General features: G+C 40.9%; 2 protein-coding genes and 1 long non-coding RNA gene across 4 annotated transcripts in view; all 3 read right to left on the bottom strand.

Moving 5' to 3' along the window:
- LOC118765648 overlaps positions 1 to 809 on the bottom strand; it is a 12383-nt gene extending 11574 nt beyond the window's left edge. Inside the window, exon 1 of the long non-coding RNA XR_005001512.1 lies at positions 798 to 809. This is a non-coding gene — a long non-coding RNA (uncharacterized LOC118765648). The remainder of the gene's footprint in view (positions 1 to 797) is intronic.
- A 4494-nt stretch (positions 810 to 5303) lies between these two features.
- LOC115217928 (tigger transposable element-derived protein 4-like) lies at positions 5304 to 5831 on the bottom strand. Its single transcript, XM_029787646.1, has one exon. The coding sequence runs from the start codon at positions 5829 to 5831 to the stop codon at positions 5304 to 5306; it is 528 nt and encodes a 175-aa protein (XP_029643506.1).
- A 14196-nt stretch (positions 5832 to 20027) lies between these two features.
- Positions 20028 to 48028, bottom strand: LOC115218074 (tubulin polyglutamylase complex subunit 2-like). Of its 2 annotated transcripts, XM_029787848.2 has the most exons (9): positions 47661 to 48028; positions 46786 to 46865; positions 36758 to 36845; positions 33419 to 33562; positions 31578 to 31679; positions 29349 to 29500; positions 26819 to 26964; positions 23626 to 23685; positions 20028 to 20340 (listed from the first exon to the last, which is right to left on the bottom strand). In XM_029787848.2, the coding sequence occupies exons 1-9, from the start codon at positions 47719 to 47721 to the stop codon at positions 20271 to 20273; spliced, it is 903 nt and encodes a 300-aa protein (XP_029643708.1). In that variant the 5' UTR covers positions 47722 to 48028; the 3' UTR covers positions 20028 to 20270. The 2 variants fall into 2 exon arrangements, with proteins under 2 accessions (XP_029643708.1, XP_036363913.1); XM_036508020.1 differs by lacking the exon at positions 20028 to 20340 and having other exon boundaries at positions 23631 to 23685; positions 26815 to 26964; positions 47661 to 48027.
- Between the last annotated feature and the right edge of the window lie 6932 nt (positions 48029 to 54960).

Consider the following 54960-nt stretch of genomic DNA (forward strand, 5'->3'; position numbering starts at 1 on the left):
AGTTATGGGCCTGTAGTTACTAATATTATCCCCCTTGCTCGGGTCTTTCTGGATTAGCGTTACCACTCCCCGGCTTACAGAACTGGGAATTCTCCCATTCTGTTGCCAGTTCGTGTAGACGCCTGCCAGTATTCCCCCGAACAAGTCCGGCATACTTTGGTAAAACTCGTAGGGCAGACCATCCAACCCCGGCGACTTCTCCCCGGCGCATCCGGCCAGTATCTCCTTTATCTCCGCGGGAGTGATCGCTCCTTCACAGCACTCCACCTCTCGCCCCGCGAGCCGCGGTCCGCCGGCTAGGAAGTCCTTTAAGGCCCTCCCCCGATCCGGCGAACCACCACCCCCGAACACGCGAGCGAAATGCTGGTGAAGAAACTTTTGCATCTCCTCCTGTCCATAGATCTTTTGTCCCTGTTCGTCAGTCAAAGATTTGATTGAGGCTCTGTTGCCTCTCTTACTCTCCACACGACGGGCCCATCCGACCACGTTAATGCCTTCTCGTTTCCCAGCGCGCAGCTTAGCTCTGACTCTGCAACCTTCGTGTTTGGAGTTAAGGTGACGGTACAATACCGTCCTTGCCGCCAACACTCCGGATGCAGAGCCAGCTTCCATTGCCTCGTCTAGATTCTTAACTAAATCGCCCTCTAGACTAGCCCTATCTATCCTTAGCTGATTGCTAAATCTAACGGACTCTAAACGAATGGCTCTTTTGAGGGCGTGCCACCATCTATTGTTAATGATGGTGCCGCACAATGCCCTCTGAACTAACACCTTAATCCGGGTACGGAAGTCTTCACAATTCAAAATAGCCTTGTTCAGCTTCCAGTACCCGGGTCCCTGTCTATGACACTTGTCTAATTGCACCTCACACGTCACAAACTTGTGATCTGAGTAAGGTACAATATGAAATTGTGGACAACTAAACGTATCCTTATCTCTTTTCTTAATAAATATCCTATCTAGATACGATCTGTGTGAGCCGTCGTTGTTACTCCACGTCCACTGTGGAACGCTCGGCTCATCCAGTCGGTAACGGTCCACTAGATCAAAGCTCTCTAGTAGACCCTTGAGGCTAGGGTTCCCCTTCCTATTGGTTGAGCCAACACTGTCGATGTGCGCTTCAAGGACAGTGTTAAAGTCCCCTACTAGGATTACTGTTTTCGACGTCGCTAGAAAGGGCTCCAGGTTCCGAAAAAAACCCGTCTGTCTACCCTCGTTCGGGGCGTAGACAGCTACCAACCTGAAGGACTGTTTACTTGCGTGAGTCACATCCAGGACAACCAGCCTGCCTTCTGGGTCCAGAAAGACAGTACTTACCTGCAAGTCCAAGCTCTTCCTGATGAAGACTGCCACGCCTCTGCCTCTTCCTCGGCTAGGAGAAATAAATTTCTCGAAACCATTTAGAAGAGGCGAGAACGCTTGGGTCTCGCTCATCTTGGACTCGGTTGCAATAGCAATATCTATACCGTGTGTCGTGAGGTCGTTCAGGAAACAAATTTGTTTCCATTTCGACCCCATTCCACGTACGTTTATACAGCCCAGCTTAGCCATTGCGGGCGAGAGAGAAAATTAAATGTACTCACGGTTGCGAAAGGGAGCAAGGCAGTTTAAATTTGCCTGCTTCCCTTTCTTCCGCTACTGCAGGGCCTTTGACCGGCGTTGCCACTGGGCTCTGGGTGGGTGTGGTTGCCGGGGTTATTGTTAGTTTGCCCTCTAATACCTCCTTGGTAACATCTCTTATTAGGCGGTTCCTCAGGTGTTCCTGAAGAACCTCCTCCTTCCATTCGTTCTCCCCTACCTTCGCGAAGCGCGCGATTGCTTTCCCATCTGAGGTTCTGCTGTACAGCATAAATCTCGAGAGTTTGCAGCATTTGTAAACTTTCTCATTTTTCTCATCAAACGCTATTATCTTTTCATTTTTCAGTAAGCATTTTTTAAGGTCTTGTTTTATGGGGAGGGGTTTGGCAAACTGTTTTCCAATGAAAACAGTGCCATGGGGGTAGGGTTGGGGGATTTGCTTGATGTGTGTGTCTGCTGTGTTAGTTGTTTTTTTCCTTGTTTGGGGAGGGGAGTCCTGGGTATTCTCTTTTTTTCTTTTGTGCGTGACTTGAGTGTATTCCATCAGTTCTGTTTGGTCTGTTTTTGCTTCCGTACTTGTCTTGGTCATTTTGTTGTTTTTATTTGTTTCCTCCCCTTCCGCGTTAGGTGCACTTGGAGGAGGCACTTCTTCTGTTCTTTTTTTCCTGGTACAGTTGGATCGGACGTGACCCTTCTCTCCACACTTGAAGCATCTGGGTCTCCGTCCCTCCACCGAAACTCTCATGGACGTACCGTCTTCATTGAAGATTCTGTCAGGCAGGCTCTCCAAGATCTTGTTCTCTGCCTGTACGAGGAGTTCCAGAGTCTGACCCTTCCACCGTACCGCCTCCTTCCTTCTCATTTGCAGTATGGATATTTCGCGTTCCATATTATGCAAGACCGCCGCTGCTACCCACATGATGTCGTACCCTCTGGGTATGTCTTCAACCATTAACTTTGCGGTTCGCTTCCCCATATACGAGGGTAGCAGCATGATGTCGTCGTTTTTAAGGGTCAACGACGACACCTCTTTCGCCACCTCTGCCGTGTCAAAGTGCGCTTCGATCGTGGCACTACGTGCACCTCTCACTATATGGCGAATTTTGTCCCACACCGGGGCCAAGCATTTCTCGACGATTTCATTTTTCATGTCCATAATCTTTTTTTCTTTAAAGCTGTACACTTTATAAATTACAATCCTTTCCTTGATTTCTTGTACTTTCGCTTGCGGCGGTACAAGCCTTATCTCGCCTCCTTCCACTTTTACTAAGTTCCTGTATTCGTACAGCTGTTCGATTTTGAATTCGATCTCCAACATGGCGCCACCCACCGCGGCCGAGAATGACTGTCTGGGTACTTGATTTTCCTCCTTTTCACCTTTTCCCATCACGGGAAAGTCTTCCTTCGACGTCAAGTCGAACTCCATTTCAGGAAATTACCTCTAAGGTAACAAAATATGGTTAATACAAAATTTTCTGCCCCGTAGGGCGAAAATTACCGTTTTACAACGGGCACTGTTCAGTACAGTTAACACAAACAATGATATTACAACTTCGAACTCTCTTAAATGGCAGCGGCAAATTTCTCACAACGCAAACAGCAATAAAGAGAAGGCGATGGATATACATATACACATACCGTTACATTTTCTAGTTACAACTCCCACTACAATAGCCATGCCTTCTATCCGCTGTAATCCCTCTCTTTCGCTCTACATGTTCCCAATGCTTATCTGTCTGTCTTCCTCACCACGCCTGTCATCCTCTCGCCATCGCCACCTTCTTGGCTGCTGTCTTTTGCCAACTGACTGCCTCCTCCAGCCCCTTTGCTGTCTCAGGCAGAACTCCTAAACTGCCCTGTTACCAATTCACTGTCTCCGGCCGAACTGACCCAACAAACCCACAGCTCCCGCATTTTAAAGGGTAGCAGATTTATTTTTTCCTTAAACTTTCCCTGACCGTAGGGGCCAAAATGTCACTTCCTAATACATAAAACTTTCCAGAAACTAACAGAACAAAAGATTTACCCGTCTGCTTGACGCCAACTCACAAAAGTGGGTCATAGCACTCTGTTTCTCAACTGACCCCATATCACTATCAAAAGCCTTTTGGTAGTTGATCCAGGCCATACTGAGGCCTTTCTTCTTTCTGCGGCTGTCTTCAGTTATGGCTTTATTGATCATTATTTGATCTTTACAGCCATATGAGCCCTTGCAGAATCCCTTCTGCTCTTCTGGAAACGGGTTGTTTTATTCCAGATGCTTGCTCAATCTTTGCGATATTATTGCAGTAAAGGCTTTGTACATTGTAGGGAGACAGGTTATAGGTCTGTAGTTTTGTGGTTTTGTCATTTCATTGGATTTGGGAATTAAGATAGTTTTCCCTTTCATGAGCCATTCAGGCATTGTCTCTGGCTCTGCTAGTATGTTGTTAAAGTTTTCAACCAGCTTTTTGTGTATTCCTGTCAGATATTTTAACCAGAAGTTGGAGATCTTGTCGTGCCAAGTTACTTAGTCTTTGCAATGCCTGGGTGACCTCTTCAGTTGTTATAGGGGTCCAGAGTTGCCCAGATGCTAAGTTTGTTATTTTAATACTCCTTTTTTTTGGCTGTTCGTTCGCCGACCATATTTCTCTCCAGAATTCTTCCAATTCTTCTGCCGTTGGTGCTGCAGTGACTTCTATTTTATTTTTGCCCAGTTCTTGGTAGAACTTTTTGGGGTTGGAGTTGAACTTTTTGTTTTGTTCAAAGAAGCATTGGCGTTTCCCGTACCGGCGGATCCTTTGAGCTTTGGCAAGGATATCTTGCTTCAGCTTTTCTTTTATCTCCGGCAAATCTTTTTCTGTGATGTTATATTTGCGGAGTATTTTTGTTGCTCAGTAGCGTTGATTGTTTGCTGATTTCATTAAGAATCGACAGATCTTTTCTCATTTTTTGTATTTTGTTTTGGATGTTATTTATCCACAGGGTTTGTTTGGGTGGTGGTACTCCTGTTTGGATGGGTTTGAGTGAGTATCCAGCTTCTTTTGAGGCTGCAGTGGCTGCTGCGTATATTAAGTCATTTAGCTCAGTGATATCGCTTTTTGTTTCAGTGGCTATTAGTTCCGTGACGGCTAGGTTTATGCTGTTTATAATTGGTGTTGTTGTTTCGTCTATTTTGATTCATTGGTCCATTCTGAGACCTGTGGTTTTCAGTTCTTTAATTATTTTCATTTTTATAGTACAGTCAACTTTCGCTACTATGCCACCCTGCGGGACTGAGCCAAAGTGGCATAGTACCGAGGGTCTGTTATCTAAACACTACATAACCAAAAATTTACTGAACATACGAATAAAAATTCATAGGGTGGGAAGTAAGGCCAATAAGAAGTTCAATGCAATGGTAAAAAGAAGACATCCAAGTTTATTAAGTTCAGATTGCTTTTAGTTAATCCCGAAGCTCTCAAAAATTGTCAGCTGACGCATCTTCTTTCGGCGGATTTCATTCATTTCGTTGTCTAGCCTATCACACGCCTGCATGACGCTGGGTTTTCCGCTGCTCTGCTGCTGCATAAACTTTCGGATAGTGCTCCATGCTCTCTGGGCATCTGCAAACGAAACGTATTCCTCTTCCGCAATTACCTCATTGTCTTCACTTTCCACCGGCTCTTCGTTATGCATTACTTCTTTTGCTATTTCTTCTAGAGTATAGTTGGTATGAGTTATAGATGAGTATACTTGGTATGAGATTATAGATGAGTATCTATTTCTTCTAGAGTGAAAGATCCTCCAGTTACGAGAAAATCAAACAGCTCAATTGTTTCGTTCTCATGTGTCTTTTCCTCGAGAGGTAAAGCTTTCCAGATCTCGAGCAGCTCAGCATCCTCTGGCTCTATTTGTATTTCCTCTTCAATAAACTTGGCTTTCGCGAAGCAGTTCTTAATCGTCAATTCACTGACCTGCTCCCATGCACGCCGAGCAATGTGCAGAGTGTCGAGCAATGTAAATTTAAACTCGTTTCCTTCATCCATGGCTTCGAGACGGTGGGACAGCAAGAGCTTTTTGTAATGGTGCTTAAGATTTTGTATGATTCCTTGATCCATTGGTTGGGAATTTGCTGTTGTGTTGGGCGGAAAGAAGAGCATTTGGATGTTGTCCAAGTGGACGTCAGAAGGGTGACCAGAGAAGTTATCGAGACAGAGCAACACTTTGCGGTTTTGCTGCCCGAGTTGTCCGTCCCACGTTTGTAACATTTCTTCAAAAATTTCTGCTGTCATCCACGCCTTCAAATTAGCCTTGTACTTCACAGGGATCTTTGTTCTTAAACGCACTAGGTTGCTTGGAATTTCCGATCACCAGAAGAGGTAGCTTCTCACTGCCGCTTAAGTTTGCTCTGACCAAAAGAGTGATTCTTTGCTTGCTTTTCTTTCCCCTGTTCTATTTCTGATATTTTTTTTTGCGTTGAGAATATATCTTCGTATGTTAGCTAGTTTATTAGGGTTCATTGCTGTATCCAAGTCTTTATATGTATGTGTTATTGTGTTTTCGTTCTTTGGGTAGAACACTGCTGTAAAGTAAGCATGTAGGATTGAAATATATTCCTCACATGTCCATTTATGCCTTTTTGGTTTTATTTGTGGGACATGAGGAACAACATCTGGGCCTTTATTTTGACGGTCATCATTTTCGTAGGGTACCGGTTTGTTCATTTCTGTTGTTAAATTGTTTTGCACGTGTAGTTTTTCATACTTTTTGCATAACAAGTTTAAAGTACGCACTTCCCAATTGTTATACTTGGGTCGAATAATACCGGTATCATTTCATCATCATCATTGTTCGACCCTGGTCAAGACTATGAAATTTACTATGTTACGCCAGACTTCACGGTCCATCATAACATTACTGAGGTCCTGTTGCTGGATGCCTGTATCCCTGGAGATTACATCAGGGTAGGAGAGTGTGCACCCTCTGGAATCTTGAGCAGATGGCTTCCAGAGGAGAAGTGTAGAAATTGCCTCGTTTTCAGGGTACTAGTAGCGTAGACTGGACCTGGTTTGCGCAGACGCGTGTCCGCGCTAGCCAGACGTAGGTAGTTGATCCTACGAGCCGACTGGCGCATGCGCGATATATACTTGTATCGCACGTGCGCGATACATATTTGTTTGCGGTCAACATAAAATACTATTTTACAGATTAAAATAAATGAATTACTATTTTACAGAATAAAATTAATGAATTAATTATATAAATTAAATAATTCTTGAAAATTAATTAATATTAATATCTTTTGAACAAAGTAAATAATTTTTTAAACTTAAATAATAATTTTTTTTACATAAACGTAACACAAACTTATATAATTTTTACGCGAACGTATATAATTTCTGAAACTTAATTATTTTTTTTTTACAGACATATATAATTTGTTAAACTTAATGAATTAATTTCTTCACACAAATATATAAATAGATTTGAAAACCTTCATTGAAACTTCTGTACTTGCATATTTGCTTGGATCGAATTCCCAGACCATATTCTCAAATTTTTGTTTGAATGGCATTGTTAACGTACGTAGCTTAACACATTCGAGCACTTTCTTCATGATGTTATCATACTGTGCGTGACTTATAGCGCGCATAAAATTCTCGTTGTTAGGCCTATTTAACCAGTAAGATTTCATATCTTGTTCTGATTTAAATGATTTGTTGGTGTAGATATAAGTCAAATAATTAAACAAATAAAGTGTTGTTCCTGACTTAGATTTGAAGCATGGTTCGTCGTTATCAATCTTAGTTTTCTCTTTTTCGCTTTCTTTATGTACGTTTGTTGGTTTAGGTATGTACTCTTTCGTACACCAATGACTGAATTCGCAGTTCAATTCATTCGAACCATGAATCAGTAGTAGTCGTGGTGGTTGACAGAAGTAATTCGCCATTGCACTCGGAAATTTTACATTTTGTGCATCCGGTATATATCTTTTTAAATTCGTTGCCTTCTTGTATAGTATTCTTATATATTTCAAAACTTGGTTTTCTCCTGGTCTTATTTCATCGTTCCATATGATATGGAAATGATTATAAGTATTCCATTCCTTGTTACTGCAACCTGCTGCTTCTGCTTTGTGAAATATTACTGTGGCCTTATGTATCTTAATAAAATTCAATATCTTCTCATTACAATTAGTTTGTACTCCGTTTTTGAATTCTCCTGTTTCTATATTATGGTCGTTAACACATATTTCATCTTGTAGTATTGGTTCGCTATTGTACACCCACGAGAAATCATCTTCATTAATCCATGGGAATATTAGCATATACATCTTCCTTCCTCTCATCTGTAATGACAAAATTCGTATAGTAATTATTCATTAACGGTGAGCCACTTATCCTGACCCGACTGTCGTTGTAGTATAATTATGAATACCCATCGGCCATTTACATAGATGTGTCTTAGAAGAATTTTGTATGACGCCAGCAGTACTATTCCATACTTGGAATCCTGCAGTCTGTGGACTACCAGATATATATTCGAAGTCTATCTCTGAATTATATGTTATCGTTACCATGAAACTTATTTTCGATGGGTTATCCCCAGAATCTAGTATCGGTATCGAATCTAATGTTGCTATTGGTGGAGGATTAGATGGGTTAATAGGCATTTGCGTTAAATGTGTTCTACCTATATTCTCTTTGTCTGCCACTTTGTTAACTCCTAACATTTTACTCCATTTCCCATTTTTTGTTGGCGCCCATAAATCATAACTACCATACGTATATGTATTAACGTCTGCTGGTAGCCCATCTTTTGATTTAATTGTAGGTGGTTCGTATGTAGTATCATATGCATAATAATTCATACCATTGAACCAACTAGGAGTTCTATTAATCCATTGATATCCAGCTGTCTCACCACTATATAAGAATTGTAAATCGCCCGTATTCAAAACACATAACAATTGTTGTGCATTCATTGTCTGTGATGTAGTTGTAGGTTTAGTGAATCCATTATATTCCCACCAATCCTTTCTGCACTTTCTTGTTGTCTCTACATGACTTAATAATCCCTCTGTTCTTGTAATAGGACAATTATGTTCAAAATTGTTATTAACATTCCTAGTAGTATATGTTGCTGTTGGAAACAAAGCATACTTATTATCGACGTAATGTATCATATATGGTCTTGTATTAAATGTTGTACTTGTTGTTGTTGTTCCTTGTACTGTACCTAATTCATCTGATAACGGTACTATGTTAGATATCTTATAACCACATGATTTCACTCTGAAGTTATTACATGGTGACATATATGTTTCTAACTCTGCATTTGTCATGCTAGCTTTCAAATTACCATATGGTATATATACACATCTATGTTTTATTGTTAACTTTAGATATGCATCTTCCGCACTAGTAGTAATAAATGTAACTTCGTCTTGTGGTGTATCGAAACAGTTTATATAATGTATAAACGTTCTTGAGAATTTTTTACTTACAATAGGATTTTGATCTCCTATTCCTGGTGGTTGATCACCAGTTGCTAATGCTGCCGAACCTCCTGGAGCAGGTCCTACGTGTGGGTCTCCCATATCTATGTCTTGACTTCCTATCCCACTATCTTGTGTTCCTCCTGCTTCTACTAAATCTTTATCCGATATATACTCCGCTCCCTTTTCAGCTTGATCTTGTTCGGTTTTCCTTTTTTTATTATATGGTGGTATTATCCAGTTCTTAGTTTTTATAATATTACTAACGACATACGATGTCAACCCTCCAACTCTATCAGAACACTCGATTAATTGTTTATCTGCTTCTAGTTTGCTAATTTCATTAGCACCATAAGCTATATCGTGTTCTCTGCAACAATTATCCAAATCATTAACTGGTTCCCTCTCTAGATCTTTAGTATAAGGTCCACAATAATTATAACCAGGTATATGTAAAGGCATGTCTACTCACTTTTAACTTGCTGAGCATATCTGCATCACGTAGCTTCAAATCTTCGTAATTCATCTTTCTTTCTTAGTTGAGGGTTAGACGTCATTCTCTCTGGGCTTCCAGTAAATAATGACAGTTATTTCTGGCGCCCAGGACTATTTATATCTTTCTTTTCCCGCGTATCAGTATCATATTACATCACGTGATCAGCACGTCTGAGCACGTTTTGTTCTAGAATACCACGTCATCAAATATATATCTCTTCTCTGATTGGTCAATATATGTTAGTTCAAATAGTTCAAATATTCAGCTGGGTGTCTGGAACTTCTAGGTTTTATTTCAAAGCCCTTACCAGAAATGGTATCAACTGATATACGTAGCACATAGTCAGCGACAATGATGAAGAGAAACGGGGCGAGTGTGTCTCCCTGCAGTAGTCTGGCTTTGATTGAGAAAGATGATGTTTCTCTATCAGGGTTGAAGACGTATCTGTGTAGAGGACCTTGATAGCAGAGATGATTTTGTCTGGAATCCCATAGAGCTTAAGGATTTCAAACTTCTTGTACCTATCTACAGAGTCGAACGCTTTAGAAAAGTCTACAAACACCATTGCGAGATCGCGATTTTGATTCTTCAATGAGTCTGCGTAGGCATAGTATTTAGCTCAACATTGAGCGCCCATGTCTGAATCCATTTTGGTTCTTTCAGAGCAAAGGTTCAACAAAAGGGACGAGACAGTTTAGAATCAGCTTGTTGTACAATTTTGCAGCAATTGACATTAGAGATATACCCCTGTAGTTGGTGATGAGGGATAAATTGCCTTTTTGGGGTATTGGGATGATTTGAGATTGGTGCCAAATCTTTGGAGCTATAAAAGTGGAAAGTGTGTGATTGCAAAGATTGAGCGAAAGTACGTGAAATCTATCATCCTTCTAAATTATAGCTGGGATGTTGTCAGGACCAAATGCTTTCGAGGCTTTCAGTTGTTTAGTGGCTGCTGTTAGTTCAAATATGGTAAAAGGGGAGGTGTTGATGTCCAGCGTATCTGATATAGGCACACTTGGAAGAGTGGGGTTATCAGGGATTTTGGCATTCTTTCCAAGAAGGTTTTTAAAATGAGTTGACCAATTTTCTAAATGCTTCTTAGCTGATCCCCCTATTGATTCTAATTGATGACCCAGAATATTTGCCTGATAGGTCTTTGATGGATTTCCAGGCAAGATGGTGTTTTTTACTAATATGCTCTTTGGATAGTTTGCTAGTTTTGCCGTTGATAAAGTCAACCTCAGCGTTCAAGTAAGCATCATCAAGATTCTTCTTGGCAGTTATGAGTTGGATCTTCAGTGTCTAGGATGGAGAACGGTGGTAAGCTAGTGATATATACTTTAGATGGTTTCTGGCTTCAATGACATTTGGAGAATTAGGTTTGCTCTGGCCCCTACTCTTCTTTTTGGGAAGAGTAGCCAGTGCAACTTCCTATGTTGATTTGATGAGGCTACTGTAAACTTCTTCAATGTTATCAGCATCTATTTCAGAAGTAGACAAAGATTGAAATTTGTTATAGACCTCAATAGTAAATTGCTTGGACATATCGGGGTTAGACGAGAATTCTTTCCAGTCGATCAGTTTCATCGGATGAGGCTTAACTTTTTTGGATAAGTGAAAACTAAGCTTAACAGTAGCTGATACAATTCTGTGGTCGAAAAATGAGGTAGTCAATTTGTGCCCTGTCACCAGATAGCTACTTGAATGTCCAAAGTTGTCCTTTTGGTTTCATAAAATAATTGTTGGAGGTGTAAAGATTAAATTCCTCTAAAAAGTCTTTGAGCATTTCCCCATTCCAATTAGTTTTAGAGTTGAAAGTAAACTTGGTCTCATCGGGTCCTAGTTTAGCATTCAGATCACCAGCTATAACTAGAAAATTATGGAGAGGTACTTGCTCAATGGTTGAACAAAGAGTTGTATAAAAATCCTCAATCTCATCTGCCACAGACGAATTATGTGGGCTATACATGTATACTAATGTTGTTTTCGGATTTCCATCTATCTCGAGCACCATAATTCTGGGCAAGATTGACTCTATACTCAAGAGAGTATCACTAGCTTTTGATGAAAGTAGAAAGCCGATACCTCCAACTGTTGAATTAACAGTATTCTTTGATGCTGAAGAGGTTACAAATTGATAAGAACCGACTTGATGGTATTTGAGGATGTCGTCAGGGTGGTAGAATCGGTTTTCTTGGACAGCTATTATATCAATGCTGTGTGATTCTGCATTTGCACGAAGTTCTTCTATATTTCATTTAATTTGCCACAAGGGCAGCACACAGAGAGAAGCTTGCGGGCTGGACGCAGACATTAATGGGATGAATGATAATAATGCAAGGATGATAAGGATGGGAGAAGACGAAAAGCACCCGCCGACTTTCACTTCTCTAAAACATTGTTCTTTTTACTTTTTTATAGAAAACACAATGTCGGATACAATAACTTAACTGTTAGCAAAGTGAAATCACATGTTTTAACTAGTGTACCAACGAGATCTGGGTTCAAATTTACATTTAAATAACAATAGCTTCTCTCGGCCGGGTTAGTAACGAAAGGGTTAAAGCTCTCTTCAGCCACAAACATTGTTAGTCCAAAGAATTACATTACAATATAAAAAAATATGAAAAGTACATGTAGTGTGTGCTAGTGTTCCATTCCAGTTTCCTATTCAGGCTACGTTTATCTTCTATTATGTGTGTAGCTTCCGTAATTTGTCTGATTGTTGCGTCTGTTCTACGTGTGGACAAGATTTTTACTTCTATGTTGTTGATTGAACCCCCGTGTTCCTGCTTGGTGTGTTGGAGAGAACTTAAGGAAGGAAAGAGCTCATCGGTTCTGTACCAACGTTCATTTACCCACTCTCCTATACTCCATGCCATTTCTCCTACATATGTCGTTGTCTTGTTACTGCATTGTCCCTCTATACATCTTATACTATAGACTACATTTCTGGCTTAACAGTTTGTGGGCTAAATCTACACACAGTACAGTTCCTATCCGTTCAGGGGGTTCTACCAATTATGGATTTGATAGGGTTGCCTGGCCTTTCTATGACATTAATCCTTAGCTTAAGTTTGTCTAGGGCCCTTCTAAAGCGGTACACCAGTTCACCTCTAGGGGTCGCGTTGACGAACATGACACTCTGGTATTTGTGGCTATCATACCAAGATTTGGCCTTCCCTATTTTCTTCTTTATCCCTTCAATAGTGTTCCATGACTGCTCCTATAGAGTGGGCGTTGAATCCCATTCCTATCATTACATAAGATAGTATCAAATTTCTTCATGGCTCCTTTGTATACTCTGATCCTTTCTTTATGGCTGTAACCTGCATGCGGTGAACGAAATGTTGTATGTGTCACTTTAACTCTGTAGGCTCGCACATGTGGGACACATTTTGCATTATTCTGACGAGGTCTGCCATCAAAATATTGAATTTGGCATTGTCCGTGATGTCTGAGTTCCGGTGAATCAAGTATTTGGAGGCCATAGGTTTGACATAGTATGAATGAAGGATTTGGGTGTTATTATTCTCAGTTTCTAGCCAGAGTTCTGTGTCTAGTACTGGTAGTCTATGGTTAGGGTGTTTAGTAGGGTAGTCTATCGTGATCTTAATACTCTGGTGGATGGAGTTAGCTATTTGCTGAATGCTCTCCATAGTATTAGTTTCTATATCAATATTACTCTCTTGTGGGGGGTGCCTTTACCACTATGTTGATATCATTAACATAGCAAGAGTACATGTTCACGAGTATGGAGTTCTGTGTTAGGCGTTCCTTAAACCTTCTGTCCACCATACTATGAAAAGGTTGACCACGTCACCGGCGATACTAACGTTGATGGCTGTCCCCTCGTCCTGGGCATATATTTTATTGTTAAACTTAAACGTGTGGCCTTTTAGGGTAACTCTTATGCTAGCTCCTAATGCATGTGCGATCATTTTCTTTACCTGATGGACATTTGAGGGGGTCCATCTGCTCCATCTCTCTATATGGGTCTTCCTAGCCATAGAAGTAATTGTGGGTGGTCTACCTCTTAAACGTCTACTGGGGCAGAAACTACTAAGATTATGTTTATCTAAGTATTCATTATTACATGTCAGTCTAAGTAGGAGGCCCAGTTCCTCTGTGTTGACATTGCGGAACTCCACCTCGCTCTTGTTGATCATCTCCACGCACTTCTCCACCGCAAAATCTACGTTGATCGATGGGTATAGGGATACCACATCCATGCTACCCACCATATATCTTGTCAGGTCGCAAGTGTTGTTACAGTCATTGATCCTGCTGAGGAGATCAGGTGACATCCGGATTATAGGGCGTATGATCATTGAGAGGAAGTAGGAGATCCTGTAATTGCTAGCGATATTCGCTCCACAGACTGGTCTTGTTGGTGGTCCTGCTATAGGGTCAGTAATTACTTTATGGTCCTTGCAAAGTCCATACAGTGCCGGGATATCATTGTTCCAGGCTTGGAAATTCTTTGCTGTACGTTTCTGGGGTCCCAGAACAATTGTCCACATCATCATATGGGCGTTGAGGACCTTTTCTCTCTCCTCATGTGCCTGTAAAGTTGTTATTTTTGTATTGGCGATATGAGGTTGCATTGCCTGGATGTAGTTCGGTAAGCTGTCTCTTGACATCCTGCCGGACTTATCCGTGGGAAGGCATACCACCTCTCCGTTCCTCGTGCGCTGAATGAGCTTACGTAGGCCACATGCAGGTTTAATCCCAAGTTGGGCCTCTGTCTCTTAGTGTATAGTTCTAAAATCTAAGTTTGGTCCTAGCTATAGTGAACTGTGCTTCCATATGGTCATTAGTATGGTTTGAGATGCGGAAAACGGACGTTAAATGATGATGAATGATGCAGGTCTGTAAGTGTTATTATTGAAATTCATAAAGTTATTTTGGAGAATAAATTTTAGGCCCTTGATGATGAATTCTCTTTTTATTCTTTCCGGGATCTCATTGGGATATTTATCCAGCCAGAATTTAATGACTTCCAGTCCATATTCATGTGGGATCGTAGTGTAAAGGTTTATTACATCAAAGGAGACGATTAAAGTGTCCTTATCGGAATGTTTGGGGAGATGATTTAATAGGTCCAGGTCATCTCTTACAATACTTGGAATGTGTTTCAGTATTGGTTTCAGGATGATATCGATAAAGTTGCTAAGTCTGTGTGTTTCACAGTTTGGGGCCTGCCACTATTGGTCTCAGTTTGAGATCAGTGGGATGTGGTATAGCGATGCAGGTTGAAGTGGACTTTTTGCAAGCTTCTGTAATAATTTCACCCTTGTGTATTTTTGGAAGCCCATAGAGCGTACTGGTTTTGCAATTAAAGTTTATGTAGTCGCATTCCTTTGCTGTTAAGTCATTCCGGTGTTGGTAAATGACTGCCTTCAATTTGGTCATTGTTTTGGATTGCTGGTAGTCGACTACTCTTTCATAGTATGTGGTATCCTCTAAAAGGTGAGATACAGAGTTTTTATATTGCTCAGTATTCATAATAACGACCGTACTACCCTTATCTGCTTCCTTTATTGTGACGTCATGATTGTCTCGTAGCATATGGGTGATTTTCCCATTCCCTTTTACTGGTGTTGGGTTTAGGTTGTGGAAATTCACTATAAGAGAAGTTTGAGATGTAGTCGCAAAATTTGTCTAAGGTTTTGTTTCTGCCTTTTATGGGATTATAGCTGCTTTTGTTACGAACCTTGATTCGTCGTTATTAGTTTCTTTGTCAAAAAATTCCTCTGTGAGGCGTAATTTCCTGCAAAAGTGTGAGATGTCATCCTGTATTTTTCTCAGGTTAGGGTATTGCGGGGTTGGAGTGAATTTTAGTCCTTTTGAAAGGATTTCAATTTGTTGTGTTGATAGGTTTAGGTTTGAGAGATTCACTATTTTTGGTTTTTCGGGGTTGGTATCTACCATCTAGTGTCATGGAAACTGATGCCCTTGCCTAAAAAATTATTCCTGCGGGTTCTTCTGTCTGCAGTATTTTGGTGTGTGTTGTTCTTTACCCCGTTGATATGTTGTCTGCTAAAGAGGTTTTGGTTGTTCCAGAGTCTGGGTTGTTGGAGTGACTTACTGGAAGAGTTTTGGTTATTCCAGGGTCTGGGTTGTTCGTACTGGGTGTAATGTTGGTTCCTTAGAGTGGGTTGGAAACCACATTCATGGTCTAGAGGTGAATTCTTATATGTTGGGAGGGAACTCCGAGTTTGGAATGGTTTGGGTTGGGATCTACAATCATAGTTCAGAGGTAGATTCCTATGAGGTGGGTAGGATCTCTGATTCTGGAGCAATTCTTGTGTGGGCTGGGGTCTACATTGTCTGGTAAAGTTTTGTCTTGTGTTGGTGGGTGTCTGGGTTCTTTTGATGGGGTTGTAGTCCTGTTATTGTTGCTGTCAAAGTTAGGGGTGGTGTGTGTTTTGTGATTTGTTTTCTTTGCTTTTGGTGAGATATGTGAATTGAAGTTAATTTTTTAAAATATGGGTTGCTTGTACGGTGTTCATTTTTGAACTCTGTTTCATAATTGGCGAACCAGCTGTTTTTTTCTATTCGTTGGAGGGATGTTAGTTCTTCATCCTCGCAGTTTTTTCCCCAGAGTTTGGTGGTTTTATCAAAGAGTGCTCCTTCACAGTGTTTTGAGATTTCAATCTGCATTTCATTGTCAAGGGTCTTGAATTTTTCTTCACTAGCATTGGCTCTGAGCTGCAATAGTTCTATTTCTGTTTTGAATTTTTCGAAAGCTAGTTTCTCCCTGAGTTTTTGTTGATTTTCTGGTTCATTTCGGATGGGCTTTATTTGCAGTTTTTTGGGTAGGATGATTGGGGCGGAGTTGAGCCACTTTTCATAAATGTCTGCTTTGTTATTATTTTTTATGAAGTTCCAGGAAGCAAATTTGCGTGCTTTGAGATTTTTAATCCAGGTGTTTTTAACTGAGTAACAGTCTGTAGTATGTTCCTGCTTTGGAGGTATTGTTGTCTCTATAGATTTGATTAGATTTTGTAATGTAGGGGTGATGTCAGGGGTTTGATTGGCTGCTTTAGCCTCTAGGAGTCCATATATATCAAATAAAATTAAAAACAGAACACAAAGGATATCGCAGTACATGTGTTTCAAGCTTTATGATCAATCCGTTATTACATCAGTGTATTATTGATATAAAAGATGGTTTAAAGCTCTCTTCAGCCACAAACATTGTTAGTCCAAAGAATTACATCACAGAGATGTACTTGCATAGCAAGTGATTTGATCTGAGATCGTGTGCTGAAACGAAAACAATTGCAGCGTGGAAGGTGTTTGTAAGCCAGTTAAGAAACACACAAAAGCCGTTCGATTCACTTCAACATTTAAGTTTAATTGGTCAAAATATTTTCGTCGCTTTAAGACCGTGACCTGTTCACTGACAAAAATCCGTGCTGCATCTGAGAAAGTAACAGTTCGTTATATATATATGTATGTATGTATGTATGTATGCATGTATGTACATACGTGCGCATGTGTGTGTGTGTGTGTATGTGTATATGCACGCACACACACTATAAACTTAACGCTATAAACCTGTAGTGATGGATAGGTGTAGACTGACCACTCATTACATCAAATTTCAAACCCCCCCCAAAAACTAGGAAGTGATTTACGACCCTTACCCCCACAACAAAACTCTAAAACCTATTATCAGCCACTTATCTCTATATCTCAAAACTTTTGTTTTACTTTTACTTTTCTTTTTTTTTCCTTTACATTTAGTTAGTTCAAGTTATATATATCTACGTATGTATGTGTGTATGCACATACGTACGCATGTGCGTATGTATGTGTGTACATGTACGTGAGTATCTAGGAGAATGGGCAGACGTCTGTGTGTGCGTGTACTGGTATGTGTCCGTCCAAGTTGTGTACATGACTGTTACTTTGTTGAAGGTTGTATATATACACACATGTTTATATAGACGCACACACACATATGTGTGTGTGTTTGTCCCTCATCATCATCTAACGGTGAATGGATACAACGTTTAGGTGCAACTGTGCACATATAGCCATATACATATACACAAGTACACACAATCATATAGACACACTCATATATGCTTATTCACTTCTACATACAAAATACGACACAGTATTCAAGGGCAACGGTTAAAAATCGAACATGCATTATATTAACCTATCTGCTCTTTTTTTTATATATGCATAAACGCATACATACATCCATACATACTCATATGTGCATTTTTTTATAGCACCACATACGTACCAAACAACGTACGCTCATACGGTTACATATAACTGCACATAAGTGTTTTAGCACCACGCATTTCAACATGTATGTAAGGATTACATGTAAACGAGAGAGAGGGGTGGTTATAGAATGGTCCTCCTGAATGGGATTTGGATGTCACTCCATTCGGATTTTCGGTTGAGAGTAGGTTTGTATTCTTGTATGCAAACAGCTTCTGTGACCTGTCTCAACATTGCATCGGTGGGATGTGTTGATAGGATGTTTAACTTAAGTTTCCCTAAGGATCCCTTGTGGCAGTCTACAGCATGCTGATAGAAGATAGTTTGGTTTCTTTTCAATGTAGTTGTCCAGATGTTCTTTGAACCTATCATTGATACTCCAAGAAGTCTCACCTATGTATGGCTCTGGGTTAGTCGCGCAAGCTCCTTCTTAGCACTCAATTTGGTATACAGTGCCCTTGGTTTTGCAGTTCACATGTGGGTTCGTCTCACCTATGTATGACTCTGGGTTAGTCGCGCAAGCTCCTTTTTGGCACTCAATTTGGTATACAGTGCCCTTGGTTTTGCAGTTCACATGTGGGTTTGTCTCACCTATGTATGACTCTGGGTTAGTCGCGCAAGCTCCTTCTTGGCACTCAATTTGGTATACAGTGCCCTTGGTTTTGCAGTTCACATGTGGGTTTGTCTCACCTATGTATGACTCTGGCTTAGTTGCGCAAGCTCCTTCTTGGCACTCAATTTGGTATACAGTGCCCTTGGTTTTGCAGTTCACATGTGGGTTTGTCTCACCTATGTATGACTCTGGCTTAGTTGCGCAAGCTCCTTCTTGGCACTCAATTTGGTATACAGTGCCCTTGTTTTGCAGTTCACATGTGGGTTTGTCTCACCTATGTATGACTCTGGCTTAGTCGCGCAAGCTCCTTCTTGGCACTCAATTTGGTATACAGTGCCCTTGGTTTTGCAGTTCACATGTGGGTTTGTCTCACCTATGTATGACTCTGGCTTAGTCGCGCAAGCTCCTTCTTGGCACTCAATTTGGTATACAGTGCCCTTGGTTTTGCAGTTCACATGTGGGTTTGTCTCACCTATGTATGACTCTGGCTTAGTTGCGCAAGCTCCTTCTTGGCACTCAATTTGGTATACAGTGCCCTTGGTTTTGCAGTTCACATGTGGGTTTGTCGAACGTACTGCACAATTACTTTGACACGTGATTCTATCAAATGGATATGATCTGCATAATGCAGATTTGATAGTCCTACCTGTCTTTTCTACAACCTTGATTTTTAAGGCCAGTAATGCGCAGGATTTTCTTGAATGCCTTAGCTCGTTCTTAGGTGTGGCATCAACGAACATTACCCCGTGAAATTTCCTGTTATCATACCAAGTATCGTTTCTCTTCCTTTTGTTGGTGTCTCTCTCTAACCTATTCCAGAACTTGTTGCGGTATAGGGTGGCATATACCATTTTCGTCGTCCCTTAGAATGCGTTCGAATCTTGCTTTCGCTCTTTTGTGCACTCTGACTCTATCGTCTTGTGTGTATCCGGAGCATTGCATTCGGAATATGTAGTGCTGCATGTGTTGTTGTCGTTCTTGTGGTTGGCATAGTGGGTTCATTTCTTTAGATGCTACATTAGACATAAAGGCCTTCACTACCCTTATAGAAAGCCAGAAGAAACCCCAAGTTATATTGGTTAAATTTTTACACCCACAATTAAAGTTAACCACCTCTAACCCCTGCAGCAACACGAAAAGCCACCATTATTCAAACAGTGCAACCTGTCTATCCCATAAAACTCAATTTTTCCCATATTCCTCACCATGGCAACCAAACGGTAGCCCCGAGTGACTTGCAACCCTCCTCACACCATTGCCCACCCCATTTTACTCCCCAGTGTAAATTTTGGCACCAATCCGACCCCATCTACCGCCCCTTCAACCATTCCCAACCCAAAATGAGACAAATAACCAAGAAATCAAAAAACTTTTTCACATTTCAGCTTTAAAAGATATTGATTTATATTCAATGTTGGCTTAAATGTAATTTGTTGAATTTTCACTTTCATTGTTTAAGATCATGCAATTTTATTAAATGAAATTTTATAATTTGCATCAAATTGTTTGAATTGTATTTATATTCTTTTCCCAAATGTGTAAAGACAAAAAAAAAATAAAATAAGGTCTTCTGGAAAATAAAATCATTGTTTCAATTTAATTATTGACTTCTGTTTTTTTTTGTTTTGTTTAACATCGTAGTCTTCCCAGAAGCAAGCAGACAATGGTGTGTTGCTCCTGTCTCTATTTAAGTGTTAAATCTCTTGTCTAATGTAGTACCAATTACATGTCCCTCCATCCACTCAACTAGTTGTGATTTGAGATCTGATCCTCCAACCCATCAGGGAATTCCTAACTTCAAACAGGAATCAGCTCGGACCATGACAACCAGCACCAAAAAAGCAGGTGTCAAATGATTTTTGAAGATCATTCATTTATTTGCTTCCTTTTAAAGTATTATTTTGATTTAAAGGAACAAGTCTTGGGTTGACCAGGCCAGTTTGTCTGTGGGGGAGAAAAAAAAAAGAAATATTAAACTCAAGTTTAAGCAAACTTCATTTTAATTCTTTAATATTCAGATTACTCTGTCAAAGTGAATAAGTATGTGTGGATATACTTTTACTCTTTTACTTGTTTCAGTCATGTGACTGTGGCCATGCTGGAGCACCGCATTTAGTCGACCAAATCGACCCCCAGGACTTATTCTTTGTAAGCCTAGTTACGTATTCTATCGGTCTCTTTTGCCAAACCAGCATCAGTTGTCAAGCGATGTTGGGGGGACAAACATATATACACACATACATATATACAACAGGCTTCTTTCAGTTTCCGTCTACCAAATTCACTCACAAGGCTTTAGTCAGCCCGAGGCTATAGTAGAAGATACTTGCCCAAAGTGCCACGCAGTGGGACTGAACCTGGACCCATGTGGTTCGTAAGCAAGCTACTTACTACACAGCCACTCCTACGCCTATATACTTCATCATCGTTTAACATCTTTGCATGCTGGCAGGGAGACTCCAACTGTCTGTTGTGGCATGATTTCTATGGCTGGATGTTCTTCCTGATGGAAGTGTGCTGGGTGCTTTTAACATATCTTATCAAGTACAGCAAATAGCCACATTTCCTGGTCCCTTCTCATTTCCAGTCATTTGAACAAAATGATGAACTTTCTTGTACTCAATAACGTGGGTTACTTCGTCAATGAAAGAAATGCTTATTTATTCAAATTCTTTTGAAATACTGCAATTGGAGTGTCAGAGACACATGTTAGCCATTCAGAGACATTTTAACACCATATTACAAACAAGTTCTTTTATTCTTTTAATTGTTTCAGTCATTTGACTGCAGCCATGCTGGGGCACCGTCTTTAGTCGAGCAAATTGACCTCAGGACTTATTTCTTTGGTCTCTTTTGTTGAACTACTAAGTTAAAGGGACATAAACACACCAGCACCAGTTGCCAAGTGATGTTGGGGGACAGATACATACATACATACACACACATATATATATAGGGCTTCTTTCAGTTTCTGTCTACCAAATCAACTCACAAGGCTTTGGTCAGCCCAAGGCTATAGTAGAAGACACTTGCCCAAGATGCCACACAGTAGGACTGAACCCGGAACCATGTGGTTGGTAAGCAAGCTAAATGTTTAACCCTTTAGCATTTGACCAGACCTTATTCAGCCCAATTATTCTACCTGCTTTATATTCAAGCTAACCAGATCCATACTCTCACACCTACCCCAGGATGTCATTCTAAAAATAAAGCAATCACATTACTCAAATCGCAAAAAAATAATAATAAATGCACCCTTTTAAAGCCTAGCCAGGCTCATGGGCCCGGTTTCAATGGCGTATGTGTTCCCCAGCTGGATGGGACACCAGTCCATTGCAGCGTTACTCATTTTTGCCAGCTGAGTGGACTGGAGCAACGTGAAACGAAGTGTTTTGCTCAAGAACACAATGCGTTGCCTGGTCCAAGAATCGAAACCACAATCTTACAATCATGGTGCTGACACCCTAACCACTAAGCCACGTGCCTCCACACTGAAATCTCAAAGCTATGAGATAATGCTTGATTAATTCAAAACAATGTAAATAAATAATAAATCTCTGAACGAGGTATAAACAGTAAGTGCATGACAATGTGAGGTATACTTGCCATTTCAGTATGGCTAACCACTAAGGGTGGGTGTTACTGTAGCTTGTAGCCCCAGGAGAACATCGTCTCCAGCTGGCTTTAGGCACATTTTCTGTGCCCTTATGGTATTTGCAAAGGGAGGTCATCCTTCCCTCGTCAACCTAAGTGATACACACGGACTACAGTTTCTGGGTCTTGACCCGTCATCAGGTAAATAAAGAAGCATTAGATTTGACAGAAGTAATCTGAATGCTTAAGTGATTAAGTGAAGACAGCCATTCAGAAATACACAAAGACTTAACACATGTGCCCTTCCTAACGCCAACCACTCCGTGAGTGTAGTGGGTGCTTTTTACGTGCCACCCACCAACACAGCAATCAATTTAGTTTCAACACATGGTCCCTGATGGATCGAAACTCTTGCCTGGGAAGTACACCTCTGTCTTTTGAATTAATCATGTATTATCTTGTAGATTTGAGATTACAATTGTTTATCTTTAGAATTGGTAAGTGTGAGAGGTCAGATTTGGTTGAATATCTGGGCCAGATGCTGCTAGTCTAAGTACTAAAGGGTCAAACAAAATAACTAAGTAATACATGTATTTTGGGTTTCATAACATGGAATGGGGGTGTTGTATGACAAACTCTGTCAGATGTGGGGGAAAAACAAAAAACATGTAGGAATACTGGTGGTGGTGACTGATGCTAAAATATATTTTTTATTGCCCACAAGGGGATTAAGTTGATTACATCGACCCCAGTGCGTAACTGGTACTTTATTTATCGACCCCGAAAGGATGAAAGGCAAAAGTCGACTTCGGTGGAATTTGAACTCAGAACGTAGCGGCAGACGAAATACCTATTTCTTTATTGCCTACAAGGGGCTAAACATAGAGGGGACAAATAAAGACAGACAAAGGGATTAAGTTGATTACATCAACCCCAGTGCGTAACTGGTACTTTATTTATCGACCCCGAAAGGATGAAAGGCAAAAGTCGACTTCGGTGGAATTTGAACTCAGAACGTAGCGGCAGACGAAATACCTATTTCTTTATTGCCTACAAGGGGCTAAACATAGAGGGGACAAATAAAGACAGACAAAGGGGATTAAGTTGATTACATCGACCCCAGTGCGTAACTGGTACTTTATTTATCGACCCCGAAAGGATGAAAGGCAAAAGTCGACTTCGGTGGAATTTGAACTCAGAACGTAGCGGCAGACGAAATACCTATTTATTGCCTACAAGGGGCTAAACATAGAGGGGACAAACAAAGGGATTAGGTCAATTACATTGGTCCCAGTGCGTAACTGGTACTTTATTTATTGACCCCGAAAGGATGAAAGGCAAAGTTGACTTTGGCGGAATTTGAACTCAGAACATAACGGCAGACGAAATACGGCTAAGCATTTCGCCTGGCGTGCTAACGATTCTGCCAGCTCGGATGCTAAAATAGTCAACAGAAAAAGATATTTTAGTGTCAGCTCAGTGGTTCCGAGAGCATGTCTTGGCACAGCTATTTCATAGTCTCAGAGCAGAACAGTGTTCCTTTCTCTGCAGTTTTAAATCTACCTATACATACACATGAACACTCCCTCTCTTTCTCTCTAAAAGTGGAACAAAGCAAAAGGTAACAAAAAATACCTGTTCTGAACTACCCTCTTTTTTACCATTTGATTGATCTGTTGAGCTACAGGCGGTTTTCTGTAAAGAAATGTTTGTTAAATTTTTAATTATTTATTTACATACCTTTATTTCAATAACAGCATATTTTGTAATAGCTTAACACAGAAGCACAAGTTTCCAATAGGAAACAGAAAGACACAAACGCTGGTTGCAGGATATTAACATAATCTTAAATATTGATGGATGTTTTGTATAGGAAAGGCAATAAGATTCTACTAAGTAGATTGTCAGCATTGGATGCAAGCATAGCTGTGTGGTTGAAAAGTTTGCTTCCTGACCACATGGTTTTTGGTTCAGTCCCACTGCATGGCACTTGAGCAATTTGTCATTCTTCACTTATATTTTCAATTAATTGAAATTCAAGGGTTGTCTCCTCTACATTTTTTTTTTGTCCACAATTAGTCATTCCTATAAATCTTTTCAAGAAATATAGGGGATACAACCCTTAAAATATAGCATAGGTAGTCATTAATACCATGCGGTTGGGAAGCTAGCTTCTCATCAAACAGCCATGCCTGCACCTATATATATATATATATATATATATATAAAACATTATATAACGTAATGTTTTAAATATGCCGTAAATGGTATTTTTACATACTGAACACTACTTGGTAAAATTATTAATTAATAATTAATTAATTTTACCCTTTTATTATTGACAATATATATATATTAGAAGGATGACCACTAAGTTGACATCCATTATGCTAGATGTAGACCCCCTATGGTCTGACCACTAAGAAAAGATTGTTCTCAAGAAAATTCAGCAAACACCAGAACAATTATTATTTAAATTTATATGTATATTACTCTTCTACTTGTTTCAGTCATTTGACTGTGGCCATGCTGGAGCACTGCCTTTAGTCGAGCAAATCGACCCCAGGACTTATTCTTTGTAAGCTAAGTTACGGGGATGTAAGCGCGCCAGCATCGGTTGTCAAGCGATATTGGGGGGGACAAACACAGACATACATACATATATATATATGTATATAGTAGAAGACACTGGCCCAAGGTGCCACGCAGTAGGAATGAACCTGGAACCATGTGGTTTGTAAGCAAGCTACTTACCACACAGCCACTCCTACGTCTAATATATATATATATATATATAAAACATAGAATGGGCTTCCACACAGTTTCTGTCTACTATAAACACAAGGCCTGACATTTGAGGGAAGGGGGATAGTCTATTACACTGACCCCCAGTGCTCAAATGGTACTTATTTTATGAACTTTGAAATGATAAAATGTGAAGCCAACATCAGCAAAATTTCAACTCAAAATAAAATCCAAAGAACTGTCGCTAAGCAGTTTGTCCAGTGTGCAAAGAACTCTGCCAGCTCACTGCCTTTCTGTGACCATTAGGATAAATAGCAGGTGAGTGCTTCAGTTAAATTAATTTACTATTAGTCTTTCCAACTTTGTGCTAATTAAAGAACTTGTTATAATTAGCAGTTTTGTGGATTGCAGTTTTCACTTCAAATGAGTCGACCCAACACATTTTATTCCTATTTCTTTCTAGCAGTATCACCCGGCGTTGCTTGGGTTTGTAAGGGAAATAACTATATAAGCATTTTTAGAGATGTAAAGTATAATAGCCATCTCAATATGGCTAACCACAAAGTGGGGTGTTACTGTAGCTTTTTACGTTCTGAGATTTAATAATACATTTTTAGAGAGTTACTTCCCTTATATAATAGCAAAAAAATGATGGTAGATGTTTTTTTAAATCGTAGACGCGCTAATACCCAGAAGGGCTCGATATGAATCACGACTATAAGATACCCGCTGTTGGTTACACTGCACCGCAAAATGTGGGAGTAAGGAATCTAAATCGTAGGAGACAGACACACAACTTCACTTTTATATATAAAGATTTCCTACCACCATCTCTGAAGGGAAAGTGATCAGCTGATCTGATGGCCAACAGATGCAGTGAAGGCTAGGTTTGGCAGTGAGAAATCGGTCAGAGAACATTTAGTGGTCAGTGACATGGGTAGGTGATGACATTGATATTAACTGGTGCAGACAGGTTGTGAATAACAAACATTTCAGTTAGTCTACGCAAAATGTCGGCGTGTAGGGTGAGTTTAACAAGCAAGAAGATTTCACCGAATTGAATTCACTGAGGTACATAACATCAAGCAGTGATGAATAATGACAAATATCCTCAATAAAGAACAATAATAAGCCGAACACCTGATGGTAGTCAGTAAGTGTTAGGGAGTGGCTGTGTGGTAGTAGATTGCTTACGAACCACATGGTTCCGGGTTCAGTCCCACTGCGTGGCACCTCGGGCAAGTGTCTTCTACTATAACCTTGGGCTGACCAAAGCCTTGTGGGTGGATTTGGTAGACGATAACTGAAAGAAGCCCGTCGTATATATACATATACATACATACATATATATATATATACACACATAGGCGTAGGAGTGGCTGTGTGGTAAGTAGCTTGCTTACGAACCACATGATTCCGGGTTCATTCCCACTGTGTGGCACCTTGGGCAAGTGTCTTCTACTGTAGCCTCAGGCCGACCAAAGCCTTGTGAGTGGATTTGGTAGACGGAAACTGAAAGAAGCCCGTCGTATATATATATATATATATATATACATAGGAGTGGCTGAAAAGTTTCAACCTAGTGCCATTTACCCAAGTGGGGAGGCACATGGCTTAGTGGTTAGGGTGTTGGACTCATGATGGCAAGTTTGTGGTTTCAATAACTGAACTGGGCAACACATTGTGTTCTTGAGCAAAACACTTCAATTCATGTTGCTCCAGCCAACTCAGCTGGCAAAAATGAGTCCCAGTATTTACTTTTTAAAGTTAGGTGCTTGTTTTATCTTTTGCTGAACCACTAAGTTATGGGGGAGATAAACAAACCAACACTGGTGTCAAGCAGTGGAGAAGGAGCAAATACAAATACACATATATAATGAGCTTCGACACAGTTTCTATCTACCAAATCCACTCACAAGGCATTGTTTGGCCCAGGGCTATAGTAGAAGACACTTGCCCAAGGTACCATGCAGTGGGACTGAACCTGGAACCATGTGGTTGGGAAGCAAACTTCTTAACCACATAGCCATGCTTAGACGGTTTTTTTCTTTTCCTTGGATAAATTTTTAATTAAAAGACTTACTTTTTTTCATTCTTTCCTTTGAAAATTTTGGAGACGTCCAATTGGTTTGGCGTTACCGAGAGAGAATCCCTCAAATCGTGTTCGTAAGTTCTTCCTTGGGAAACATCAGTTTGAATACGGCTAGGAGCATATATGTTAAACCATTGCTGTTAGTGAACAGTTGTAAATAGATTAGTAATGAAAATCAAAACAAGATAGCTTCACACAAAACAAAATAACTTCATTAACCCTTTAGCATTTAAACCGGCCATATCCGGCCAAAAGTATTCTGCCTGTTTTATGGTCAGACTGGCCAGATCTGGTCTCTCACACTAACCCTACAATATCGTTTTAAAAATTACAGGTACCTCATCAAAATCTCATAGATTCAAGATAATGCATGATTAGTTCAAAACAATTTAGATAAAAAAGGATTAATTTTGGCAGAATAATGCGAACACTAAAGGGTTAAATCCATTTAAGAAATGCAGAACAAAATTTTTAAAATTCTAATAAAGTTTTTCCTAACAATGGCCATATTGATGTCTCGCAAACCACTTGCACATGCAAGTGCTACCAGTCAAGAACTCCGCATACCGGAAGCCAGCAAGTGTATGGGGTCATCAGGAGAGAATGCGCGCTGTTTCAGGGCATCACTGCACACTGGCCTCCCCCACTGATATGAGCCCCCACTTGCGAGATCAACTGGTCATTAAATATAGCTCAATATTTCTCTAGCCATCGCTCATCGTCTCTTTTTAACCAAATCCAGTGGCTATCCTTCTCCATTGTAGTTTGGATATAGGTCATGGTGGTATTTACTTTACGATGAGTTAGGCCTAACGATAACAACAGTCGTCTCACACTGTGTCCAACAAACCCTCTACATTCGACTTCAATTGGAAAATGCTCAGTTAAGAAATTTACTTTGGGGATCTTTGGTTTAAGGTTTATTCCTCATGCATGGAGACTGTCAGTTAGTGTCTTCTATTATCACAGTTAGTTGACCAATGTCTTGTTAGTGAAATGTAGTAGAGGAAAACTGTAAGATTGTATATGTATTTATTCATGTGTAAGTTGCACTATTTTATATTTGATTTTAACAGGAAAATAACGCCCTGCAACTAATATGTAGGCAAAGCTTGAATCATCATCATCATCATTTAACGTCCACTTTCCATGCTGGCATGGGTTGGACGATTTGACTGAGGACTGGCGAACCAGAAGGTTGCACCAGACTCCAGTCTGACCCGGCAGTTTCAACAGCTGGATGCCCTTCCTAATGCCAACCACTCCAAGAGTGTAGTGGGTGTTTTTATGTGCCACCGGCACGAGGGCCAGTCAGGCGGTACTGGCAACAGCCACACTCAAATGGTGTATTTTACGTGCCACCTGCACAGGAGCCAGTCCAGCGGCACTGGTAATGACTTCACTTGAATGTTTTTCAAGTGCCAGTAAGGCAACACTAGTAACGATATGAAGGGGAAATTTTTGTACCAAGATTTAACACTAAATTAGGGATGTGACTTAAATAGAAATAAATATAGTGTGTGTGTGTGTGTTAACTTCCCTTTGTCTTGACATGTCCATTTTGAAACTGTGAACGATGTCATCATGAGATAAATGACTGTTCTTCAGTCATTTGACGTGTATTTTTCTTTGCTGGTACCATGTAGAAAGCAGTGGTGATGGTGCTACATAAAAAGCACCCAGTACACTCTGTAAAGTGGTTGGTGCTAGGGAGAGCATAAAGCTGTAGAGACCAAGCTGAAACAGACTATGGGACCTGGTGCAGACCCCTAGCCTTGCCAGTTCCTGTCAAGCCGTCTAACCCATACCAACATGGAAAAAGGACTTGGCTTGGATAGGAATTGATTTGAGACAGGATTTTACAGCTGAAGGCACATGGCTCAGTGGTTAGGGCATCAGGCTCATAATCATGAGGTAGTGAGTTCAATTCCCAGACCAGGCTGTGTGTTCTGTTCTCGAGCAAGACACTTTATTTCATGTTGCTTCAGTTCACTCAACTGTAGAAATGAGTTGTGATGTCACTGGTGCCAAGCTGTATCGGCTGCTGCCTTTCCTTTGGATAACATCGGTGGAATGGAGCAGGGAGGCTGGTATGCATGGGCAACTGTCGGTCTTCCATAAACAATCTTGCCTGGACTTTCTCTCAGCATTGCTCTCTCAGTCCTTCTCAAAATTACCATCTCTCTCTCCCTCAAGCACCATGTCTTACTCTCATACAGCATTGCAGTTCTCACAAAACTCTTATAGACCCTTCTGAAAGAAGGGTCTATAAAACTTTTAAACATCGAATAGCTACGAAGGTTCAAAGGGATCCATAGATAAAAAATGGTTGAGAACCTCTGGCATAGAGCAACCAGCTGTAATACCAAGGATGACTTGGCCATTTATCCTTTCGGTGGTTGAACAAAACATTGGGGTCAATGTAATCGACTAACAACATTCTACCACCCACCCATCCCGCCGCCTAAAATTGCGGGCATTGTGCCAAAATTTGAAACTATTAATTAGAACAAAGTCGTACCTTTGCCTGCATTGATAAGCCAATGTCTGTGAAGATGTACTGCCACTGGGGCAGACCAAGATGTAGCAACATCAAACGATAATAAGTTGTGAAATTTGCCACCAAGAAATGCCATCTGAGAGACCGATCGAGGAACCAGATTTCACTGCAACCTGCAATAAGAGATCTTGTTTACTTTTATGACGAGATAATGATGGGGTTTGTGGTGGTGGTGGTAGGCTGTAGTGAGAATGGTACTGACGGTTGTAGCGATAATGTTGATGGTACTGAGGGTGGTGGTGGTGGTGGTAGCGGTGATAATGTTACCTGGGAGTGGTGGTGAGAATGGCAATGAGAATGGTATGGGTAGTTGATAGTGGTGATGGTGTTGATGATGATGTTGGCATTGTGGAAGGTCATCATCGTTTAACGTCTGCTTTCCATGCTAGCATGGGTTGGACGATTTGACTGAGGTCTGGCGAACCAGATGGCTGCACCAGGCTCCAATCTGATCTGGCAGAGTTTCTACAGCTGGATGCCCTTCCTAATGCCAACCACCCCGAGAGTGTAGTAGGTGCTTTTACACGCCACCGGCACGAGGACCAGTCAGGCGATACTGGAAGCGGCCATGCTCAAATGGTGCTTTTTATGTGCCACCTGCACAGGAGCCAGTCTCGCTTGAATGTTTTTTCACGTGCCACCAGCACAAGTGGTGGTGGCAGTGATGATGGCATTGATGGTGGTGGTGTTGAGAATGGTACAGGTAGTTAGTAGTGGTGATGATAATGATAACGATATCAAAGATGTTGATGATGATGATGATGGCAACGATGATGGTGTTACTTTTTCAGTCTCAGGACAACCCTGATTGAGCAGACATGCAACTGATGACATTCTAGTCATGGCCATCTTGTCTCCTTTAGGGATATCTAGGACTACATCATCCAATGTGTTCTTCCTTTTTAAGACAACAGTATACAATTTCAAAGAGATTTGGCTGTTATTTCTAGCAGGTTGAATGAACACATAAAAAGCCTCCTCATTAGCTCTATGACGATACTGGTAGTGGTGGAGGTGTTGGTGGTGGTGTAATCATGATGATGATGGTTTTGAGAATGGAGGTGGTGGGGGATGATTTTGGTGGTGGTAGTGGTATTGATGGCAATGATATTGATAAAAGAGGTAGTGGTGGTTTGAAGATAATGTTGGTGGTAATAATGAGATGTTATTGATGGTGGTAGTAGTAGTAGTGTTGCTGGTGGTGGAAATGATTATCACAACCCATAATGTCCAGCTTCTTTCCTATCAATTTAGGACGTATCCCAGACACATTCACCTCCACAACGCATAAAGAGCAAGCTAATTCAATTTTAGAATAAAATATTGTTAAATCAATGAAAACAATGGCATTTAGTGTCTTTTTGAAAGTCTGAGGTTGTCCAAGAATTTCCAATGTCAGATATTGATTATCCGAAAATTTCTAAAGCAAAATGTACGCTGATCAAGAATTTATAATGTGGAGCATAGCTTGTCTAATAATTTTTAACCCAAGATGTAGTTTGCCCAAGAATTTCTAATGCAAGGTATAGATTGTCCATCAAAATTTGCATAATTTATTCTACCATCAAAAGATCCAGTCTGTGTTGCAGTATGGTGGTATGTGTGCCTCAACAACCCTGATAACTATGCCAGCGGAGTGCAAACTCCTGATAGGGTTCCCCTATACCGAGCAGGTCAAAGGACAGAGGCCATACTAATAAGGGTCACCTCCCATACCAGACAGGTCAAAGGACAGAAGCCAAACTAATAAGGTTCACCTCCCATACCAGACAGGTCAAAGGACAGAGGTCAAACTAATAAGGGTCACCTCCCATACCAGTCAGGTCAAACTAATAAGGGTCACCTCCCATACCAGTCAGGTCAAACTAATAAGGGTCACCTCCCATACCAGACAGGTCAAAGGACAAAGGCCAAACTAATAAGAGCCACCTCCTATACTGAACAGGTCAGAGGACAGAAGCCAAACTAATAAGGGCCACCTCCCATACTAGACAGGTCAAAGGACAGAAGCCAAACTAATAAGGGTCACCTCCCATACCAGACAGGTCAAAAGACAGAAGCCAAACTAATAAGGGTCACCGCCCATACAAGACAGGTCAAAGGATAGAAGCCAGATCACAATCAGAAACTAAATTGACATTCACTTTTCACTTCAGTTACATCAAGATATCCAAATGTTAAGGACCTTACCTGAATGCGAATTACGGTAAACCAGACACACCTTACCAAGTCCAGCACAAGGATCCAACTCAAATATTCGATAAGAGGAGGTAAAAGATGGTTTCTTTAAGCCTAAGAAAATAAATGTAAGAAGTCAATCAGATCTCCAAAGAAGAAGAAATTATCAATTAGAGGCATAGGAGTGGCTGTGTGGTAAGTAGCTTGCTTACGAGCCACATGGTTCCGGGTTCAGTTCCACTGCGTGGCACCTTAGGAAAATGTCTTTTACTATAGCCTCAGGCTGACCAAAGCCTTGTGAATGGATTTGGTAGACGGAAACTGAAAGAAGTCCGTCGTATATATATATATATATATATATATGTATGTATGTATGTATGTATGTTTATGTTTGTGTGTCTGTGTTTGTCCCCCCAACATCACTTGAAAACCGATGCTAGTGTGTTTACGTTCCAATGGTCAAGCATACTAAGTTCCCAGCAACTGTGATGGTTCTGGAAGTTGTCAGCAATCAGAGAGATGTCACACCTCCTCATTTTTTCCCACAGAGTTTAAGAATCACTGCCACTGTCTAGACAGAAGTGTTTAGGAAAATTGCAAGACCCTCAATAGTCAGAGTGTACAATTGGAAGACTGTACATCTTCCAACAATACTCTGCACCATCTCATCCTCATTCATTCTCACCACATGACCATACCAGCACAGTCGTCTCTCTTGCACACCACATCTGATGCTTCTTAGGTCCAACTTTTCTCTCAAGGCACTTACACTCTGTCGAGTATGCACATTGACATTACACATCTATCGAAGAATACTGGCTTCATTCCTTGCAAGCTTATGCATGTCCTCAGCAGTCAGGGCCCATGTTTCACTGCCATGTAGCATGGCTGTTTGTACACATGCGTCATACAGTCTACCTTTTACTCTGAGCAAGAGGCCCTTTGTCACCAGCAGAGGTATGGTTTCAAATTTTGTACCAAGGGCAGCAATTTTGGCAGAGGGGACAAATCAATTACATCGACCCCAGTGTTTAACTGGTACTTATTTTATGGACCTTGAAAGGATGAAAGGCAAAGTCAACCTCAGCGGAATTTGAGCTCAGAACGTAAAGACAGGCAGAATTTGAGCTCAGAACGTAGACAGGCAGAATTTGAGCTCAGAACGTAAAGACAGGCGGAATTTGAGCTCAGAATGTAAAGACAGGCAGAATTTGAGCTCAGAACGTAAAGACAGGCAGAATTTGAGCTCAGAACATAAAGACAGGTGAAATGCTGCTAAGCATTTTTGCCCGGTGTGCTAACAATTCTGCCATCTTATCACCTTATATATAGTAGTAATAATAAAGATAAGACAAAAGCTGGCAACTCTCCTGTCTCTAATGCTACTCTTTCACACTACAGCAATTACAGTGGAGGTGCAATGGCCCAGTGGTTAGGGCAGCGGACTCGCAGTCAGAGGATCACGGTTTCGATTCCCAGACTGGGCGTTGTGTGTGTTTATTAAGTGAAAACACCTAAAGCTCCACAAGGCTCCGGCAGGGGGTGGGGGGTGGCGACCCCTGTGTACTCTTTTGCCCCAACTTTCTTCCTGTTTCTTGTCCCCGACTTCCTACGCAACTGCTAAGCCTGGATGCGCATTCATCCATCCGTCGATGCTCTTGGTGTCGAGGGTTGACCTGTTTTCTCTTCTGCGGGTCTTACGAATAGCAAAGGACCACGTTTCGGACTTCTCCCACTACAGACGATCATGAGGCGCGATCTTGCAAGCTCTGGGACGAAAACCGCTTCGCTCAACAAAGAAACAAACAAGCAGCAATTACAACAACAACAACAACAAAATAAATATTTCTCACCAGAATCTTCATCTTCTGATTCTGTGTCAGAGTCTTGTTCTTTTGTAACTGTTTTCCCTGCCTTGTTCTTGGACTTTCCAGTTATTTCCATGATGTCATCCACTGGGTGTAAATACATCAGTCCTAATGGATATGGATTGGAACCTGTAACATTCATATAAGAACGAGAATTAAGGAATAAACAGATATTCTACACCACTATACTACATCATTGATACCGCCCATTACAGTACCACACTGCTTCTAGAGTGCTACACCTAAGCACCAACACTTACCACTATCATACCTATTTCTTTACTACCCACAAGGGGCTAAACACAGAGGGGACAAACAAGGACAGATAGACGGATTAAGTCAATTATATCAACCCCAGTGCGTAACTGGTACTTAATTTATGAACCCCGAAAGGATGAAAGGCAAAGTCAACCTCGGCGGAAATTGAACTCACAACGTAACGGCAGATGAAATACCGCTTGGCATTTCGCCCGACGTGCTAATGATTCTGCCAGCTCACCGCCTTAGTGCCAGCTCGCCGACTGCTGTAGTATACTATTGTATCAAAACATACCATGACTATACCACTACATTCCAACACCACTACAATACAAACCACTTACTTGCACTTGTACTTGTGGTGACATTCACCCTGGGCGGGTTGAGTCGGCTTCTTCTACCACCCTCTTGTGAGAATTCAAGGAAGAAGTCTCGTAGGAATATGTGGATTTCACAAGCGGTCCCCAACAATCCCGCATGTAGAGACATCCTGTTTGCCGCAGATTGTCCGCAGACGCAGGGACAGAACGACCGAGGAGCTGCCGGTTGCCGAAACTGACACTCCGAGGATTTTCACCAGAGCCCCATCTGCTGGGTTGTAGCCCTAATGCCACTCGGTGTCAGACCAATCCGTCTATTAAAATTAGTACTTATTTATAAACTTAGTTTTGAATTAATCATGACTTTGATGATATGATTGTTTATTTTTAGAATGACATTGTAGGGTAAGTGTGAGAGGCTGGATCTGGCAGGTTTAAACATAAAACAGATAAAAGGTGCAGGAGTGGCTGTGTGGTAAGTAGCTTGCTTACCAACCACATGGTTCCGGGTTCAGTCCCACTGTGTGGCACCTTGGGCAAGTGTCTTCTACTATAGCCTCGGGCCGACCAAAGCCTTGTGAGTGGATTTGGTAGACAGAAACTGAAAGAAGCCTGTCGTATATATGTGTATGTATATATATATATATATATATATATATATATATATATATATATATATATGTGTATATGTATGTATGTATGTGTGTGTATATGTTTGTCCCCTCAACATTGCTTGACCAATGGTGGTGTGTTTACGTCCCCGTAACTTAGCGGTTCTTAGAATAAGTACTAGGCTTACAAAGAATAAGTCCTAGGTTCGATTTGCTCGACTAAAGGTGGTGCTCCAGCATGGCCGCAGTCAAATGACTGAAACAAGTAAAAGAGCAAAAAAATAAAGAGATATATGTTTTCCATGTTCAAAATGGTTTAACATTTCACTCATCACACTGTGACAAACAGACAGACATTATAGTAGCTAGCAATAACAGCAACAATAGCAAATTCCTGAAGGTCTGTCACCACTGTCACCTACAGCCCTCTTCCCTTCCCCCATACAATATCAACCTCAACTACAACACAACTTGCTGCCCACCACCACCACCATCCTGTATTGAGGACATTTATATCATCTCACTGTATGCTATCTCTCTCCCTCACTTTGTATCTCACTCTCTCTCTCTCTCTTGCTTTCTTTATTTGTATTATGAATTTACAGTAAAAATATTTTTACCTTCACCCATTTAATAGAATAAATGAATTAATTGCATTGCAATTAAAAGCATTTATGTATTAAGAATTTGGGTACTTCACCAGCAGCATATTGGATAACTGATATCCCATAGTGGGTTACACTCATAACCCCTATCTTACTTTATATATATATATATCTGTCTTTGTATATATATATCTCTCTCTCTCTCTTTGTATACCTCTCTCTCTCTCTCTTGCTCTGAAGTGATCTTCCAAATGACTTCAAAACTCACAGCTTTCCCACCTGGTTCTCTTACACCTTTCATGTCAATTCTGCTCACAATGTCATTGTCATCATCATCATCACATTAATATCTACTTTTCCATGCTGGCATGAGTCAGATGGAATTTGCTGGGGATATAGGATATAGTTTCACTATATCACCCCTTTTCTATGGCAGAATGCCCTTCCTGTTGCCAACCTTCACCTGTTTTTCAAGCAAGGTAATATATCTCCCCATAGTCAGACAGGTGTTTCACAGAGCTGCAAATGAACATCATCAACCCCAGTGCTCAACACGTACTTAATTTATCAACCCTGAAAGGATGGAAAGCAAAGTCAACCTTGGCAGGATTTGAACTCAGAACATAAAAACAGATGATTGTAGCACTAAGCATTTCACCCAGCATGCCAGCGATTCTGCCAGCTTGTTGCCTTAAATAATGGTTTCAAATTTTGGCATATGGCGAGGAATAATTTTTTTATTGTGGTGGGGGTGGGGTCAAGTCAATTACATGGTTCCCAGAGCTCAACAGGTACTTAATTTATCGACCCTGAAAGGATAAAAGACAAAGTTGACTTTGGCAGGATTTGAACTCAGAACATAAAAAGGACAAAATACTGCTAAGCATTTCACCCGGCATGCTAACAATTCTGCCAAATCGCCGCCATACATTCCACTCATATTAAGCAACTGTACGCCTGTGTACTTTAGCCCACCCCTTTATATCAGACCATTGCCCAAGGTCTCCCATTTTCTGCTCCATTTCAAGGTATCCCATTTTCCACTCCTCCACCAACCCTCTGGTATTTTCACTCCACTAACTAATCAGAATTCCTCCCAATTAATTTTACACAGACCACCTCTGAAAATCAATGGGATTCACCTCTGCCTCGCCCCACTACACCACCACCACCCCCAAGACAGCTTGGCAGGTGAAAGAAACCATTCTCCTGGGTACATTCCTCGATGTCCTTTACATAAAGGACAGTAGTGAATTAGTGTTCAAGAGGTTTGTTTTACAACCACGAGGTTATCAGTTTCTGTCCAACTGAATGGCACCTTGCGTAAAGGTCTTCCAGCATAGCTTGATGGTCTGGTAAATGAAATTTGATTCATGGAAACTGCACAGAAGCCAATTGTGTATGTGTAAGCATGTGCGAATGTTTGTACTTGGTGTGAATGTGAATGCGTGCATATGTATGAAGGAATGAAAAAACATCACAATAAAAGCATGAGACAGAAATTTGAATAGAAGCTGGTATATAACTTACTGTCAATTTTGACAGACCAGGTCAGTTTTATTCCATTACTTGTCAGATAATAATTCTTTAGATCATCAGGAAGTAAACAGGAATTTTTCTGAAATGGAAATAATAATAATAATAATAATGGCTTCTGATCCTAACTGATTGGAAGTGTTATCAGGTACATTGTTTTGTCTTGGTATAAAATATAGGCTACAACAAATATTCTGCTCAGTACCACAGATTTGCTTGTCAGTTACTTGACCATAACCAACTGAGCATGTCCCTTAGTGGCTGACAATATGTGCATCTCTGATCATGAGTAGAAGTAGTGGAGGAGCATCATAGCCATGTGTTGAGAGGGATTCTTTGGGGTTTGGATAATTCACCTTTGGAAACATGGATGTTTTATTCAATATCCTTGAACAACCCTTATTCAGAGACCTTTTGAGCAGGATGGGCTATTCAACCTGAAGAAAATTCTAACTGGGTCCCACCTGCAAGGTCATGTGCTGTTTATCTTGATACAAGATCGCCATATTGCGCACATATGATTGTGATGCATGTGACTGGTGTACCCTTATCAAACAGGTAGTCATAATAGGTATGCTGGGCTTCATATATTTTACCCTATTGTCACTTTGATGATAAGTGCTGCTCTCTCACTCAATAATAATGGTTTCAAATTTTACCACAAGGGCAGCAATTTTGGAGAATGGGATGAATCGATTACATCAACCCCAGTGTTCAGCTGGTACTTATTTTATCAAGCCTGAAAGGATGAAAGGCAAAGTTGACATCCTCTCAACGATTAGCCACAGATGTGTTTTAAAATGAGAATATCTGAAATAAACTCAACTGCTCTCACAAACGAGTATGCTAAAAATGAACCAAACCGCTCTCAAAAATTAAGTAAAAAAAACAGGAAAATAAACCAGAATCCTTTACCAGTACCAGATTGATCCCAGAATCTAATCATCCCTGAAAGTTTCATCCGAATCCATCCTGCGGTTCTTGAGATATCTTGTCCACGGACAAACAAACAAACATTGAAAACAATACCTCTACCTTCGCTAAGGCGGAGGTAATAATGGTTTCAAATTTTGGAACAAGGCCAGCAATTTTGGGTGTAGGGTAAGTTGATTACATAAACCCCAGAGCTGAACTGATGCTTATTTTATCAGTCCTAAAAGGCAAAGTCAACCTCAGCAGAATTTGAACTCGGAGCAAAGACAGATAAAATGCCACTAAGCATTTTATACGGTGTGCTAACAATTCTGCCAACAATAGACCTCCGGGCATATGGCGTAGTGGTTAAGAGCGTGGGCTACTAACCCCAAGATTCCAAGTTCAATTCTAAGCAGTGACCTGAACAATAATAATAATAATAAACAGTCACCATCAGAGCATCACAGCACATACCCAAGGCACACAGAGCTGCACTCAGTAGTGAAGTGAAAGCACACTATAAAAATAAAACTACTGAATAATAATAATAATAACAACAACAACAACATTGAAAAATACCTTAGGAATGAGAACCCAGGTTTGAAATTTCCCCAAGACACCTGAAGAAGGCTGGAGGGTATATCAACCGAACTGTTGTGTTAACAACAAACAAGATGAGGACAAATATCCGTTGAATGTAAATAATGTACAATTCTGCTAGAGTAATAATAAATGAACCAAGTCAACAAACACAGAATTTTAATACAAGCCAACTTGGAAAGTCATCCAATCAAACTTTCTTTTCATTGGCCAAATACAATTCACATCGAGTTTTATAATTCTCAGTAAAATTTCTCACTGAAACAAAATTCTTCAGTTTGGACATCATGGATTTTAACTGGAACAATTTGAAGGAATGACAGAAACTTGGAACAACATGGCCACGTGGCCTAGAATGGCCACAGTCCAATAACTGAAAGAAGTAAAAGATAAAAGCAAAAAGGGTATTGGATTAATCCTTTCTCCTTCTCCATCTTTCTATCTCTCTCTCTGTTTCCCTTCCTCTTTCTGTCTCTCATTTTCTTAGAATTGGTTACAGAGTGTTGTGAGAAGGGCGTTGTTGGAGACCACTCACAGTAGTGTGTAATGTCAGAAAGGACACAAGACTCAAGTGGTATAATTCAAGATTTCATGCATGCTCAGGCAAACCACCCACACATCAAGCATTGAAGTTTACTGATGATGATGATGATGATGATTAATTAATTTCTCAAGAGCCCTTACAGAAGATGGTCAGTGTCCTGTTTATTGTTACATATTTAAAGAATGTTATTTTTACATATTTAAAGAATGAGTCAGCGCAGTAAATATACGTGTGTGTGTGTGTGTATGTGTATCAGTAGTCATGGCTGTGTAGTAAAAAATTTACTTCCGAAAAAAATGGTTCTGGAGTCAGTCCAACTATGTGGGACCTTAGGCAAGTGCCTTCTAATATAGCCCTGATGAAACCAAAGCCCTGCGAGCAGATTTGGTAGAGAGAAACTGAAAGAAGAAACTGTTGTGTGTTTGTGTGTATACACACACACATATATATATATACATATATATATAATTTAAAGGAGATACACATATATATTATATAAATATAAATTTTGCTAAATTTTTCTTGAGAACATTTCTTAGTGGTAAGACCATAGCGGATCTATTTCTAGCATAAGAGTGTCCACATAGTGGTTTCCCTCTAATATGTATATAATACAATTTTACTGAACCTTCAGTTTTTTTTATACGCTAGACCACTGGTGTGAAATCGATGTTAATTAAATTAATATCTAATTTCTTACCCTCACTTTAAATTTTATATATATAGCTCATGAGCTGTAACTAGAATCAATCAATCATATATATATATATATATATATATATAATATATATATATATATATTATATATATATATATACATACACACACACATATTTATATATATATTATATATATATACATATATATATATATACATATATATATAAAAGGAGAGAAACAGTGCATCCTCTATATATATATATATATATATATATAGTTTGATAAATGCCAAAGCATGAAAATCTTGGACCCTGATTCACTTTATTGCTCCTGCTAAATATCAATAAATAAATAAATATATATATATATATATATGTATATATATATATATATATATATACATATATAGATAGATATATATATATATATATTATGTAGGTAGTTAGTATAAATCCCAGCTGTTTCCTCTTGAAGCACATCTGCTTATTCCATTACTAGCAGAAATACTCGGTGTTGCCCATGTTACATGCAAATGAAGAATTAGACTTTTCTGTTATATTTTCTGTAATGAACTGGAATACCTATGATTCGAATGTCATCAAAATTGCAGATGAGGGTCCATTCCCTCTTTACACACCCTAAAAAAATTCTCATCATGACACATGTATCCCATACTACAGATTTTTTTGTGCAGATTCCAAAATTCTGGTCTTATGGAACCTGTTAAAAGGATTTTGCTCCTGAAAAATGGAGGACATGGAAGTCTAAAATGAGGGAGTTAAGGCCCCTAGTGGGGGTGGGTGTCTTAATGTCAACCAGAGAAGTTGAATTGTTGATAATCGTTTTAACTTGGGTCTTATCTATTGTTTGAATTTCTTTGAAATACGAAATATATGTATGTCCACTGGGTTTGTAAAAGAGCAAAGCTACAGGAAACCAAAAGACGAAGGATCACAATAAGCAGTCAGCTACCCTACCCTAGTCATTACCACTTCCAATGTAGGATTCCTCACCATACAGGTGGCAGGCACAGGTGTATGATGCATTATGAATCTATAGCAATTGGAAGGGCGTGACCCAACTGAAATAAACATTAACAACTGCGTGTAGGATTCCTCACCATCCAGGTGACAGGCACAACCGTAAGATGCATTACGAATCTATAGCAATTAGAAGGACGTGACCCAACTGAAATAAACATTAACAACTGTGTGATGTGAGGGCTAAAGAGAAATGAATGTGTCACCTCTAGAGTTTGCAAATGACCACTGTACTGATACATAAATGGACGGAATAAATTTACAGTCTATAAATGTATTTGAATAACCAGTCACTCATCTGGGAAGGGCTTGAAATCAATGTTACCATCTGGAGACTATGTGTGACCTAGTGATGATAATAAAAAGACTCAAATGAGGTCTGCAACCAAATATCTTTACTGCACTTTGATGCTTGATGAATGACAGAAGCTTTGAGTATCTCTTGGCTCTGATTGCTTTAATCTTGGCTGTTAGGAGGTGACGATGTTGTCGGACATAGCTAGTCATGCCAAGGTTCCTATTCACAGCTCTGGACACCATGGAAAGGGACAAATTGCATTTCTTTGCAAAAGTTGTCATGGATTTGGATGGGTTGGCTTCCATTGAGCGTTTGAGGTCAGCGAGAAACTTTGGATTGCGCTTGAAATCACTTTGAGTCTTGTGTTCTTTTCTATCACTCTTTCCCTCTTCTTTAAATTGTCTATACACATGACAAACTGCTGCTTTTGGAAGTATTATCAATTTAATTTTCTTGGCAGTGTGTCTGGCACATGCCAATGGTGGAATGATTCTGTTGCTCCATGACTTTCTGTTGTCGAATCAGTTTGCTATTTACCTGAACAATAAAGAGGAGGATTAGATTTTCAAGCAAGTAAGGTTTTGTCAAAAAATGAAATGTTAAACCCACCTAAGTCAACTGCTTAAAATTGGTCTCAGACTGCAAGACTCCATATATATGTACAAGGTGGTATCAAAAAGTTCCCAAACTAGAAACTCTGCCAGATCAAGATTGGAGCCTGGTGCAGCCATCTGGTTTGCCAGTCCTCAATCAAATCGTCCAACCCATGCTAGCATGGAAAGCAGACGTTAAATGATGATGATGATACAAACATTTAAGTAGAAGCATTTCTGTGTATGTTCAAGTGAATATGTGCTTCTGCTGTTTTATGCTCTTGCTTGATGGGGCTAGGGTCATCTCAGGTTAGGGTCCCAGGGGAGTCATCATGTGTAGGGTTGACCAGGTCCACCAGTGCTTCCCATTGCTGGCAGGCCCTTCTGCATCCTCCAAGGTGATGTTGATTCTCTGGAGATCTTCCTTGATCACATTCAGCTGTCTGTAGATGTATTGGGTTGTCCGGAAAGTTTGTGCCAATTTATAGTAGCTTACCTTTCGACTTATTTTAGAACATGGTTGAGTCAAGAAAATAGGATTTCCCTACATCCCCATTTTGAGCACAGTTTAAGACCTGCAGAGTTAAGTGGGAGTTGTAGATATGTGTGGATTACCAGAAAAATTCAAGGCTTGGGTTTACCAGTATGGGATCCTCCCAAAAATATTCTAACTCCTGCTTTTTTTTGAAGCCCCCATGATAATAGAAGTGGGCTTAGAACACATGATGAGTAGCTACCTTCACAGATGGCTGAGTCTGCCAAGCAGTTTGAGCAGCACTGCATTGTATAGAAGCAGAAACAAGCTCAGATTCTCATTCAGATCTCTTAAAGATGAATTCATAACATTGCTGAAATCACCTGCAGTACACTAGTTCCAGAGATACCAGAGTGCCTGATGCAGGGATTATAGTGAGAACAGCGAGGAAGTAGAAAGCAGCCAAGGTAGTCCAGCAGGTAGTGGAGCAGAGCAGGGCTGGGTTTGGAAGCTTGAAAATAACCTAATATGATGCAGCTAGCAGGGAGGAAAGGCAGAATCTGATGAAAGAGAAAGTGTAACTCTTTAAGTGTGAAATTAAATTTCATGGTTATTCCAATCATCATCATCATCATCATCATTTAGCGTCCGTTTTCCATGCTAGCATGGGTTGGACGGTTCAACTGGGGTCTGGGGAGCCCGAAGGCTGCACCAGGCCAGTCAGATCTGGCAGTGTTTCTACAGCTGGATGCCCTTCCTAACGCCAACCACTCCGAGAGTGTAGTGGGTGATTTTATGTGCCACCGACACAGGTGCCAGACGAGGCTGGCGAACGGCCACGCTCGGATGGTGTTTTTATGTGCCACCGACACAGGTGCCAGACGAGGCTGGCAGACGGCCACGCTCGGATGGTGTTTTTATGTGCCACCGACACAGGTGCCAGATGAGGCTGGCAGGTGCCAGACGAGGCTGGCAGACGGCCACGCTCGGATGGTGTTTTTATGTGCCACCGACACAGGTGCCAGATGAGGCTGGCGGACGGCCACGATCGGATGGTGTTTGTTACGTCCCCAAAGCACGGAGACCAGTCTATGCGGTACTGGCTACGGCCACGTTCGGATGATTTTCTTGTGTGCCACCGGCACTGGTACCACAAAGATACAAATTCCATTTATGTTCATCTATTTTGATTTGTTTTGATTTGATTTGATTTTCACTTGCCTCAACAGGTCTTCACAAGTGTCACTTGCCTCAACAGGTCTTCACAAGTGTCACAAGAAGGAAGGTATGCACAGGTGGACTGTCTACGTCGCCGGGTCTTCGGATGGTGTCTTTATGTGCCACCGACACAGGTGCCAGATGTGGCTGGCGAACGGCCACGATCGGATGGTTTTCTTGTGTGCCACCGGTACTGGAACCACAAAGATACAAATTCCATTGATGTTCATCTATTTTGATTTGGTTTGATTTTCACTTGCCTCAACAGGTCTTCACAAGTGTCACGCGTGTCACACACTTGCCTCAACAGGTCTCCACAAGTGTCACACACTTGCCTCTGCCTCAACAGGTCTTCACAAGTGTCACACACTTGCCTCTGCCTCAACAGGTCTTCACAAGTGTCATAAGAGGGAAGGTATGCACAGGTGGACTGACTACGTCGCCGGGTCTTTGGATGGTGTTTTTATGTGCCACCGACACAGGTGCCAGGTGAGGCTGGCGAACGGCCACGATCAGATGGTTTTGTTGTGCCCACAGCACGGAGGCCAGTCAATGCGGTACCAGCTACGGCCACTTCGGATGGTTTTCTTGTGTGCCACCGGTACTGGAACCACAAAGATACAAATTCCATTGATATTCATCTATTTTGATTTGGTTTGATTTTCACTTGCCTCAACAGGTCTTCACAAGTGTCACACACTTGCCTCAACAGGTCTTCACAAGTGTCACAAGAAGGAAGGTATGCACAGGTGGACTGACTACGTCGCCGGGTCTTCGGATGGTGTCTTTATGTGCCACCGGCACAGGTGCCAGATGAGGCTGGCGAACGGCCACGATCGGATGGTGTTTGTTGTGCCCACAGCACGGAGGCCAGTCGATGCGGTACTGGTTACGGCCACGTTTGGGTGGTTTTCTTGTGTGCCACCGGCACTGGTACCACAAAGAATACAATTCCACTGATGTTCATCTATTTTGATTTGTTTTGATTGATTTGATTTTCACTTGCCTCAACAGGTCTTCATAAGTGTCACAAGAAGGAAGGTATGCACAGGACTGACTACGTCCCAGGTCGGGGCCACGGGTTATGGCCTGACTAGTCTTGCCGGGTCTTCTCATGCACAGCATACTTCCATATGTCTCGGTCTCTAGACATTTCCTTAGTGAGACCTAAAGTTCGAAGGTCGTGCTTCACCACCTCGTCCCAGGTTTTCCTGGGTCTACCTCTTCCACAGGTTCCCTCCACTGCTAGGGTGTAGCACTTTTGCACACAACTATCTTCAGCCTTTCTTGTCACATGACCATACCAGCGCAGCCGTCTCTCTTGCACGCCACAACTGACGCTTCTTAGGTTCAGCTTTTCTCTCAATAATGATGTTAAATGTCTACCGAAAAATAAAATGCCATTTTCTGCAAGTCTCAATAAATTTGGCATATCTTAACCAAAAATAGTTTCAAAAATGACATTCCTCGACCAAAGATAGATTGCTTTCTGCAGATAAGAGTAATGAAATTTGGGGTGGATATGTCTGATTTCCACAATAAAAGTGTTGGCCATTTTTTCTTTCCTAACAAACGGTTAGTGACAGTTTTAAATTTTAGTGAGGTTAAGCAGTTACCCAACACCAGCAGTGTAGATAGAGTGGGATGGGGATTGCGCTTTTATGGGGGTGGGGCTTTGAGGGTCTGCTGTATAAGCCTGCACTGATGGGGGAAATCCAAGGGCTGCTACAGGGCAGCACACATTCTTATTTCTTTACTGCCCACAAGGGGCTAGACACAGAGGGGACAAACAAGGACAGACAAATGGATTAAGTCGATTATATCGACTCCAGTGCGTAACTGGTACTTATGTAATCAACCCCGAAAGGATGAAAGGCAAAGTCGACCTCGGCGGAATTTGAACTCAGAACGTAACGACAGACGAAATACCGCTAAGCATTTCGCCCAGTGTGCTAACGTTTCTGCCAGCTCACCGCCTTTCTAGCTATGTCACTGCCCAGCACTGATACAGATGTTCCTTTGTTGGTTCATAAATTGATTATATTTATTAAACATATACTCTTTTACTTGTTTCAGTTATTTGACTGTGGCCATGCTGGAGCACCGCCTTTAGTCGAGCAAATCGACCCCGGGACTTATTCTTTGTAAGCCCAGTACTTATTCTATCAGTCTCTTTTTGCCGAACCGCTAAGTGACGGGGACGTAAACACACCAGCATCGGTTGTCAAGCAATGCTAGGGGGACAAACACAGACACACACATACATATATATATACGACAGACTTCTTTCAATTCCCGTCTATCAAATCCACTCACAAGGCATTGGTCGGCCCGGGGCTATAGCAGAAGACACTTGCCCAAGATGCCACGCAGTGGGACTGAACTCGGAACCATGTGGTTGGTTAGCAAGCTACTTACCACACAGCCACTCCTGCGCCTATAACAAATGATAACATATGATAACAAATAAAACAAAACTGAACTTATTCATCCCCAAAAAGGTAACCCCACAACTGAGATATTACTACCTTGAGCCCTAGAACCCATAGGACTGGTTACCTGGTCTCCATGGTTTGTAAGAGACCAAGATCACAACATTCCCACTAAACAGAACACCAGTCTATTTCAAGGCTACTCACTTACAACTGAGTGAACTTGAGCAACGAAAAATGAAGTGTTTTGCTCAAGAATGCAAAGCACCACCAAGTCTCTTTACTCTTTTACCTGTTTCAGTTTGACTGTGGCCATGCTGGAGCATTGCTTTTATTCAACCAAATCAACCTCAGGACTTATTCGTTGTAAGCCTAGTACTTATTCTATTGGTCTCTTTTGCCAAACTGCTAGGTTACGGGGACGTAAACACACCAGCATCAGTTATCAAGCGATGTTGGAACGGGACAAACAGACACACACCAATATATACTCACACATACACATATATATATATACACGATGGGCTTCTTTCAGTTTCTGTCTACCAAATCCTTTGGTCGACCCGAGGATATAGTAGCAGACACTTATCCAAGGTGCCATGCAGTGGGACTGAACCTGGAACCATGTGGTTTGTTAGCAAGCTACTTACCATACAGCCACTCCTATGTCTGTGAACTGAAACCACAATGCTGCGGTTATGATTGCAACACCGCAACCACTAAGCCTCATGCCTTTACTATTCCACCCCAACTTACCAAATAATACCAAATTTTTAGTTAAGTTTGATAGAATATTTCATAGCGCAGGAGTGGTTGTGTGGTAAGTAGCTTGCTAACCAACCATATTGTTCCAGGTTCAGTCCCACTGCGTGGCATCTTGGGCAAGTGTCTTCTGCTATAGCCCTGGGCTGACCAATGCCTTGTGAGTGGATTTGGTAGACAGAAACTGAAAGAAGCCTGTCGTATATATGTATGTATATATGTGAGTGTGTGTGTTTATGTGTCGGTGTTTGTCTCCCTAGCATTGCTTGACAACCGATGCTGGTGTGTTTACGTCCCCGTAACTTAGCTGTTCGGCAAAAGAGACTGATAGAATAAGTACTGGGCTTACAAAGAATATGCTCTGGTGTCGATATGCTCGACGAAAGGCAGTGCTCCAGCATGGCCGCAGTCAAATGACTGAAAAGAGTAAAAGAGAGAGTAATTCCTAAACTATCCAATGTAACAGAAAAGTCAAATGTTTTTACCTGTTCCCATGAAGAAAGGGCTTCTTTGGTCGTGCCAGTTCGTTCGTGTAATTTCACATTACACACCCCAGTTTTAGTTTCTGTAATGAGGTATTAAAATAATTCTAATAATTCTTAGATAAATTTAATAACAATGGTTTCAAATTCTTGGCACGGGGCCAGTAAGTTCTGGGAAGGGGATAAGTCGATTACATCGACCCTGGTACTTATGTCCGGCGTGTTTAACGATTTTGCCAGCTCGCCGCCAAAAATAATAGACACTTTTATACATGTTTTCCTAGACGTACATAATTTTTATTTCACGAAAGGGAGCTTTTTTGGCGAAAGTAAAGAATATGTACACTCAATGTTTAGGGTTGGGGTTAGAGTTAGGGATTTTGTTACGCCAAAATCGGGTGGTGTACGGCCGACCAAAGCCTTGTGAGTGGATTTGGTAGACGGAAACTAGAAGAAGCCCGTCGTATATGTATATGTGTGTGTGTGTGTGTGTGTGTCTGTTTGTCCACCCAACATAGCTTGACAACCGATGCTGGTGTGTTTATGTCCCCGTAACCTAGTGGTTCGGCAAAGCGACCAATAGAATAAGTACTAAGCTTACAAAGAATAAGTCCTGGGGTCGATTTCCTCGATTAAAGGCGGTGCTCCAGCATGGCCGCAGTCAAGTGAGTGAAACAAGTAAAAGAATATATTTTTTCGGCCATAAATAATAATAATAATAAAGTGGACTTCCAGAATAGCAGTTACGAATAAAACTGAAATTTCTTCTCCACACAACCCAGAATTTTCAACATTTTATAGTCTACCACATTGCAAAACACTTGTAAATTAATTAATTAATTAATTAATTAATGGCAATAAAATTTCATGAAATTTACCTAAATATTTCACAACGGAAAATGTTATTCGTTGCATTATTTCTGAGACGTTTTCTTCCATTATAACGAATACCTGTTCAGGTGACTCCAACAAATTAGTTAGAATTAACCTTTCAGTATATTAAAACCTTTTATAGTTCAGTGGTAACCGGTGACTATTATATCGTTGCTTTTGTTAAATATTTCACTGTTTTATTTTCAGTGTATATACGACTGAAATTTATGAAACTTCACTGGATATTATTCAAAAGATTTGCCGAGATTTGATCAATAACTGTAGGGATATTTTCACAGAGAGAAATAAAAAGAAAAAGAAACATTATTTGGTAATAAACAAATAGACGACATTTTTATATCGGCACCGCTCCTAGTTGCTATGGTAACTGACCAATGTAAACAAATCTCTATCTCGCACACTCATTCGCTCTCCGTCTACATTGTTGATTTATTTTCGCTTTATGATTTTTTTCATTCATTATTTATCTCGTGGCGGAAGCAGAATACGCCACAGGATCTTTTCGGTTTGAACGGCACTTTGTAACATAATTTCTAGGTAACTAAAAAATTTTAAACTTTGTATACTGGTAGAATGTGTTTATAAAACATCTTTTTCTCTTGGCTTTATTGAGAAAACTCTATAGTTTGTAAGATATTTGTTTTTTTTTTCTTCAATTTCAACCAATCACCGACACTATTGAGGTAAACAACATTCTGTGCCGTATGAATATGTCCCTCGTTTAAGAAACAGATTGGGTTTACTTACATTTCTGAAGAAAAAAGATACTCTAACCCTAACCCTAAAACAGATTGAAATGCAATAGATCGATTCTAGGGTCATAATTATGGGTGACAATTTCATAAGACACCGCTAGAAAAAACTGCTGTTCAAACCGAAACGATCCTACGCCACAGGTTAAATTCTTACAAGGAATGTTTTACTCACACATACATAAACTGACACTCAACTTGCACCCACAGAGACACACGCTTGCATTATTATCTTTTTCGTTTTTCTAACATGAAATAATTACGATCTTCTGTTGGATACATTTAAAATATATGGTAAATATTGATAACTTAATTCTTACAACCGTGGAGGCGCAATGGAACAGTGGTTAGGGCAGCGGACTCGCGGTTTCGATTCGCAGAGTGTTGTGAGTGTTTATTGAGCGAATACACCTAAAAGCTCCACGAGGCTCCGGCAGGGGATGGTGGTGATCCCTGCTGTACTCTTTCACCACAACTTTCTCTCACTCTTACTTCTTGTTTCTGGTGTGCCTGTAATTCAAAGGGCCAGCCTTGTCACACTCTGTGTCACATTGAATATCCCCGAGAACTACGTTAACGGCACATGTGTCTGTGGAGTGCTCAGCCACTTGCACGTTAATTTCACGAGCAGGCTGTTCCGTTGATCGGTTCAACCGGAACCTTCGTCGTCGTAAGCGACAGAGTGCCAACAATTCTCACAACTACAGCTGGATAGCGACATTCCGCAGGAGTGGCTGTGTGGTAAGTAGCTTGTCTACCAACCACATGGTTCCGGGTTCAGTCCCACTGCGTGGCACCCTGGGCAAGTGTCTTCTACTATAGCCTCGGGCCGACCAAAGCCTTGTGAGTGGATTTGGTAGACAGAAACTGAAAGAAGCCCGTCGTATATATATATATATATATATGCATGTGTATGTTTGTGTGTCTGTGTTTGTCCCCTAGCATTGCTTGACAACCGATGCTGGTGTGTTTATGTCCCCGTTACTTAGCGGTTCGGCAAAAGAGACCGATAGAATAAGTACTGGGCTTACAAAAGAATAACTCCCGGGGTCGAGTTGTCGATTAAAAGGCGGTGCTCCAGCATGGCCACAGTCAAATGACTGAAACAAGTAAAAGAGAGTAAAGAGATACCTTTTCTACAACCTTAGATTTATTCTCTGTTACACTAATAATTCGTTGTAAAATATAATTGGTTTAATATCTGCCTTAGTAAGTGGAAACTCACTAAGAGTTGAACGGACAGCAGGAGAAATGTTCAGAGGAAGAAATCCTGTCGAACAAATGTTTCGGTCCGATCGTTTCTGACACTTTTTTGCTGTTATTTTAATGCCACCTTTAGCGGGGTTTGAGCCTTGAGCAAGTGTCTCCTACTATAGCCTCGGACCAACCAAAGCCTTGTGAATGGATTTGGTGGACGGAAACTGAAAGAAGCCCGTTGTATATATATGTATATGTATACATATATGTGTGTGTGTTTGTCCCCGCAACATTGCTTGACAACCGATGGTGGTGTGTTTACGTCCCCGTAACTTAGCGGTTTGGTAAAAGACACCAATAGAATAAATACTAGGCTTACAAAGAATAAGTCCTGGGATCGATTTGCTTGACTAAAGGCGGTGCTCCAGCATGGCCACAGTCAAATGACCGAAACCAGTAAAAGAATTAAAAAGTAACTGTTTTGCAAAGGCAACCAATGCATTTGGCAAACTCAGTCATTATCACCTATGGAATAAAAGGGACACCAAACTCGACACCAAAATACAGGTCTATAAAGCTGACATTCTTACTACTCTCTTGTATGGCTCAGAATCATGGATACCCTATAGACGACAATTTAACCAACTAGACATCTTCCACAAAGGCTGTCTGAGGACAGTCAGCGGTTATTCAGTAAAAGGCAGAGTTTCTAATGCCGACTTGTTTAGCAAGAGTAAGATTGGTGGAATCGAGAGCTTCTTTATACAGTTGAGCTGAGCTGGTCATGTTGTCAGAATGAGTGACAAAAGAATATCCAAAGTCCTCGTGTGCAGACAGTTTGAGAGTGGGCGCGGGAATGTTGGTCGACCATGGTTCAGATGTAAGGACAAGCTGAAGAGTAACCTCTTAGTGATGTGTTTCAGTATATATATATGTATGTGAGTGGAGGCGCAGTGGCCCAGTGGTTAGGGCAGCGGACTCGCGGTCATAGGATCGCGGTTTCGATTCCCAGACCAGGCGTTGTGAGTGTTTATTGAGCGAAAACACCTAAAGCTCCACGAGGCTCCGGCAGAGGATGGTGGTGATCCCTGCTGTACTCTTTCCCCACAACTTTCTCTCACTCTTACTTCCTGTTTCTGTTGTACCTGTATTTCAAGGGGCTGGCCTTGTCACTCTCTGTGTCACGCTGAATATCCCCGAGAACTACGTTAAGGGTGCACGTGTCTGTGGAGTGCTCAGCCACTTACACGTTAATTTCACGAGCAGGCTGTTCCGTTAATTCGGATCAACCGGAACCCTCATCGTCGTAACCGACGGAGTGCTTCCACATATGTATATATGTGTGTGTATTAGTGTGTATTTAAACATACATACAGAGAAATGGTATCCAGCTAATTTGTCTACAACAATTTATCTATGGATACAATTCATCTACAACCACACACACACACCCATACAACCACATACGCACACACACACACACACCCACCCATACAACCACATATGCACACAAACACCCATTCAAACACATACACACACACACACCCATACAACCACATATGCACACAAACACCCATTCAAACACACACACACCCATACAACCACATACACACACACACCCATTCAAACATACACACACACACATACAATCACACACAATCACACACACACACCCATACAACCACATACAATCATACACCCATACAAACACATACGCACACACACACATACAATCACACACACACGCATACCCATACAACCACATACGCACACACATACCCATACAAACACATACGCACACACACATACAATCACACACAAACAACCACACACACTCAACCACACACGCACACATACAACCACACACACATACAATCACACACAATCACACAAACAACCACACACACTCAACCACATACAACCACACATACATACAACTACACACACACATACATACATACAACCACACACACACACACAGATAAGTCGTTGAAGGGAAATTCACCTAGAACCCAGAAAAAAAACTTTCACTTTCACATAAGCCAAACTATTAAGTTGTCAGGCTTAATTAGTTTTTTTTACTCTTTACTTCTCTACTTCTATTTAATTACTTCCTGGTCACTTCACACAAATATTTATGCTTGTTTGTTTGTTCTTTTAATGTGTTTTTATTTATTTATAAATTATGTACCATGGAGTGTTATATAATAAATTGTATGATAAATAGTTTGCTACCAAGAATTACATACTAATTGCTGACTAATTTTATACATATTACAGAGATCTGTTCAATCACAGTGGACCTGGAGATATATATATATATATATATATATATTAATTAGCTGCCCCCCCCCCGTACTGTCAAAAATGACAGCTGATTGTAGTATTTTATATATAAAGAACACTTAGAGAGCACAAACTCTGCCAAGGCAACACCAACGTCGGTGGAGGCGCAATGGCCCAGTGGTTAGAGCAGTGGACTCGCAGTCGTAAGAATGCGGTTTCGATTCCCAGACTGGGCCTTGTGAGAGTTTATTGAGCAAAAACACCTAAGCTCCATGAGGCTCCGGCAGGGGTGGGGTGGGGTGACCCCGCTGTACTCTTTCACCACAAATTTCTCTCACTTTTTCTTCCTACTTCTGCCACAAAGCAGAGGAACCATGGTGTAACCCACTATGGTGTGGTAAACTTTCAGACCCTAGTCTAGATTGCGGATCCTCTGTACCCCAGGATGGTTCAGCTTTCCACCCGTTAAAAGCCACCGTTTACGGAATGAGGATAACAACGTAGCTTTCGCACCCGTGCAACCGCCAGTCTATCGCGTGTGGTGGGTGGATCTTCAAGTTGCCACACGCGTTCTTAGTAGCTTAGAGTAGGCTCGAATTAGAGATTATTCTTTGTGGCTAATGGCGTGAGTCCTGATTGGAAGAAGAAGAAAACACCAACGTCATTTCAATGATTAGCCAGAGATGATTTTTAACATGAGAATATCTCTTATATATATAAAGCTGAAGTTGTCTGTCTATGGCAGGTTTGGTAGCCTTCAACTAACACTATCTCCTCCGAGACCCTGCGGCGCAGGTTGACCAAAATTGAAAGTATGATAGAAGAACGCTTGCTCTTCCTTCCGTAGAAGAAAAAATTCAAATCGGACCATGTTAACACTAAAAATTATTTACATCAAAAACGTGCTTTTTTTTTCTATGAAAATCCCTCTTTTTTACGATTTTTTTTACTGCTGTGTCGGCATTTTTCGGTGTATTTCAACCAGAAAAATGTTCACTTAAAGAGAATAACAAGCTACATAAGGCAAAATTTTTACTTTTCAAAAATTCCAATTCTAAAGGGTCGAAACAAACCCGAGCAACCGGGCGATACTGCTAGTTCTGAATAAAACTTGAATGCTCTCAAAAACGAGAATACTAAAAATGAATCTGACTGCTCTCAAAAATTAAGTAAAAAAAACAGGAAAAATAATCCAGAATCCTTGTTTGGTGTTGGATCAATCCCAAAATCTAATCAGTTTGTATCAGTCACAAGGCCAAACATCTCTGAAAGTTTCGCCAGAATCCATCCAGTGGTTCTTGAGATATCTTGTCCATGGAAAAACAAACAAACACAACTGAAAAACAATACTAATTACATACTAATTGCTGACTAATTTTATACATATTACAGAGATCTGTTCAATCACAGTGGACCTGGAGATATATATATATATATATATATATATATATATTAATTAGCTGCCCTCTCCCCGTACTGTCAAAAATGACAGCTGATTGTAGTATTTTACATATAAAGAACACTGGTGGTGGTGGTGGTGGTGGTGATGATGATGATGGTGAGGAGGAGGATGGTGAGGATGACGATGAGGATGACGATGATGATGATGATGATGATGATGATGATGATGATGATGATGGTGGTGGTGGTGGTGATGATGATGGTGAGGAGGATGAGGATGGTGATGGTGAGGATGACGATGATGATGATGGTGATGATGGTGATGATGATGGTGATGATGATGGTGATGGTGATGATGATGGTGATGATGGTGATGGTGATGATGGTGATGATGGTGATGATGATGGTGATGATGATGGTGATGATGGTGATGGTGATGATGATGATGATGATGGTGATGGTGATGATGATAAGGAGGAGAAGGAGCACAAACCTCTGCCAAGGCAACACCAACGTCAGTGGAGGCGCAATGGCCCAGTGGTTAGAGCAGTGGACTCGCAGTCGTAAGAATGCGGTTTCGATTCCCAGACTGGGCCTTGGCAGAGGTCATAAGGACAAAAGATAGATTATGGATGGTGAATCAAATTAATACATTTGTCAATGTTATCTTTTGATGTTGTCTTTTGAGATGTGACATCGATCATCATTTGTTACTGAAAGAACACTGGTTCACACATTACAAATGTTTACATACTTCCCGGGCAAAAGAATGCAGAGTTTGAGCAAATTACATCCCACGAAGAACTCAAAATAACAACTGATTGGAAAAGCATAAATCCATCCAATCTGTGCAAGTATGGGAACTCCTTCTCCTCCTTATCATCATCACCATCACCATCATCATCATCATCATCACCATCACCATCATCATCACCATCATCACCATCATCATCACCATCATCACCATCATCACCATCACCATCATCACCATCATCATCACCATCACCATCATCATCACCATCATCACCATCATCATCATCATCATCACCATCATCACCATCACCATCATCACCATCATCATCACCATCACCATCATCATCACCATCATCACCATCATCATCATCGTCATCCTCATCGTCATCCTCACCATCACCATCCTCATCCTCCTCACCATCATCATCACCACCACCACCACCATCATCATCATCATCATCATCATCATCATCATCGTCATCCTCATCGTCATCCTCACCATCCTCCTCCTCACCATCATCATCATCACCACCACCACCACCACCACCACCATCATCATCATCATCATCGTCATCGTCATCGTCATCCGCACCATCACCATCCTCCTCCTTCTCCTCACCATCATCATCACCACCACCACCACCATCATCATCATCATCATCATTTTGCACCCTCTCCTTTATGTAAGCAAGGGAAGAGTAGGACATTTTGAAGTATCGCTCTATGTCTGGATGCCCATCTTTATGCCAAACTTTTTAGCCAACTCTTACAACATGTAGGGGATACAGCAAACCTATTCTAAAAAAAATAGGTTACTTACTAATATAAAAACGGTGATGGTGGTGGTGGTGGTGATGGTGACAATGATGATGATGATCTTTCATGATGACTCTTA

Source organism: Octopus sinensis, linkage group LG12, assembly GCF_006345805.1.
Source record: "Octopus sinensis linkage group LG12, ASM634580v1, whole genome shotgun sequence".
Classification (NCBI taxonomy): Eukaryota; Metazoa; Mollusca; class Cephalopoda; order Octopoda; family Octopodidae; genus Octopus; species Octopus sinensis.

Excerpts from the sequence above, each read along its gene's own strand:
- LOC115217928 (XM_029787646.1), bottom strand. The coding sequence starts at position 5,831 with ATGACAGCAGAAATTTTTGAAGAAATGTTACAAACGTGGGACGGACAA.
- LOC115218074 (XM_029787848.2), bottom strand. The coding sequence starts at position 47,721 with ATGGAAGAAAACGTCTCAGAAATAATGCAACGAATAACATTTTCCGTT. Across the intron at positions 31,680-33,418 it reads ATCAGAAGATGAAGATTCTG|GCTTAAAGAAACCATCTTTT; the intron begins GTGAGAAATATT and ends TTATTTTCTTAG. Across the intron at positions 20,341-23,625 it reads AAGAGGGTAGTTCAGAACAG|ACAAACTGGCCTGGTCAACC; the intron begins GTATTTTTTGTT and ends TCTCCCCCACAG.